At 51.2% G+C, this 60,948-nt stretch overlaps 1 long non-coding RNA gene across 1 annotated transcript; it reads left to right on the forward strand.

Annotated features, from left to right (window-relative positions):
• Positions 1–30,780: 30,780 nt before the first annotated feature.
• LOC140392369 (uncharacterized) lies at positions 30,781–57,935 on the forward strand. The gene is made up of 3 exons (XR_011935311.1): positions 30,781–30,960; positions 31,070–31,191; positions 57,559–57,935. It is a non-coding gene; the product is annotated as an uncharacterized lncRNA (long non-coding RNA).
• The last annotated feature ends 3,013 nt before the right edge of the window (positions 57,936–60,948 follow it).

A 60,948-nucleotide genomic window follows, 5' to 3' on the forward strand; every position in this document is an offset into this window, starting at 1 on the left:
CCGCGTGCGGCCTGCACCATGTTGCATGGCGCGGCCGCTACAGGTCGCCGCCGTGCGTATGCTCGGCCATGGACCCGGTAATTCTCCGGCTGTATCGGCAGCTAGAGCCGGGTGCTCTACACTGCCTGCCTTCAAGCCCCCCCCACCAGACGGGGGATCGGTGACCGTTTTGCGCCATTTCTTCAGTCGTAAAAAGCCACCGTTCCCACGCCGGCGTCAACACTTAGTCTCAGATTTGGAGACTCCAGCCCAAAGTGTCCTCGAATGAATTGTGGCTTCAGAGTAAATCAGGCAAAGGTACTGTCAACCTGGATAGTCAACAAATCAACTTCAATGGGAAATGAATAAAAGTGCAACAGTGGCTGCCTGGAGTCAGAGGGGAAAAGAGGGAGAAACATTGGGATTGATGTGCGCATGTAAAACTCTTAGACATCAGAAGGTGCTGAGCCCTAAAAGAATGAGTTGAGGTATATCCCTCTGAGACCCCAACCACACTGAATTTAACAAAACATCACAGACGGGATTCTCTGTTGCCCGATGCTGATATCGTAATCACTGATCAGTGGAGAATGGGCTCCAATGCTCAAATCGTGTCCGGTGCCGGTTTGACGTCGATCAGCCATGCTCTGCCACCTCTGAAATGGCGCCATTGTAACGGCGTTGGCATGTCACCTGAAGGCCCTCCCGCGATGGCCGAGTTCCTGACCATGCGGGACTCGTGTGGTCTCACCGGTCGGGTTCCCGGCGTGGCGCCTGCGGACTGTGTCCAGCGCCACCTCACTCGGCTGGGATCTGTGCCGCTGGCCGGGGGGGGCTTCCGCGAGGGCCGGGGGGGCTTCAGCGAGGGCTGGGGGGACTGGTGGGTGTGGCCAGGGGTGGCAAGCCGGGTCCACGCTCACCGGCGCCATGTTGTATGGCGCGGCAGCTGCAGATCGTCGCCGTGCGCATGCGCGGCCAGGAACCCGGCCATTCTCCAGCCATATTCCTCACAGGAACTGGGAGTTTCACCCAGCACCGCTGCTAGCCCCTCACCGGTCCCAGAATTGGTGAGGGTTCGGCGCCGATTTTGCCGTCTTGAAACGCCCGCAAATTCTCCGTTCGAACCAGCACTTAACGGAGTATCTGGTACAGGCTTTCAACAGAACAAATTAAAATGAAAATAATTAAATGTAGTTTTCGTTCTTCCCCCTCCCCCTCATCTTATCCCTTCAAATCTTTCCGCCCCTCACACTGACACTCTGCTCCTCAACAATCCTCCCTCCTTGTTGTGTCCCTTTGCTCACTGTGGCTGCGAATTTCTGACCTTGTAGGAATTTCCACCCAGAGAGCACAATGGCAATCCATCCTCTGCAACAACCTTGGGAGGTCAATCAGAGAGCGGGGCTGAGGAAGGGGGTATCATAATATACATCTATGTATATAATGGAATGCAGACAGGCAGTGACACACAGGATGACCAGTAAGCACACAGAACAGAGCAGCCAATCACCAGACAGGACATGACCACTATAAAGCCAGAGGGCACCAGTTTTCCCGCTCTCTTGGGACCCAGCCTCTGGGACAGTCAGAGTTAGTGAGCTGGCCAGTGCAAACACCATGTGGTAGCTAGTAAGTCTGGTTAGGCTAGTATCAGGTCTCCAGTCAAGTCAGCATAGTGTCAACCCACATTTGAACATGTATAATAGTTTAGATGTTAAATAAAATCGTGTTGCATCTTATCAAGTGTTGGAGGTCTGTCTCTCACTACACTGCATCAAGTGCAGTCCACATCGACCCAGCCTACCCAACACATCATGGTACCAGTGAGTGATGCTGATAATTGACTGACCTACCTTGAGTGAATCAGCGTTGACCAGCAAATAGCCATCCGGTGACACGTCTGCCCTTCTCCGCAGCTCCGCATCGCCGGCAACCTCGGTGCAAATTGGAAGATCTTCAAACAAAAGTTCCAACTCTATCTAGAAGCCACCGACCACGAGGCCACATTGGACACCAGGAAGATCGCACTATTCCTCTCCACAGCCGGGGACCACGCCATCCACATCTACAACTCCCTTACATTCGCTGAAGGCGAAGACAAGACAAAATTTTAAACAGTCCTACTGAAGTTCGACAGCCACTGCGACATTGAGGTGAATGAGAGCTTTGAATGGTACGTTTTCCAGCAGAGGTTTCAGGGTAAGGAAGAACCTTTTCAATCCTTTCCGGCCCATCTCCGCATCCTCGCGCAGCCATGTAACTATGACTCGACCACTGATTCTGTGATCCGGGATCAGATCGTTTTCGGGGTCCACTCCGATTCCCTTCGCCAGCAACTGCTGAAAGTCAAGCAGCTCACCCTCACCATCGCCATCGAAACATGCGTTCTCCACGAACATGCTAACAATCGGTACTCCCACATCAGGGCGGCAGAAACGGCAAAGCTAACCTCCCACGAGGTGGAACGGGTGCAGGCCATCGCACAAATGCAGGGCCTAAGTATTGACGAGAGTGGCCATTCCGCACGCTTTTCCCGGGGCCCTGCGCATGCGCGCCATGATCGAGGGGACGGCGAGACCGAGACCAGGCTGCGCAGGTGCGTACGTCGTTCGACCACACTGTGCATGTGCGATGGCGCACGGAACGCGCTGACGTTGGCGTCATGATGTGTCCGAATTGTGGCTCCGCCCATTTAAAGCGGCAATGTCCGGCAAAATCACGACGGTGTCTACAGTGTGGCAAGCTTGGCCACTACGCAGCCCTTTGCAGATCTGCTCCACTGCCCAGCATCCAGCGATCCCAGCTGCGGCGCAGAAGCGTCCGTTCAATACAGCAAGCCATGCCAGACTCCGACCCCGACAGCCCAACAGATCCTGATGCTGCGTGCCTCAAATCTCCATACCGGGTGGACATCATTACGAAACATGCGCTGCCAAGATAGCGACGCACCTCCCGATCCTCAGCGTGGATCCCAACGACGAGTGGTGTGCTGTCCTCATAGTCAACAAGGCTCGCATCCGGTTCAAACTGGACACCAGTCCATTGGCGAACCTCATCTCCAAATCCGATCTCGACACCATCTGCGTCAGACCAAGCAGACCGGCCTGCCAGCTCCTTGACTACAATGGCAATGCCATAGCTGCCAGTGGCTCATGCCAACTCGGAGTTTCCAATAAGTCATTTAAAGCGACACTGCGATTTGAGCTCGTGAGACCTGACAGAGCATCCCTGCTCGGTGCTTGGGCCTGCAAACTCCTGAACTTGGTTCAGCGAGTCCACACCATGTCATCCTCACAGGCAACGGCCTCGCCTGATGAGAACTTCCAGGCTGAAATTGATGACATCATCACGCAGTACCACAGCGTGTTCGACGGAATGGGCACACTCCCATGCCGATACAAAATCCTGCTCAAACCAAACGCCACCCCTGTGATCCACGCACCACGTCGGGTGCCGGCACCCGTCAAGGACCGCCTCAAGCAGCAGTACAGGACCTCCAGGACCAGGGCATCATATCGAAGGTCACAGAACCCACGGACTGGGTCAGCTCCATGGTCTGCCTCAAGAAGCCGTCAGGGGAGCTTTGAAACTGCATCGACCCCAAGGATTTAAACCACAACATCATGAGGGAACATTACCCGATACCAAAACAAGAGGAGTTGACCAGCGAGATGGCTCACGCCAAACTCTTTACGAAGCTGGACGCCTCCAAGGGGTTCTGGCAAATACAGCTGGATGCATCCAGTCGCAAGCTGTGCCCATTCAATACCCCGTTCGGTCACTACTGCTACAAGCGGATGCCTTTTGGCATCATCTCTGCCACAGAGGTATTTCACCGCATCATGGAACAGATGATGGAGGGTATCGAGGGGGTGCGCGTGTATGTTGACGATGTCATAATCTGGTCCACAACTCCTCAAGAACACATCGATCACCTCAAGCAGGCATTCCACAGAATCCATGAGCACGGCCTCCGACTCAACAGAGCCAAGTGCTCGATCGGTCAGTCAGAAATCAAATTCCTTGGTGACCACGGGCGAAATTCTCCCGAAACGGCGCGATGTCCGCCGACTGGCGCCCAAAACGGCACCAATCAGACGGGCATCGCGCCGCCCCAAAGGTGCGGAATGCTCCGCATCTTTGGGGGCCGAGCCCCAACATTGAGGGGCTAGGCCGACGGCGGAGGAATTTCCGTCCCGCCAGCTGGCGGAAACGGCCTTTGTTGCCCCGCCAGCTGGCGCGGAAATGACATCTCCGGGCGGCGCATGCGCGGGAGCGTTAGCGGCCGCTGACAGTTTCCCACGCATGCGCAGTGGAGGGGGTCTCTTCCGCCTCCGCCATGGTGGAGATCGTGGCGGAGGCGGAAGGGAAAGAGTGCCCCCACGGCACAGGCCCGCCCGCGGATCGGTGAGCCCCGATCGCGGGCCAGGCCACCGTGGGGGCAACCCCCGGGGCCAGATCGCCCCGCGCCCCCCCCCCCCCAGGACCCCGGAGCCCGCCCACGCCGCCTTGTCCCGCCGTTCAAAAGGTGCTTTAATCCACGCCGGCGGGACAGGCAATTTATCGGCGGGACTTCGGCCCATCCGGGCCGGAGAATCGAGCGGGGGGGCCCGCCAACCGGCGTGGCCCGATTCCCGCCCCCGCCGAATATCCGGTACCGGAGACTTCGGCAACCGGCGGGGACAGGATTCACGGCAGTCCCCGGCGATTCTCCAACCCGGTGGGGGGTCGGAGAATGACGCCCCACATCTCGCAGCAAGGCGCGCGGCCAGATGCTGAAAAGGTCTCGGCGATCAACGCCATGAAGACCCCAGAGGACAAGAAGGCAGTCCTCCGCTTTCTAGGGATGGTCAACGTCCTCGGGAAGTTCATTCCCAACATGGCGGCACACACCACAGCCCTCCGCCATCTCGTCAAAAAGTCGACGGAATTCCAGTGGCTGCCTGCTCATGAGAACTAATGGCATGAGCTCAGGGCAAAACTCACCACAACCCTGGTTCTGGCGTTCTTCGACCCTACCAAAGAGACCAAAATATCCACTGACGCGAGCCAGGATGGTATTGGGGCGGTGTTTCTCCAATGGGATGACTCCTCCTCATGGGCCCCAGTTGCGTATGCCTCCAGAGCCATGACGCCCACTGAGCAACGGTACGCTCAGATCGAGAAGGAATGCCTGGGCCTCCTAACGGCAATCGACAAATTTCACGACTATGTGTATGGCCTCTCAAAATTCACGGTTGAGACGGACCACAGGCCATTAGTCCACATAATCCAGAAAAGATTTGAATGACATGACGCCTTGGTTTACAACAAATCCTTCTCGAGCTACGTCGATATGACTTTGAACTTAATTACACGCCAGGCAAAGAACTCATTGTTGCAGATGCCCTTTCCAGGTCTATCACCACACCATGTGAACAAACTGCCAAATCGATGCGCAGGTGCAATTGTGTGCCTCCAACCTTCCGGCCACTGATGAGAGGGTCATCCAAATTTGTGATGAAATGGCCAAGGATCCTCTGCTGCAGCTTGTGATGCAGTACCTCACGAATGGCTGGCAGAAGGGACTGTGTCCCCAGTTTTACAACGTCAAGGACGACCTGACGGTGGTGGACGGCATCCTCATGAAGGTTGATAGGATTGTGATTCCGCAGAGCATGCGAGCTATTGTGCTCGGCTAACTCCATAAGGGTCACCTGGGGGTTGAGAAATGTCGACGCAGAGCTCGAGAGGCAGTCTATTGGCCGGGCATCAGCCAGGACGTTGCCAACACGGTCCTCAACTGCCCCACATGTCAGAAATTTCAGCCAGCTCAACCCAAAGAAACTCTGCAGCAACATGAGATAGTGACCTCCCCATGGTCCAAAGTCGGTGTCGACCTTTTCTACGCCAAGGGGCGTGACTATGTCCTCCTGGTCGACTACTTCTCCAATTACCCTGAAGTGGTGAAACTGTCCGACCTCACGTCGAAGGCGGCGATTAAAGCATGCAAAGAAACGTTTGCCAGGCATGGGATACCGCTCACGGTGATGAGTGACAATGGTCCCTGTTTTTACAGCCAGGAATGGTCTGATTTTGCCCGCCTATACAACTTTCGTCACGTAACCTCCAGCCCCCACTACCCGCAGTCAAACGGGAAGGCCGAAAAAGGGGTGTGGTGTTGGGTGTTCTGACACACAGATGAGCCAACACGGTTGTATATGGTACAACGCTATTTTATTTAAACTTACTATGTACAGTTTTGTCTTGACACTCTGCACGTGGGGATTCCCTGCTTGTGATTTTGTAACAGCTCTTCTCTGTGTCTTTGTCCCCAGACCTACTGACCACCAGGTGTCGTGCTCGTGCTTTTTATGTGGTTGGTGTTCTTGTGTGTGATTGGTTGTGGTGTTGTGTGCTCTGATTTGCCTGTTGGTGTGTCCATCATGATGTGTGTGTTTGAATATCATGACATCCCCCTTTTTACAAAGATATGTGCCTACGTGGTAATAAATATGATCGTGTCGTGAGTGCATCTAAGAGTGTGTGTGTGTCGTGTGCAGCATGTGCATATGATGGAACTATGTACATGGGGCGATGTCGGGTGCGTCACATGAACCAAGTTGTACCATAACATAACATGAATGCGAACGAGAGAAGAAAAAAAACTTGAACAGTTGTCCAGTCAGACGACATCTGGAACGATAAACAACAACAGGTTATCATGTAAAATTGTGCAACTTGTTAAACATATGAACTGTATTATAAGTCCAGTCTAATGGGCTTGTGACGAGTTCGGGTTGACCGCCTCAAGGGTGGATCAAGAACCACCGGCTGCTGTGCAGGCATGGCCATGGGTGGCGATGGAAAGGGCGTGATCTGTGGCAGCTCCACAAAGTCATCCTCGGAAGCCTGTTGAGGATCTGGCGTGTGCGTACTGTGTGGCTGTGAGCGTGGAAGTCGGCGAAGGGCGCGCCGATTGCGGCGACGCACTGAACCATCCGGCATGCGAACCAGGAACGAGCGGGGAGCCACTTGTCGGAGGACTTCGGCCGGTGCTGACCAGCCACCATACGGTTGATGGACGCGTACTTTGTCTCCGGAGGACAGGGGGGGCAGGTCCGTTGCTCGTGTGTCGTACCGACTTTTCTGGCGATCACGCTGCATTTGCATGTTCCGAAGAACCGTCTCATGGTCTGTTGTTGGTGCCAGGATGGAAGGTACCGTCGTCCTGAGGGAGCGACCCATCAGTAGCTGCGCTGGCGAGAGACCCGTGGATAGCGGGGCCGATCGATAGGCCAGCAAGGCGAGGTTAAAGTCCGATCCGGCAGCAGCCGCCTTGCACAGGAGCCGCTTGGCGATGTGGACACCCTTTTCAGCCTTCCCGTTCGATTGTGGATGTAGAGGGCTGGATGTCACATGAGTGAAACCATATGCTGCGGCAAAGGACGACCATTCACGGCTGGCGAAACAGGGTCCATTGTCTGACATGACAGTCCTTGGAATGCCATGGCGAACAAATGTTTCCTTGCAGGCCCCAATGACTGCGGACGACGTCAGATCATGGAGAGGCATGACTTCCGGGTAGTTTGAGAAGTAGTCTATAATAACAATGTAATCTCTGCCGAGCGCGTGAAATAGGTCAACACCCACCTTCGCCCAGGGGGACGTCACCATCTCGTGTGGTAGAAGTGTCTCCGGAGGATGCGCCGGCTGAAACCTCTGACAGGTTGTGCAGTTGAGCACCATGTTGGCTATGTCTTCATTAATACCCGGCCAATATACCGCCTCTCGGGCCCTTCGTCTGCATTTTTCGACGCCCAAGTGGCCTTCGTGTAGTTGATGAAGAATCATCTGGCGCACGCTGTGCGGAATAACGATCCTGTCTAATTTCATAAGGACCCCGTCTATGTTGGTAAGGTCATCTCGCACATTATAAAACTGGGGGCACTGCCCTTTGAGCCACCCTTCCGTCATGTGGCGCATCACTCGCTGCAGAAGGGGGTCAGTCGCCGTCTCTGCGCGTATGTGGACCAGACTAGGATCATCAGCTGGCAGATTTGCTGCTGTCAGAGTTACGTGTGCCTCAATTTGACGCACGAACCCCTCCGCATCTGGTGGTGTGCTCACTGCTCGGGAGAGAGTGTCCGCCACAATGAGATCCTTCCCCGGAGTGTAGATCAGTTCGAAATCATACCTCCTGAGTTTAAGTAAGATGCGCTGGAGGCGAGGGGTCATGTCGTTCAGGTCTTTGTTAATGATGTTGACCAGGGGGCGGTGGTCAGTTTCAACCGTAAATCGTGGCAGGCCATACACATAGTCGTGGAACTTGTCCAGTCCAGTTAACAAGCCCAGGCATTCTTTTTCTATTTGCGCGTAGCGCTGTTCGGTAGGGGTCATGGCTCGTGAAGCATATGCAACCGGGGCCCATGACGACGTGCTGTCTTTTTGCAGGAGTACCGCTCCAATACCAGATTGGCTGGCGTCTGTTGAGATCTTTGTAGGGCGAGTCGTGTCAAAGAACGCCAGCACTGGTGCCGTGACCAGTTTGTGCTTGAGCTCCTCCCATTCCCGCTGATGCGATTGGTGCCAGTTGAATTCTGTCGATTTTTTTACGAGATGGCGCATATTCGTTGTATGAGAAGCCAGGTTGGGAATGAACTTCCCAAGGAAGTTGACCATGCCCAGGAATCTTAGGACAGCCTTTTTGTCAGCCGGTCGTGGCATGGCTGTGATGGCGCTAACTTTGTCTGCATCGGGACGGACCCCTGACCGTGAGATGTGGTCCCCGAGGAATTTCAGCTCCGTCTGGCCGAAGGCACACTTCGCACGGTTGAGACGCAGGCCATTTTGTCGTATGCGGGTGAAGACACGTCGCAGACGATGCATGTGTTCCTGCGGAGTGGTGGACCAAATGATGATATCGTCCACATATACACGTACCCCTTCGATGCCTTCCATCATCTGCTCCATAATGCGGTGGAAAACTTCAGATGCTGAAATGATGCCGAATGGCATCCGGTTGTAGCAGAATCTGCCAAAAGGGGTGTTGAATGTGCATAGTCTTCGGCTGGCCGGGTCCAGTTGGATCTGCCAAAATCCTTTGGACGCATCCAATTTGGTGAATATTTTGGCTTGCGCCATCTCGCTGGTGAGGTCCTCTCGTTTCGGGATGGGATAGTGTTCCCGCATGATGTTGTTATTCAGATCTTTAGGATCTATACATATGCGGAGCTCGCCAGAGGGCTTCTTTACACAGACCATGGAGCTGACCCATGGCGTGGGCTCCGTGACCCTGGATAGGACCCCTTGGTCCTGAAGAACCTGCAGTTGTAACTTGAGGCGGTCTTTGAGTGGCGCAGGAACCCTGCGAGGTGCATGAACGACAGGGATGGCGTCCGGTTTGAGTCGAATCTTGTACGTGTATGGCAATGTCCCCATGCCTTCAAAAACCTCCTGGTTGTGAGCAAGGAGGGAATGGAGATTTGCGTGGAACTCAGCATCCGGGAAGTCGGATATCTCATCTGGAGAGAGAGACATAATGCGCTGTACCAGGTGAAGGACCTTACACGCCTGTGCGCCCAGTAACGAGACTTTTGATGAGCCGACAACTTCGAAGGGGAGTGTGGCCATGTGCATCTTGTGAGTTACCTGTAGCTGGCAAGATCCTATGGACGGGATGACGTTCCCGTTATAGTCAACCATCTTGAGCCGGGATGGCGTGATGGGTGGTTTGACCTTCATGGCCTGGACTGCAGAATATGCAATCAGGTTGGCGGATGCGCCGGTGTCCAGACGGAAGGTGACGCGCGATCGGTTGACCGTCAGGGTGGCACACCACTCATCGGCTGGATTGATGGCATTGACCTTGTTGACATCGATGACGGAAACGCGGAAGGCATCCTGGTCATCTGCATCACTTAACTGGAAGTCTTGATGCGTGGGCTGGACGGTCCTGACTTGTCTGCGAGATTGTAGGGGATGTGCCGGATGCATGGGTTGAGCCGAACGACAGTGGGCAGCGTAGTGGCCCATCTTGCCACATCTGAGGCACTGTCGGTTTTTTGCAGGACATTGCCCTTTTAAATGTAGAGCTCCACAATTGCCGCACGTCATGACGTCACGGCGTTCGTTGCGCCACTGCGCATGCGCAGTGCGATCTTGCGGTGGGCGCGCCTGCGCAGTGCGTCCCTCGATGTGGCCGTTATTTTTGGCACGCACCTGCGCGGGAGACCGCGAAAAGCGCGGGAAGCGGCCGCTGTCGTCTGGGCCGTGGGTCGGGAAGTAATCGACGGCCTGGATGCGTTCGACGTCGTGGGCGGCCTGGCTTGCCGATTCGACGGCTGGGGACCCCCTCCGTGCCAACTCGGACGCCTGAAATCGGGCAAAACGGCAGATAGCATTTTCGTGGAGGACACAGGCTTCCACAGCAGATGCTAAGGTGAGGCTTTTTATTTTAAGAAGCTGCTGGCGTAGGCCACTGGAGGCAACGCCAAAAACAATCTGGTCCCTGATCATGGACTCTGTGGTGGTGCCGTAACCGCAGGACTGCGCTAGAATCCGGAGGTGCGTCAAAAAGGGTTGAAAAAGCTCCTCCTTACCTTGCAGGCGTTGCTGAAAGAGGTATCTTTCAAAACTTTCATTTACTTCAACTTTAAAGTGCTGGTCCAGTTTGAGGATGACCGTGTCATATTTGGATTGGTTTTCGCCTTCTTCGAACACCAGTGAGTTGAAGACGTCGACGGCGTGCTGACCTGCGTAGAAGAGGAGCATTGCAATCTTCGTTTCATCCGAGGCACTCTGTTTTTCGGTGGCACGGATGTACAGGTCAAATCGCTGCCTGAAGAGCTTCCAATTGGTACCTAGGTTCCCCGTGACTTGCAACGGCTGCGGTTTGTCGGTGCGGTCCATGTCCAGAATGGCAGGTTAGTAGGCAGGTATCGATCCACTCCTGTACCATGTGGTGTTGGGTGTTCTGACACACAGATGAGCCAACACGGTTGTATATGGTACAACGCTATTTTATTTAAACTTACTATGTACAGTTTTGTCTTGACACTCTGCACGTGGGGATTCTCTGCTTGTGATTTTGTAACAGCTCTTCTCTGTGTCTTTGTCCCCAGACCTACTGACCACCAGGTGTCGTGCTCGTGCTTTTTATGTGGTTGGTGTTCTTGTGTGTGATTGGTTGTGGTGTTGTGTGCTCTGATTTGCCTGTTGGTGTGTCCATCATGATGTGTGTGTTTGAATATCATGACAAGGGGTCCATATCGTCAAGCGATTACTATGCAAGGCTGCAGACTCAGGCTCCGACTTCAACTTGGTGCTGCTGGCATACAGAGCATCCCCGCTGTCCACTGGGTTGTCTCCCACGCAGATGCTCATGAATCGCACTCTGCGAACCACGGTTCCAGCCATCCATGTTCCAGACCTTGACCACCTCACGGTCATACAAAAGATGCAGCAGCCTCGGGCCCAACAGAAATCAACATACGACGCTCATGCCACGGATCTCCCTGAGCTGGTCCCAACTGTTCGTGTTTGTGTGCAGTTGCCTGACAGCGGCTGGTCCGCCACAGCTGTGGTGGTCAAGCAAGTGGCCCCGAGATCGTTCCTCGTCCGCATGGTTGATAGCTCCTTCCTACGGTGCAACAGACGGGCGCTGCGCCAAGTTCCACGCCCACCACCCAACCATGATGTCCCGCCTCACACAATGCTTCCTCCAGACGTGCCTTACCACGAGGCCACCGATCTACCAGCAATCCTGCCGACCTCTGCGACCACCACATTGGCGGCGGTCCCGCCTATCCAAGTGCAGGCGGCCCCTGATCCACCCTTGAGGCGGTCAACCAGAATTTGTCGCCCGCCGCAGAGACTAAACTTATGGACTGAACCTTTGCACAACTGTGTTACCTTATCGTTTTTTCCTCTGTAAATATCGTTGTTACCGTTTCACCTGCCCTATATCTGCACGAGCGACACCTTCCTGTGTACATAAGGTAATTTTAGCACATTCTGTATATAGTCACGCACATATACACATCCACACGCACATGCACCTTAATATTTATTATCTCAACACACACAATACAAAACAAAAACAAAAAAGGGGCGGGAGATGTCATAATATACATCTATGTATATAACGGAGTGCTGACAGGCAGTGATTGACACACAGGATGACCAGTAAGCACACAGAACAGAGCAGCTAATCACCAGACAGGACACGACCACTATAAAGCCAGAGGGCACCAGTTTTCCCACTCTCTCGGGACCCAGCTTCTGGGACAGTCAGAGTTCGTGAGCTGGCCAGTGCAAACACCATGTGGTAGCTAGTAAGTCTGGTTAGGCTAATATCAGGTCTCCAGTCAAGTCAGCATAGTGTCAACCCACAATTGAACATGTATAATAGTTTAGATGTTAAATAAAATCGTGTTGCATCTTATCAAGTGTTGGAGGTCTGTCTCTCGCTACACTGCATCAAGTGCAGTCCACATTGACCCAGCCTACCCAACACATCAAGGGGCAGGAGCGAGAGTGTTTGCAAAGGCACACGCATGGCATTCAGATGGAGCGAGACATTCTGACTGTGTGCTAACATGGTTGCTGCAGAGTTCTTGTCATATGAGTTCTGATTCACCATGAACCTGCAAAGGAGAGCTAAATCAGTTGTTAGTTGGGTCTCACAAGGTAAAAGGTAAATCACCATCATCCCAGATGACCATAGGCTGTTTTCCCCTTTGAGGGGGAGAGCTGACTGGTGGTGATTTAACCTGAGGATCACCACACGTCAGGCGAGGGGCAAGATTGATAAAGCGGGGCCTTCATAAGTGATTTGGGATAAAGTGTAAGGCACTTTATAAACATAGATATTCATATTTATTTCATTCCACTTCAAGGCCACTTTAGAAATGTTAGAAAATATTGTGCAATGCTCATGGGAACAAGTGCCATTCTTTTTAGCTCAAAGCGGATTTTAATTTCACACTCAACTCTTTTTAAGGCTGCCATTATATCACCTAATCCATAGTTCTAGTTCATAGAATCCCCTACATTGCATAAGGAGGCCATTCGGTACATTGAGTCTTCACTGACCCTCTGAAAGATCACCCTACCCCTCCCTCGCTGCATCCCCGTAACCCCACTTAACCTTTAGACACTAAGGGGCAATTTATCACGGCCAATCCATCTAGCCTGCACATCTTTGGACTGTGGGAGAAACCGGAGCACCCGTAGGAAACCCACGCAGACACGGGGAGGAGGTTCAAACTCCACACAGTCACCCAAGGCCGGAATTGAACCTGGGTCCCTGGCGCTGTGAGGCAGCAGTGCTAACCACTGTGCCTACCTCCCGCTCATAGTCCATTTAATGTCAGAATATTTTAAAATCAATTACATATGATAATAAACTTAATCGACTGCATGTGACTGGTTGTAGTTGTAGGATTTATTGCATTTTAATGGCAATATTTATGGGGAATGAAATGTACTTATGCAACTACTGCTGTAGTATAATCTTTAATAGAATTGTTAAATGCATAAGTACAGTACTTGCAGGAGTGTTAATTCCGTGCTGGAGAAGTCTGACATGGTGTCAGTAAAAAGTCTCCTTCACTTGAGCATGCACAGGCTGGAAACACCAGAGGGAACCATCACTTTATAAGGGTAGGAAGATCTGAAAAGGAAGTTGAACATTGACAGTGTGCACTGGATGAAAACTGACAATTAATTTTTGTCTGGCAGCGTGCATATATATCACTTATGAGCTCGGTGGATGTCTGCTGCACACAATCCTCACACTGTAGCACAGAAAGAGGCGTTCGAGAGTAGGGAACATTAGACGAGGGTGGAAGTGGTGGCGTTTGTCCATAATATCAAGCTAACTTTGTTCCTTTTTTCAGCAGTTGCATCTTCTATGTTGCATGGACCTGTGCACAATGCCCAACAGTGTCAGCTTCTCCACGGTGAGCGCAGTGTTTGCCAATACATAGATCAATCTTCAAAAAGGACGGTTTTGTATTATAGTCTGTCTTAGAAAGACATTCCATCACTGCCCTGCAAAAACTCTCAGTCTCTGCCACAATCAATTCTCAAAATAATTCCTTCAGCACTGTACTATTTGTCGACTCACCCAGAATGTTGTTAAACTACTGTGCCGTGGTTTGACGGAGAAAAGACAGGGTCCCTTTTTGGGCGTGTCTAGTAGGGTGTTTCTCGGTGCCTGCAAAGCGAGAATGACCCCACTATCGAACGGGAATCTGCTTTTTTTCTGGCTGCAGCAGGGAATGCCCAGTCAAGGCCACACTGACCTTCATTTCCTGCGCTGACGAGCTCTGCTCATCAGTATAGGGCGAGATCGGGACGCAATTTTAAAACCACAGTCTCCAAGCGTCCCAACTTACTTGTTAGGGGGTCTTTGAGCTCTCCTCGCCCCACCTCATAAGGGCCAGCATCCCCTGGGCCCAATCCCCAGCATGGGCACCCTGCCACCCGGGCTCCTTGGCATTGCCACCCTGGCAGTTCCCCTGCCAGCCTGGCAGTTCCTCTGCCAGGCTGGCAGTGCCACCTGGGCACCCTGTTGTAGTGATCTCTGAATATGTTTTTTTTTAAATTTTAGAGTACCCAATTCATTTTTTCCAGTTAAGGGGCAATTTAGCGTGTCCAATCCACCAACCCTGCACATCTTTGGGCTGTGGGGGTGAAACCCACGCAAACACGGGGAGAATGTGCAAACTCCACACGGACAGTGACTCAGAGCTGGGATCGAACATGGGACCTCGGCGCCGTGAGACCGCAGTGCTACCACTGCGCCACTGTGCTGCCCTATCTCTGTATATGTTAATACATGATTAGTTAATGTGCAGTCAGTACAGACAGATGATTACTAGGTGGCAACACCAACAGGACCAATATAAGGGGTTTCCCGCTCTTTCTGTAGGTTAGTGTGTGTGTAGTGCAGCTAGAGTATAGACGTGACCAGCTCAGAGTATAGTGTATTATCATAATTGTTAGTTTCATCTAATCTTAGTTAATTCTATTTCTAGTCAAAGTATTAAAGTGAAGGAACTCACAAATATATTATTTTGTTACTCAATAAATAATTTGTCATCAACTGGAAGACTTCGACTGTTTATCATCAAGTTAAATACAACTCGGTGGAGCTGGAGTTGGGGGAGGAGAGGGACCAGCGCCCATTGTGGCGCCTCGATGTGGGACTGTTGGCAGATGAGGAGGTGTGCGGGCGGATCCAGGGCTGTATTCAAAGATACATGGAGGCCAACGACAATGGGGAGGTGCAGGTGGGGGTAGTCTGGGAGGCTCCGAAGGCGGTGGTTAGGGGAGAGCTAATTTCCATTAGGGCCCATAGGGAGAAGAGAGAGAGGAGGGAGAGGGAGAGATTGGTGGAGGAGATATTAAGGGTGGACAGGAGCTATGCAGAGGCCTCCGAGGAGGGGCTGCTTAGGGAGCGACGAAACCTCCAAATGGAATTTGATCTATTGACCACGGGAAAAGCAGAGGCGCAGTGGAGGGGGCGATATATGAGTATGGGGAGATAGCGAGCCGGATGCTGCCACATCAGCTTCGTAAGAGGGAGGCAGCGAGGGAGATTGGTGGAATTAGAGATAGAGGGAGAATACGGTGAGAATAAATGACGTATTTAGGGACTTCTATGGGGAGGGGATGTGGCGATTCTTGGACTAACTGAGGTTCCCGAGGGTGGAGGAGGAGCAGGTGGCTGGTTTGGGGCGCCAATTGGGCTGGAGGAGCTGGTTAAAGGATTGGGGAGCATGCAGGCGGGGAAGGCCCCGGGACCGGACGGGTTCCCGGTTGAATTTTACAGAAAGTATGTGGACATGCTGGACCCGCTGCTGGTGAGAACTTTCAATGAGGCGAGGGAGGGGGGGACCCTGCCCCCGACAATGTCCTGGGCGCTGATTTCATTGATTTTGAAGTTTGATAAGGATCCATTGCAATGTGGATCGTATAAGCCGATTTTACTCCTCAATGTAGACGCTAAGTTGTTGGCTACGAGGATTGAGGACTGTGACCCGGGGGTGATCCATGAGGACCAGACGGGGTTTCTGAAGAGCAGGCAGTTAAACACGAATGTGCGGAAGCTCTTAAATGTGATCATGATGCCCTCGGTGGAGGAGGAAGTGGAGGTAGTGGCGGCTATGGACGCGGAGAAGGCCTTTGATCGGGTGGAGTGGGAGTATTATTGGGAGGTTTGGGTTCGGGGAAGGGTTCATAAGATGGGTCAGGCTGTTATATAGGGCCCCAGTGGCGAGTGTGGCTACGAACCGGCAGAGGTCGGAGTACTTTAGGTTGTATCGCGGGACGAGGCAGGGGTGTCCCTTATCTCCCTTGTTGTTTGCACTGGCAATTGAGCCGCTGGCCATGGCTCTGAGGGAGTCTAGGAACTGGAGAGGATTAGTCCGGGGGGGAGGAACACCGGGTGTCGTTATATGCTGATGACCTGTTGTTATATGTTGCAGACCCAGCGGAGGGGATGGCGGAGGTTATGCGGTTCCTTAGGGAGTTTGGGGACTTCTCAGGCTATAAGCTCAATGTGGGGAAGAGTGAGATCTTTGTGGTGCATGCGGGGGACTAGGGAAGGGGGATAGACGAGCTACCGCTGAGGAGGGCAGAGAGGAGCTTCCGATACTTGGGGATGCAGGTAGCTAGGAGCTGGGGGGCCCTGCACAAGCTCAATTTGACATGGTTGGTGGAGCAGATGGAGGAGGACTTCAAGAGATGGGATATGCTGCCACTCTCCCTGGCGGATAGGGTGCAGGCGGTCAAGATGACGGTCCTCCTGAGGTTTCTGTTTGTGTTCCAGTGCCTGCCCATCCTAATCCCCAAGGCATATTTTAATCAGTTAAGCAGGAGTATTATGGGGTTCGTATGGGCAAATAAGACCCCGAGGGTGAAGAGGGTGTTTTTGGAGCGTAGCAGGGGGCATGGGGGGGGGGGGGGGGTGCTGGCGCTGCCGAATCTATGTGGCTATTATTGGGCAGCTAATGTGGCGATGATCCATAAGTGGGTAATGGAGGGAGAGGGAGCGGAGTGGTAGAGACCAGAGGTGGCGTCTTGTGTGGGTATGAGACTGGGGGCATTGGTGACGGCACCGTTGTCGCTTCCGCCAACAAGGTACGCCACGAGTCTGGTGGTGGCGGCGACTCTGAAGGTCTGGGGGCAGTGGAGGCGACATAGAGGCAAGGTGGGGGCCTTGGTCTGGTCCTCAATATGAGAGAACCACAGGTTTGTTCCGGGTAGGATGGATGGGGGGGTTTCTGATCTGGCAACAGGCTGGGATTAAAAGAATGGGGTACCTATTCATCGATGGGACTCTAGGGGCGCTAGAGGAGAAATTTGGGTTACCTCCTGGGAATGCTTTTAGGTACATGCAAGTAAGGGCATTTGTGAGACGGCATGTGAGGGAATTTCCGCTGCTCCCAGCACGAAGGATTCAGGACAGGGTGATTTCGGATGTATGGGTTGGAGAAGGCAAGGTCTCGGCGATCTATCAGGAGCTGCAGGAGGCGGAGGAGGCCTCGGTGGAGGAGTTAAAGGGTAAGTGGGAGGAGGAGCTGGGGAAGGAGTGGATGAAGATCTGTGGGCTGATGCCCTGAGTAGGGTTAATTCTTCCTCCTCTTGCGCCAGGCTCAGCCTAATACAGTTCAAAGTTGTCCATAAGACGCATATGACAGGGGCGAGGATGAGTAGGTTTTTTGGGGTGGAGGACAGGTGTGTGAGGTGCTCAGGGAGCCCGGCAAATCACGCCCACATGTTCTGGACATGCCCGGCGCTGGAGGGGTTCTGGATGGGTTTTGCGAGGACTATGTCCAAAGTGGTGAGCACCCGGGTCAAGCCGAGCTGGGGATTAGCATTATTTGGGATATCGGAAGAACCGGGAGTGCAGGAGCTGGAAGAGGCCGGTGTTCTGGCCTTTGCGTCCCTGGTAGCCCGGCGAAGGATCCGACTAATGTGGAGGGATGCGAAGCCCCCAAGCATGGAAGCTTGGATTAACCGATATGGCAGGGTTCATCAAGCTGGAAAGGATAAAGTTTGTCTTGCGAGGGTCTGTGCAGGGGTTCTCCAGGCGGTGGCAACCGTTCCTAGACTTTCTCGCGGAACGTTAGGTGGAGGTCAACAGCAGCAGCAACCCAGGGAGGGGGGAGCGTTTGGTTTTTCTGTTTTGTTTAGGTTAGAGTGGGGCGTTTTTCCTCACTGGCGTGTTTATTTGTTAAATGGGGGTTATTGTATTTTGTTGGAAATCTCATGTATCATTTTTGTTTGTTTTGTGCTTTATTCTTTTTTTTCTGGTTGGAGTGTTTTGTTGAAAATCGTTGAAAATTTGAATAAATACATTTTAAAAGTTAAATACAACTCGGCAAGACAAATGAGTAATATATATATTTCATTTCTATAATATAACACCTGTCAGCGCCAGGGTGGCACTGCCAGGCTGGCAGTACCAAGGTGTCCAGGTGGTAGTTGGAGTGTCAGGGTTCCACCCTGCCCAGAACCCAACTACCCGGGGACCTCCGAAGGCTAGGGAGACCCCCCATTTGTCATTACGCCACGTTTGTGTGGGCCAATGCTAAACACAGCAGAGTCTCTCAAGCACGGTTGTTCGATCCCGGGCCTTCGGAAACTCCGGCACAGACATATTTAAGTGAGGCTAACTCACTTAAATATGCATATCTGGATCCTGCCCAGGGAGGGTGGAATCCAGATTGCGGAGCTTCGTGAGATATCGTTAGATCTCGCGAGGTGTTCCGAGTGTCGTAAATCCCGCGAGAGGCCTCTTGCACGACGGCCTCGTTGCATCCCAAGTCAGGCATGACGAGGGCGGTCGATCAGGCCCTGCATGTTTTGCCACTGATCCCTGCAATATAACTGTTAGAATTGTTTGCTTGCTGGGATCTATATTGTATACAACGTGTCCTGTTAATGAATACAAAAGCTTTTAAATTGAAATGGTTTCTTTGAGCCATAAATGTCAGCAGTAAAATAATTTGGAGTGAACTTTAAAGAAAAGCAGTCACTGTTCCATTTTTAACAGAGGACAAATTTCACACATCGGTATTTTTTTCGTCAAAAGATAGGTGGCAGTGCGTTACCTGAGGTTGTTTCTGAGCTGTTTGTGTTTGGCTTCAGTCCAGTTTTCAAATGAACCCTTGTGCGTAGTGAACATTTTTTATTCTTTTGTTAAGCATACCCCGTGTGCACATCTGACCCTTTCCACTGACAGGAGGTACATTGAAAGGTTGGTTCGTAGGGGTGACAATAGTCTCTTGCAGCTTTTGTATTCAGCTTGTTCTGGAGAATGTATTTACTTCCCGTGTGACTTAACCCATTCCCAATCGTCACTGTTTGTGCCCATTTTAAGTTGCAACCCGTAGATCAATTAAGTAATTCGTCCTGCAGCTATCGCTATCACTGCCTGGGTAAAGTGGGACTGGTGAGAAAATGTGCCAAAGCTTTGGCCTTGATCACGCCCCATTTCATTCCCTTTGTCTTTCTGTCCACGACATCGTTGTCAATCTAAACCTATCGCTGGCCCTTTATCCCCACCGCTCCGCACCCCCCCTCTCCCATCGTGGGCGGCACGGTAGCACAGCGGTTAGCACTGTTGCTTCACAGCGCCAGGGTCCCAGGTTCGATTCCCGGCTTGGGTCACTGTCTGTGCGGAGTCTGCACGTTTTCCCTCCGTGTATCCGAACAGGTGCCGGGGTGTGGCGACTCGGGGATTTTCACAGTAACTTCATTGCAGTGTTAATGGAAGCCTACTTGTGACAATAAAGATTATTATGATTTGTATAAATCTGACCCTATTTTCCAATTCCCTCCAGCTTCAACAAAAAGTCATCCGGACTCAAAACGTTATCTCCCTTCTCACTCCACAGATGCTGTCAGGCCTGCTGAGATTGTCCACTGTTTTCTGTTTTTGTTTCAGGTTCACAGTAATTTGCTTTTATCTCTAGGTTCCTAGTCCAGTAACAATAACAATATGCTACCGCCTCCACGATCATGTAACAAATCTTCCAGGAATACTTTTTGTCATAGTTGACAACCGTGCTCTACCGCACAATACTGCACATAATTTGCTCTCTGCCACAGAAAGGAACACATCTCCACAGGTAGTGAAGTGCAAGGAACAAAATGGAATATATTGTTTGTAGGATTAACTTCTGAGAATGATTTGATGGGCTGGGGAACTTCAGATCTGATAAGGGTCACTGTGTTGTGGCCATAGGGGATCTCAGAGTGATATTAAATCTACTTAACGGTGATTGGAATAGCACCAGTTGACAGAGTGAGAAAGCAAGAGAAGATGGACTGGAAACAAAATGCAATCAAGGCCCTAATATGGGAGCAAGAATCGCAATGCACGATTAACCTGCACCTGTCACTTCTAATGCAGGCACAGCACAAATTTTGAGTTGCTGTCTCATTTAAATAATGGCTGCATGCAGTCAGAGCTCCAGACGCCATCAGGAGGCCGCACACCTCAGCAGGGCGACCCAGGTCCGTGCAAGGTAAGCCCATCCAAAACTAGCCTGCACTACTTAACCTGGCTGCTGCAGGTCCCTCACTGACCGCCAGAGTGTGTGCGAGCAAGAGGATGACAGCAGAGCAGAGGACAGCCTCCGTGAATTCCCAACACTGCACTAGAGGCCTGGTGCAGGAGGTGGAGAGTTGGAGAGATGTCGTCGGCCGCATCAATAAAGAGGCCTTTCAGACAGATTCGACGAAGGTGTTGCGGCAGGAAGGTACATAGGAATTAGAAGCAGAAGTAGGCAATTCAGCCCTTCATGTCTGCTCCGCCGTTCAATCAGATCATGGCTGATCTCTGCCTGATCTCAAATCCTCCTCCCTATCTGTTCCCCATATCCCTGTAACCCTATATTTTATCAGAAATATATCTATCTCCTTCTTGAAATCATTTAATGACTCAGACTCCACTGCACTATGGGGCAGCGAGTTCCACAAACTCACCACCCTCTGCGAGAAGTAGTTCCTCCTCATCTCAGTTTTAAATCCACCGCCTCTCAATCTATATACGTGGGGCGGGATTCTCCGACCCTCCGCCGGGTCGGGGAATCGCCGGGGGGGGCGACGTGAATCCCGCCCCGCCAGCTGCCAAATTCTCCGGCACCGAAAATTTGGCGGGGGCGGGAATCGCGCCGGTCGGGGGGCCCGCCCACCGGCGATTCTCCGGCCGGCGATGGACCGAAGTCCCGCTGTTGTCATGCCAGTCCCACCAGCATGAATCAAACCACCTATCTTACTGGCGGGAATGGCGGCGCGGGTGGGCTCCGGGGTCCTGGGGGGAGAGCGGGGCGATCTGGCCCCGGGGGCTGCCCCCACGCTGCCTGGCCCGCGATCGGGGCCCACCGATCCGCGGGCGGGCCTGTACCATGGGGGCACTCTTTTCCTTCCGCCTCGGCCATAGCCTCTGCGATGGCCGACGCGGAAGTGACACCCCCCCCTGCGCATGCGCGGGGATGACGTCAGCAGCAGCTAACGCTCCTGCGCATGCGCGGACTTCCGCCGACCAGCAAAGTCCTTTTGGCCCCGGCTGACGTGGCGCCAAATGCCTTTCTCGCCGGCTGGCAGCGCGCCAACCACTCCGGCGCAGGGCTTGCACCTCAAGGTGAGGGCTTGGCCCCTAAATGTGCGGAGAAAGGTTCCCGCCACTCCATCCCGCCGGGACCCCCCCCCACCCCGCCGGTATGGGAGAATTCCGGCCGTGACCTCTTGTTCTAGATTGTCCCACAAGGGGGAACATTTTGTCTATGTTTACCTTATCAATCCCTCTGAGTATTTTACATACCTCGATCAGATCCCCTCTCATCCTTCTAAACTCCAGCGAGAATAAGCCCAGTTGTTCAATCTCTCCTCATACGTCAACCCTTTCATCCGCGGAATCAATCTGGTGAACCTCCTCTGAGCTTCTTCCAATGCCCCCACATCCTTCCTCAAATAAGGAGGCCAAAACTGGACACAATGTTCCGGGTGGGGTCTCACCAATACCCTATACAATTGCAACATTTTGCTACTTTTATACTCCAGTAGCTGTCGAGGTTATCGTTAGGATGTAGCCCGAACAACCTCGATGCAGATTTGCAACAAACTCAGTGCCATATAAGTAGTCAATGTCAGCAAACACATGCCATTTCCTCCTAAGTGCTCGATGCACCACAGTCAACTACTGACAATTTCATTCACTGAGGATCCAATTTAACGTTCGTGGCTTCACCTCAGGCTCACACGCTGCAGGTTTCACACTCACATCGGACAGCTTGCACATAGAACATAGAACATAGAACAATACAGCGCAGTACAGGCCCTTCGTCCCTCGATGTTGCACCGAAACAAAAGCCATCTAACCTACACTATACCATTATCATCCATATGTTTATCGAATAAACTTTTAAATGCCCTCAATGTTGGCGAGTTCACTACTGTAGCAGGTAGGGCATTCCACGGCCTCACTACTCTTTGCATAAAGAACCTACCTCTGACCTCTGTCCTATATCTATTACCCCTCAGTTTAAAGTTATGTCCCCTCGTGCCAGCCATTTCCATCCGCGGGAGAAGGCTCTCACTGTCCACCCTATCCAACCCCCTGATCATTTTGTATGCCTCTATTAAGTCTCCTCTTAACCTTCTTCTCTCCAACGAAAACAACCTCAAGTCCATCAGCCTTTCCTCATAAGATTTTCCCTCCATACCAGGCAACATCCTGGTAAATCTCCTCTGCACCCGCTCCAAAGCCTCCACGTCCTTCCTATAATGCGGTGACCAGAACTGTACGCAATACTCCAAATGCGGCCGTACCAGAGTTCTGTACAGCTGCAACATGACCTCCCGACTCCGGAACTCAATCCCTCTACCAATAAAGGCCAACACTCCATAGGCCTTCTTCACAACCCTATCAATCTGGGTGGCAACTTTCAGGGATCTATGTACATGGACACCTAAATCCCTCTGCTCATCCACACTTCCAAGAACTTTACCATTCGCCAAATATTCCGCATTCCTGTTATTCCTTCCAAAGTGAATCACCTCACACTTCTCTACATTAAACTCCATTTGCCACCTCTCAGCCCAGCTCTGCAGCTTATCTATATCCCTCTGTAACCTGCTACTTCCTTCCACACTATCGACAACACCACCGACTTTAGTATCGTCTGCAAATTTACTCACCGACCCTTCTGCGCCTTCCTCTAGGTCATTGATAAAAATGACAAACAGCAACGGCCCCAGAACAGATCCTTGTGGTACTCCACTTGTGACTGAACTCCATTCTGAACATTTCCCATCAACCACCACTCTCTGTCTTCTTTCAGCTAGCCAATTTCTGATCCACATCTCTAAATCACCCTGAATCCCCAGCCTCCGTATTTTCTGCAATAGCCTACCGTGGGGAACCTTATCAAACGCTTTGATGAAATCCATATACACCACATCAACTGCTCTACCCTCGTCTACCTGTTCAGTCACCTTCTCAAAGAACTCGATAAGGTTTGTGAGGCATGACCTACCCTTCACAAAGCCATGCTGACTATCCCTGATCATATTATTCCTATCTAGATGATTTTAAATCTTGTCTCTTATAATCCCCTCCAAGACTTTACCCACTACAGACGTGAGGCTCACCAGTCTATAGTTGCCGGGGTTGTCTCTGCTCCCCTTTTTGAACAAAGGGACCACATTTGCTATCCTCCAGTCCTCTGGCACTATTCCTGTAGCCAATGATGACATAAAAATCAAAGCCAATGGTCCAGCAATCTCTTCCCTGGCCTCCCAGAGAATCCTAGGATAAATCCGATCAGGTCCCGGGGACTTATCTATTTTCAGCCTGTCCAGAATTGCCAACACCTCTTCCCTACGTACCTCAATGCCATGTAATCTATTTACCTGGAGCTCAGCATTCTCCTCCACAACATTATCTTTTTCCTGAGTGAATACTGACGAAAAATATTCATTTAGTATCTCGCCTATCTCTTCAGACTCTACACACAACTTCCCATCCCTGTCCTTGACTGGTCCTACTCTTTCCCTAGTCTTTCGCTTATTCCTGACATACCTATAGAAAGCTTTTGGGTTTTCCTTGATCCTTCCTGCCAAATACTTCTCATGTCCCCTCCTTGCTCGTCTTAGCTCTCTCTTTAGATCCTTCCTCGCTACCTTGTAACTATCCATCGCCCCAACTGAAACTTCACACCTCATCTTCACATAGGCCTCCTTCTTCCTCTTAACAAGAGATTCCACTTCTTTGGTAAACCACGGTTCCCTCGCTCGCCACCTTCCTCCCTGCCTGACCGGTACATACTTATCAAGAACACGCAGTAGCTGATCCTTGAACAAGCTCCACTTATCCAGTGTGTCCAACACTTGCAGCCTACTTCTCCACCTTATCCCCCCCAAGTCACGTCTAATGGCATCATAATTTCCCGTCCCCCAGCTATAACTCTTGCCCTGCGGTGTATACTTATCCCTTTCCATCCTTAACGTAAACGTCACCGAATTGTGGTCACTGTCCCCAAAGTGCTCTCCTACCTCCAAATCCAACACCTGGCCTGGTTCATTACCCAAAACCAAATCCAATGTGGCCTCGCCTCTTGTTGGCCTGTCAACAAACTGTGTCAGGAAACCCTCCTGCATACACTGTACAAAAAACGACCCATCTAATGTACTCGAACTATATCTTTTCCAGTCAATATTTGGAAAGTTAAAGTCTCCCATAATAACTACCCTGTTACTTTCGCTCTTATCCAGGATCATCCTCGCCATCCTTTCCTCTACATCCCTAGAACTATTTGGAGGCCTATAGAAAACTCCCAACAGGGTGACCTCTCCTTTCCTGTTTCTAACCTCAGCCCATACTACCTCGGAAGATGAGTCCCCATCTAGCATCCTCTCCGCCACCGTAATACTGCTCTTGACTAGCAGTGCCACACCTCCCCGTCTTTTGCCTCCTTCTCTGAGCTTACTAAAACACCTAAACCCCGGAACCTGCAACATCCATTCCTGTCCCTGCTCTATCCATGTCTCCGAAATGGCCACAACATCGAAGTCCCAGGTACCAACCCATGCTGCCAGTTCCCCGACCTTATTTTGTATACTCCTGGCATTGAAGTAGACACACTTCAAACCACCTACCTGAACACTGGCCCCCTCCTGCGACGTCAAATCTGAGCTCCTGACCTCTATACTCTCATTCTCCCTTACCCTAAAACTATAATCCAGGTTCCCATGCCCTTGCTGCATTAGTTTAAACCCCCCCAAAGAGCACTAACAAATCTCCCCCCCCAGGATATTTGTGCCCCTCAGGTTCAGATGTAGACCATCCTGTCTGTAGAGGTCCCACCTTCCCCAGAAGGAGCCCCAGTTATCCAGAAATCTGAATCCCTCCTGCCTGCACCATCCCTGTAGCCACGTGTTTAATTGCTCTCTCTCCCTATTCCTCATCTCACTATCACGTGGCACGGGCAACAACCCAGAGATAACAACTCTGTTTGTTCTAGTTCTGAGCTTCCATCCTAGCTCCCTGAAAGCCTGCCTGACATCCTTGTCCCCTTTCCTACCTATGTCGTTAGTGCCAATGTGGACCACGACTTGGGGCTGCTCCCCCTCCCCCTTAAGGACCCGGAAAACACGATCTGAGACATCACGTACCCTTGCACCTGGGAGGCAACATACCAAACGTGAGTCTCTCACGCTCCCACAAAATTTCCTATCTGTGCCCCTGAATATCGAGTCCCCAATTACTAATGCTCTGCTCCTCTCCCCACTTCCCTTCTGAGCAACAGGGACAGACTCCGTGCCAGAGACCCGTACCCCATGGCTTACCCCTGGTAAGTCCCCCCCCCCACAAGTATCCAAAGCGGTATACATGTTTCTCAGGGGAACGACCGCAGGGGATCCCTGCACTGACTGCTTTTTCCCAGTCCCTCTTACAGTTACCCATCTATCTCCAATCTTTGGTGTAACTAATTCCCTGCAGCTGCTATCTATGACCCCCTCTGCCTCCCGAATGATCCGAAGTTCTTCCAACTCCAGCTCCAGTTCCCTAACTCGGTCTTGGAGGAGCTGGAGATGGCAGCACTTCCTGCAGGTAAAATCAGCAGGGACACTAACGGCATCCCTCACCTCAAACATCCTGCAGGAGGAACATTGCACTCCCTTCCCTGCCATCCCTCTAACTTTCTACCAAGATCTGGCTAACAACTAAATTAAATTTTTTATATAAAAAAAATATTAATAACAATAATAAAATATGGTACTTACCTCACACCAAAGGGTTTTATTATTAGGTTAGAGGAGGAGGGCGGGTGGGAGACACTACACGTGTAGTGTCTTGGGTTTCCTCTCCACCAGAATTTATTGGTGAGGGTCTTCCCAGAAGTCCGCGGGTCGACTTCCTGTTCCCACCTTAAACACTAAAATTTAAAAAAAAAAAATTTAAAGGAGAGACTTACCTCCCAGAAATCACTTCCGCACTGCCCTCGCTGAAATGGACTAGCCTGCTCCGCTCCTGCTGAAATCGACTTGGTCTGCAAGGTAAGTAAGTTGTTAATCAGTACTTACCTCACCCAGGCAGCGACCTTTTAAATGGTCCCCTCTGCCTCGCAGCTCCCGCGCTTTTTCAAATTCCTGCGCTGTTTCTAAGGTCCCGGCTCTCACTCCCGAACTCAACAGCTGACCTGCAAGGTAAGTAAGTTAATCAATTGCCAGCGATTCAACCATGGTACCTACACCATGCTAAACATTACACCCCAGGCGGGATTCTCTGGCTACGTCCGCCCGGTGACCGGAGAATCCCGCCCGAGGTCAATGGACTCCTCCATTGTCCACGGCTCGCCCATGGGGTTCTTGCGGTGGGCGGGGCAGAAGAATCCAGTTCAACATTCATGATGCTGTGCCCTATCTCTGATAGGAGGAGGTAGCACACATCCAGAGACAACAGTAGATAAATAGAAGGGACAGATACAGCCGCAAAGTCTTGCACTCGCAAAGGAGATGGTGCTCAGCTTCACAAGTGTGGCCAGCGAGCGTGACTGAAGCTGTGGCTAGTGGTGGGGCTGAAACCATTGGTAATGTATCTACATACCTGCCGGACCGAGAGGCCTGCTTCATTGCTTGGTATTGTAACAGATGCTAATAATTAGGCACGGTGCTCGGGAGTGGCACAATCCTCTTGTCATCCACACATTGGTCTTTGTTGAATTCCTGTGCACCAGGCTGTCCACATCGCTGTGCATCTTATAGCTGTCAAATTATATGTCCAGGCCTGCAACCTTGTCAACATGCATGCTTGCCAACCCTCACCAGGCCATTGAAGTGCTTCTGACACTGCACCCATGTTTGTCCTGCAACCCTGCAGATGCTCACTTCTACTGCTACCTCCAGACAGCTGTTCTCCCTGAGGTTTGTTGGCCTTCTCTCATCCTTTGGTAACAATGTCCTTCTTCATCCCAACACTGCCTGGACAGGAGCATCTTCAGAGAGGCGTTATTAAACTGTGGAGTGATGCTTCCTTCACACCAGCCACTCACTGTCCTCTACTCAACCCCTTAGAATTATAAAATTCTTACAGTGCAGAAGGAGGCCATTTGTTCCATCGAGTCTGCAGCGACCCTCTGAAAGTGCACCCCACCTCGTCCCACGCCCTGTTCTATCCCAGTAATCCCATAACCCCATCTATCCTCCACATTTTTGGACACTAAGGGGCAATTTAGCATGGCCAATCCACCTAATCTGCGTATCGTTGGACTGTGGGAGGAAACTGGGGCACCCGGAGGAAACCCACACAGACACGGGGAGAACGTGCAAACTCCACACCGTCACGCAAGACCGAAAGTGAACCTGAGTCTGGCGCTGTGAGGCAGCAGCGCTAACCATTGTGCCACCGTGTCACCCCCTTCGCCAGTTTTCTCTCTGTGTGCAGCCAGTACAAAGGTTGCGCCAGACATTTAAAGATGGTGCCCTCAAGCTTGCTGCTTATCGGTCCAGCTCTCTCGCTGACCTGTCGTTATTTGTCTCATCGCTCGTCACTCTGCCTCACCCTCTCAGGCACCAGCTCAGATACTGACGCCGTATATACAAGAGAAGATAACAGAGTGGCAGGGTCTGCATGTGGTGAGACACCGGGCACAAGGGCCCACAGCCAGGACAACGGATATAGACAGCGCTGGAGCCAACTGAGTGGAGGGTGAGGCTGGGAAAGACTCATTGGAGCAATCCAGTGCAGTGATCTACTGAGAAAAGTTGATGGGCAAGCACACTGAAATTCTTGAAAAGGTTGTCAAGGAACGAGGAGGAATCAAAATTAATCTGGCGCGCAGCTGTGCGCTCAACCAGAGGCCCGTCCATTCCAGCAACTCCATTTGCACACCAGCACACCTGCCAACGATGCAATCACTGTCTACCACGTTTCAGCTTCCGTTGGACCACAAACTATCAAAAGTCTGGTCACTGCAGTGGAGGTTCACCTTGATGCCATGCAGTCTTAGGCTACTGCCATTATAGCTGTAGGCGCCAGTGTGTAAAGCAGTTGGTGTTATATTAACCTCGGTGGTAATATGTTGTTTCCTTGTCTTTTGTTCCAGAATGGTCCGTTGAGTTGATGATAAAGAATCCACCAAATATTAGATTGAAATAAAATTAATTTATTGTATAACGATTAATTAAATGAAGTTTGCACATGCTACTGAGCTATAGTTAATAATAAAGTAAAACTGAATCTGTCTAGCAGTAATCAATAATCTAGATAGTCACAAATAATATCCTCGTGTTAACTCTCTCTAATCTAATCTACTCCTAGTGCTGTTCTCTTCCTTTCTCCTTCACTAACTACCCAGCATTCCCTGAGGTCTGATTTATATACAGAGATCTGGTGGTGCCCTCTAGTGTTTGAATTACACAGAGATGTAATAATTAACCCATCTCTACCTTGCCTATATACATATTATCATAGTTGGCATGGTGTCACAGTGGTCGAGTAATTTTCCCCCCAACACACTGGCAGGATTGTTGGGATACCACCCCCTGGGAGTGGTTCTATCCAGCACAAACCTGCTGGCCCTACTCAGGAACGTTCCTCCTCCACTGCTGCATCGCCAGTGCCCAAGTTGTCGCCTCCGTCAGCCAGTGGGTGAAAACTGCTGCTGCCGTTGTCTGAATCTAGATCTCCTAGGACCAGGACTGCTTGAGGTTGGCCTGCAAGGCCATGGGCAATCTCCCCCTGTTAAAGTTAGCTGCCTTCTTCCAGCTACTCTGCAGCCATTGGGGTAGCACCATGTAGACACATGGGGGCAAGCAGATGGAAGGCAAGGAATGTACAAGGATGATCAGTTGAATTTTGTATGGAATGTTGGTTGGTTTGATTTACAAATTTGGCTTGGAACATGGTAATACGTGTTTCTGGAGGGTTTTATTTCAGCCTCGTTGTCAAGAGGACACCATGTTGGTCAAAACCAGATTAAAGGCAGGGCATGGGACTGTTCTTGAATGGGGAATGGCGTTGTGTTTAATGAATTCGAATGAGTCAGTCACGGACAGCTGGGCCAGAAATGGGATCTTCCACCTTCTGTTCCTCTTCCCTGCACATTGGCACACTGGTTAGCACTGCTGTCCAGGTTCAATTCTGGCCTCGGTTGACTGTGTGGAGTTCGCACGTTCTCCCCCTGGGTTTCCTCTGTGCTCCGGTTTCCTCCCACAGTCCAAAGATGTACAGGTTAGGTGGATTAGCCATGCTAAATTGCCCCTTAGTGTTCAAACGTTAGGTGGGGTTAGTAGGTTACTGGGATAGGGCAAGACCATGGGCCTAGGTAGGGTGCTTTTTCAGAGGGTTGGTGCAGACTCGAGGGGCCAAATGGCCTCCTTCTGCACTATAGCAAATCTATGATTCTATGATTCCCCTGGAGTTATGGGTTTGCAGGAGGTATGGGAGGGGGGATGTGGGGGTGAGGGTACAATCATGGGAAAAATGTGCCAGGCCATCTCCCAAAAGCATTCCCACCTCCAGCCGATTTTTCCAAGTGGGACCAATACTTGCAACCTACTTCTCCATGGTAGGAACACAATTAAGGTTGTTAAAATCTCAATTCCTGGTGATTTTCTGACAGGAAGGAATATTTCCAGTAGCACAGCTGGCGCCAATGTAGAGGGAGCCCATCAACACATCAGAGATGGCAGGAAGATAGATTGTCACTATTTGATCACTATTCGACCTTGCAGTGTCAAGTATAAAAAAGGTTGTAATGAGCAAATCTGTGGACACTTGAAGCCATTGATCATTCAGATGCTCCTGATCACTATGTGGAGGACAGGCAGGGGCCGCCATCTTGTGGTCCCCTTCTACTCTCCGTATGTCTCCGCAGTACTCACCCTTTCTCAATGGGGTTGACAGCCCACCCTCCCTCTGGCCTTTCCAGTGGGCCGTCGGCTTTCCCCATTTGGACTAATTGTCTGTGGAATGGAGACAGCGGGCACTATCTGGCAGGCGTGCAGCATGGCGCCGGCCGCCCCGCAGGCCACCGTGCGCATGTGCAGCCACAGACCTGGCTATTCTGCAGCCGCTCTTGGCACGGCATCCCGGAGTTTTACCCGGCTGTGGCTGCTAGCCCCTCACCGGTCCTGGAATCGGTGACGGTTTGGCGCCGATTTTGGTGTCGTGAAAGGCCACAGTTCCCATGTTGGCGTCTGCACTTAGCCGCAAAATTGGCGAATCCAGCCCTTGATGTCCCCTGGAAAATTCAGCCTAATTGGAGCCAAATTCTTGTCGGAGGACTGCGAATGAAAGAATCTTCAACCTTGTAATTGTGTTATGATAGGGAACGAATGCGTTCCCAGCAGAATTACATTTTGCTACTGCATGTTCTTCACTCACTGCTTGAGGTCAAAAGCTCCTTAAAATCACTGTATTCTGGAGTAATTTATTTCAGTACCAGACACAGATCGGGGCCAAGCCTCGAGAGTCGGGTAAGTCACATCTGTGGATAAGTCATTCCCTTGTATACATTTTTTTTGAAATGCCCATGCACAGTAATGTTCACAACACTTATATCCATTTATCTCTTTAATCTTCCAGGTTCCCATAGAAACGAATAAGAGCAAACCCTCATGAAGTGGAAAAGGTTATGAATAAATAAAAAAAACCTGTAAATTCTGGGATCAACCCGCAGGTTTCTCAGCATTCATAAAGGGGAAAAGGTAGGAAAATAACTCAAGAAATTAAACCCGCTCTGGTATTCTAACTTGCTACAAAGGAGCAAGAGGTGGCGGTTACTGGCAGCCAAGCATGTGCGGGTCCCACACCGAGAACCATCAGCAAGTGAACATTATTCTGACTATTGTGAGGCATTTCAGAATTGTTTTGTGCTGAGGATTCATGGCTGATTTACAAGGACGATTCGAAAACGGCTCCTTACTCACGAAGATTGAAGGCCGGTTTCATACCGGGCAGCATGGTAACACAAGTGGATAGCACTGTGGGTCCCCGCTGGGTCACTGTCTGTGTGGAGTCTGCACGTTCTCCCCGTGTCTGTGTGGGTTTCCTCCGGGTGCTCTGGTTTCCTCCCACAGTCCAAAGACATGCAGGTTAGGTGGATTGGCCAGGATAAATTGCCCTTGGTGTCCAAAACGGTTAGGAAGGGTTGTTGGGTTACGGGGATAGGGTGGAAGTGAGGGCTTAAGTGGGTCGGTGCAGACTCGCTGGGCCAAATGGCCTTCTGCACTGTATGTTCTATCGATACCGATCTTTAAAACCTGCGATGACTTTTGCCTCGGAAGCAGTACTGAAAGAAAACAAGTGTAATTTCTTTAAAATGCCTGTGGAATCTGTAATTGTTCTTAAGAATGTTTGTAAAGGATTTCTGAGCGTTTGCATGAGTTGTAAAGGAATCAGTTGTCATTTATTTTTGAATAATTCATTTTATTTTATTTTTTATAAACTTAAGTGTACCCAATTCTTTTTTTCCAATTTAGAGTGGCCAATTCACCTACGCTGCACATCTTTTTGGGTTGTGGGGGTGAGGCCCACGCAGACATGGGGAGAATGGGCAAACTCCACATGGGCGTTGATCCAGGGCCAGGATTGAACCCGGGCCCTCGGCGCCTGAGTCAGCAGTGCCGCCATTATTTTTGTATCGTAAGAAATAGTAGTCCCTGTGATCTGGCAGCCTTTGACCTGGAAACACTAATGACAGAAAGGAAGTTCAGGTACAGGGTCATGATGGTGGAGGCAAAAAGGGTCTGCGGCAGGAGACGCATAGAAGATAGACAAAGAAGTTACTGCTGTGAAGACTCAGAGGTTCTATAATGGGGGGGGGGGGGCACAGGAGACAAACAGAGAAAAACTGCAGAGCTTCAGACACAAAGGAGAGCTGGAGCCAGAAGATGATCAGCACAAGACAAACACATAGAGAAATCGGACAGAGATATTGGAACATGGAATTCATTTGAGGAATTGCCAGCAAAATTCTCCACGACAAAGCAAGTTTTCTGTCTGGCAATAAGGAGAAAAATAGTATTTGGGGAAATGATGTGCAAACAAAGGAAAAGAGAATGAACCCTGAAACCAATCTGAACAACTCAGGCCTATGAACGAGTGTGGAGCCTGTCTCAGGAAACCAAATCGTGAACCGGGTGTTGTTGGTTTGGTTGTGTGAGAAGGAACTGTGGAAAACTGCACCATCAGGACTGATGTGAGCCAAGTGAGAGAGGGCTCATAGATATGCAACTCGTGGTGTTAACCATAACCGGGGACATCAGATGGAATACAGCTGCTGTTGAACTCAACCTGAGCCAAAGTGATTGAGTGGTGAAATAAGTGACTCTACCTGCTGGAGGCTGGGTGAGAGAACGTGGGAACTGCACGTGGTGTCACATATGTGCGGTGAGTAGAGTGTGTGCTTGTGAGGAAAATGTATCTTTTATCTTATTGATTATTTGACTTTCAATTCACATTTTTATCTGAATTACCATTTGCCTGTTTAAGTTAAATTGGTTCAGGCTAGTCTTAAAAGAAATAATTGCAAAGGGCAGGTTTCCGCCTAGGTGGAGGCGAGGCCATTGGCCGGCGGGAGGGTCTTCTGCTCCTGCCATTGTCTACGGGCAGCCCCTCTGCCAGGAAACCCACCACAGGGTTTTGCCGTTGCCAGAACCAAAATATCCCGCCGCTGGGAACGGCCTGTAAATTCCAGCCAACAAGCCGAATCATCCCAAGAGGGTTGGGGGCAGTTTTGTGGGGGGGGGGATACACTCATTGAATCTGGTTATTTTGGATTATATTTCCCCCACAAGGATTATACCAAATTATAAAAGACTACATATTGCAAATATGAAGTTTACAACATTGTTATGTTTGGGGATTGTCTAAGTTTAGGTATATTGGGGAAATGAAGGTGGCCATGTGACTTTTTACTGGGGGAAAGAGTGCAATGTGTTCACAGTTGTAGACAATAGCAAGGGTAATTATACTGACTGGGTAAACTTTGTCTCCAAGTTTCACAAGGAGCTGTTAGGAATTCAGGTTTTATAAATGGTTATACTTTGACCTGTCTGTGTAACTCCAAGATAGTTGAGGTATAGATGATAGCTAATCGGCATTTCTTAATACATGACTCATGTGATTCATGTTGCCATGGAGATGGGCTTTAGGGTGGGAAGAGTCCATAGCAATGTCATAGTCCCAGATGACCGTAGGCTGCTTCCCCCTTGAGGGGAAAAGCTGACTGGTGCTGATTTAACCTGAGGATCACCACACCTCAAGCAAGGGGCAAAGTTGAGAAGGTGGCCTTAATGAATAACCTCAGCCGTACGGAAATTGAACCCATGCTTTGGCCTAGATGTGCATCACAAACTAGCTGTCCAGCTAACTGGGCTAAACTGGCTGCCTCATAGCAATGTATTGTGTTGTTGGTTACAGGGACTCAAGATATCCCTGAAACTCACAGACATAAGTCAATCTGCAGCTACCTAAGAGGCAGAGCAAAGGAGATAAAAGTGGCTAGTCCTGCATCTGAAGCAGAGAAAATTCTGACCCTAATTAAAATAAAAGTAAAGATGTCACAGTCCCAGATGATCATGGCTGCTTTCCCCCTGGAGGGGGAGAGCTGGCTAGCGGTGATTTAACCTGAGGATCACCACACCTCAGGGGAGGGATAAGGTTGAGAAGGTGGATTATCATGAATAACCTCAGGTGACACAGGAAAGTATGAGACCCTATCATTTACCATGCAGAACACAAGTGGGAGCTGCCTTCATTTTGAAATGACCAAGTTCATAATGGTTTAAAGGAGGTTGGAACATTTGCCTAACTTGAGTTAGAGCGAATGAATCTCTCATGTAACCTGCACAATAATTGTCAATTCTGGAATTAAAAGTTACCCAGCTGGGAACGGAAAACGGAAGTGAGCCCCAAAGAGCTGAGATTGGTCCCTGTAGAAATAAATGTCTACTTAAGGGACAGTGTAAATTAAAACCATAGTAGGAGATTTTTAATTGTCAAAAAGTTAAATAGGGAGTTTCCTTTCTGTAGTTTTGAGTATAAACTCCAAAAATAGTGTTCAGTCAATGTTTCTTTTAGCTTGTTGTTACAGTAAAGTCTGAAAACTTGAAATCTTGTCAGGTGATCCGTTTAGTTGGTCGCTGGAAATTCAAATCTATTTTTTAAAGGTGGCGGTCTCAGTGAGGATTGTAACAATAGACACTCCAGACGGTGATTTTTCATCCATTAAAATAAAAGGTCAGGAAATTATGTGTTAGGGCTGACACAATTTCTAGATAAGTGCACAGGCATTTGTCAGTTCAGTTCCCATTCATGCACATCTTAAAATTGTGTTTTACTTGGCTGACATTTCTAAGTTAACCCAAGATGCAAAACGATAAGCAGAAATTAGAACCTCCTTATGTTAAATATCATCAGTGCCCTGTTCAGCTTTATTTATTCATTTCTCACCTGAATTTTCAATCATTTTTTTATCATTCTGCCTTTTTACCTTTGCGAGGAATGTCCTCACACTGTTCAGAGTCTGTAACCAAGCCGTAGGGAGTCACACAGGCAACGACGTGACTCATTTTCTAAATTACACTCCTTCCTCGCAAGGAAGAACTTGGCCAGACGGTCCAATCTGCAGGTGGGGATTCTGTACATGAAACAGTTCCAGTGGCTCAATGGGGAGGTTACATTGCATTGCCAAAGCATTCATCTTCAAAATGATGCAAACATATATACATTCTTCACGGTACTGGGTTAAAATAAAGATCCAATCTCTGTGCACCTATCAAGCTACAAGTGCAACTGGGCATTTCTCATTGCATTTTATGTAACAATTTCTTGTTGTAGATAGAGGCATTTAATGGAAGTCATAATGCAATTGGATTATTAAAACAATATTGCTACAGTTACAATGCAGGGGACCTGTAACTTGACACAAGAATAGTCAGAAACTGACTCATACCCTGCTGTGACAGACAACAAACTGTGACTTAAGGCAATTTAAAAAGAGTGATTATTTAATGCTGAAAATAATTCCAGGTAATTTGGTAATTTTCAGAACAGCTTTTCTGATTCGCAATAATGTCAGGAAATGAGCTTTGTCTTATGGAGTTTCTCAGCCAGGGAAGGTGACCATTGTGACATCACTCTGCCCCTCTTCCTGCCACGCACATTGGATTGTGCAGTCGTACAGACAGAGAGCTTGATTTCCCTCTGGAGTACAGGTCTGAGTGGTGCCACCCTGACTGATGGCATCGCCAAGATACTTTCTTACTGTCAGACATTACTTGTAGTTTCCGGTCCCCACTGTGTCCCAGAGCTCTTGAACCATCAGATAATGGGACAATAAATTGTTTGAAACCACACAGGAGTCAACACACAACAGCATTTCCAAAGTGGGGGGGTTTAGGAGAACTATTTTACAGAAGCAGGTGAAGCAGAATCTCCAGGAACTTTTAAAGATGGATAAGTATTTTAAAATAAAAATCTGGACATGTAATAGGGGAGGGAATGGTGCTGGTGGGAGAGGGCAGAGGGTAATGGGCCGGAGGAGCAGAGAAAGGATATTTGAAAGTAAGTTGTTTGTGTATGAACAAATTAGATGAGGTATTTACAGTAATCTATCTCAGGAGCTCCCACGCCTGCAGTTTATGTTGAGCTGGAAATTTGCCCTGGTGATGTATGAGATTACAGGAGGTTGTGAGTAACGAGCAGCTAAGATACTTTTAATAGCAAAGGATCATATGGAGAAAACGAGTTCCCTGCAATTTCAGACAATTATTCCCTGTCGCTTCTAAATTAATCGCATTATACATTATATTAAAACTGTGTGGCATGCCTGTCTAGAACCAGTTTGGAGGGGGTTGTATGCATTCCGTGTCAGAGGTCACCAATTCAAGGACTCCTCAGTCAAACTGAGAGATATGCAAGAGGTCAAGGAGAGTGGAGTTAAATCGTGTCTAACCCAGTAACTCAAAAGCAGTCTGGTGAGAGGTGTGTGTGTCTGTGTGCGCACGTGTTGTTAAGTAATGGGTTAAGAGACATTCCAATTAGTTGTCTCATTTATGTTAAGTATCCAATAATTGACACTGATATGTAAAGGGGCTTCAGGTGGCCTTTGTGTCAGGTGATGTGATATTAGAGTTTTGTACAGAGTCTGGTGAAGTAAATTAAAGGTGTTTGTGGAAAAGGAGCAGAACCATTGACTCTTTATACAACAACAGCTAAACATATACCACATGGGTAATGTCACTACTCCTGGCCATAGGTCACATCTGTATGAACAGACCATTGCTAATGTCTCTCAACACAGCCCGGCTTCCAACCATCTCGGAACCTCTTTGCCATTGGACCAAAGTCCCTCTTTTCCAAGACCATGTGGTATTCCGGGTGCAACAGCCACATCTTGGTAAACAAAACAATCATGCACAGGCACCGTTAGCTCATCAAAATGAATTTTCAGACCTGGAATGTCAGGTTCCTCAAGGAGAGGACTGGTTTAGCACACTGGGCTAAATCGCTGGCTTTTAAAGCAGACCAAGGCAGGCCAGCAGCACGGTTCAATTCCCGTACCAGCCTCCCCAAACAGGCGCCGGAATGTGGCGACTAGGGGCTTTTCAGAGTAACTTCACTTGAAGCCTACTTGTGACAATAGGCGATTTTCATTTCATTTTTCATTTCATTTCGAGAGGGGAACCGGGAGATAAAAAGAGCGTGAGGAAGAGGGAGACTGAGAATGGAGCCGGGAAGATAAAAGAGTGTGAGAACGAATGAGACTGAGAGTGCAGCCGGGAGATGGAAGAGTGAGACGCAGAGCAGAGCTGGGAGATAAAAGAATGCGAGGAAGAGCGAGACCGAGAGTGAAGGGAAATCGGGTAGTGGACAGTCAGTTACATTTTATGTCTGTTTAATTATAATACTGTTATGACACCCTGGGCTAGTGCACGGTCAATTCCAGCACCAGAGTCACAACACAAGTGAATTAACCAATAATTCTTATAAAAATAGCCAAAGTCTTTAGCCTTTGGCTGTCCATAATTACAGACACCAGGGGCGTCATTCTCCGACCCCCCGCCGGGTCGGAGAATGGCCGTTGGCCGCTGTGAATCCCGCCCCCGCCGAAGTCTCCGGTACCGGAGATTGGGCGGGGGCGGGAATCGGGCCGCGCCGGTTGGCGGGACCCCCCGCTCAATTCTCCGGCCCAGATGGGCCGACGTCCCGCCCAGAAATTGCCTGTCCCGCCGGCGTAAATCAAAGCTGGTATTTACCGGCGAGACCAGGTGGCGTGGGCGGGCTCCAGGGTCCTGGGGGGGGCGCGGGGCAATCTGACCCCGGGGGGTGCCCCCACGGTGGCCTGGCCCGCGATCGGGGCCCCGATCCGTGGGCGGGCCTGTGCCGTGGGTCACTCTTTCCCTTCCGCCTCCGCCACGGCCTCCACCATGGCGGAGGCGGAAGAGACTCTCCCCACTGCACATGCGCGGGAAACTGTCGGCGGCTGCTGCCGCTCCCGCGCATGCGCCGCATTTCTGCGCCAGCTGGCGGGGCACCAAACGCCATTTCTGCCAGCTGGCGGGGCAACAGATGCCATTTCCGCCAGCTGGCGGGGCGGAAATCCCTCCGGCGCCGGCCTAGCCCCTCAATGTTGGGGCTCGGCCCCCAAAGATGCGGAGCATTCCGCACCTTTGGGCCGGCGCAATGCCCGTCTGATTGGCGCCGTTTTGGGCGCCAGTCGGCGGACATCGCGCCGTTGGGGGAGAATTTCGCCCCAGGTTTGTAAATGTAAACATGATTCCTGTTTATTAATCACAAAAAAGCTGTAATGAAATAGGCAGCCAAAACAACTGGTGAACTATTGAATGATACCTAATTCCCACTTCAACTTGCCCCCCACCCTGTACGCACACAAACAATACAGAAAAACACAGAGGGGTGGAAAGGGGTAAAAATCATAAATGAAAGGAAGAGACAGTCTTTGCCTCAGTTGATGGTTTTGGCACACTTTTCTTCACAGCAAGCTTGCATATTCAAGTCCTTAGTTTACAGCCTACAGATTTTCTCTGTAGATTCACTCATTCATTCAGGTTTAGAAAATACATTACTCACAAGCCTTCTGGAGAAGCATCTTATTTCTGTTCAAACTTTGCTTTCAGTTCGAGGTTAGCATTCCGGCTTCTGTAGTTTCAGGGAAAGAGCACTCTCAGTCTTTCTAGAGAGATATAGCAAGTTCAGGACTTTTCCTTGTAATGGTTCTCCTGTAAATAGATTCATCCATGCTCTCTGCCAGTTCAAAAACACAGCCTTTATGGAGATAAAATGGAGAGTTTATTCTCTTCCTGCTGCCAGGAGTCAAACTGAAAACTTGAAAGTCTGAAAAGCATACCGGTGGGATGAGATCCAATCACCACCTGTTACCGGGCAGAGCACAACCTTTTGGGTGAATTCATTTGGGTCAATTCAAACTGAGTCCCAACCCATCTCTCTCACTGGTGCCGACCAGTCTCCAGCTGTTTAAACCAGCACAGCCTTCTAGATTCTTCTGCTTGAATTAAAGATAGAGGCTGCCTTAAAAGACATGTGTCCATTAATCATCCATGGATCAAAAATGTAATGGCAAAAATAAAAGAAAGGGGAAATATGGAAATAAATAGGGAATAAACAGGAAGGACCCTTACAATACTGTACATAATAAAAGGTTATGTCACTTCCGGTGGCGGCAATGAGTGAGTGAGCCGCACATTCGGGGGCTCTCACTCCGGCGGGATTTGAGAACCTGGTTCCTCGGTTTGCGGGACTGCGGAGCACTGGAAAGACGGCCACGGAGGTGCTGAGGAATGGGCAGAGCTGTATGAAACTGCGGAAGAGCAGAAAGCAGCGCAAACGGGAGAGGAAGGGGCAAAGGCGAGGTGCAGGGGAAGCTGACCTGGGAGCAAAGATGGCGGACCTGTGGACCTCGGACCCGGCGATCCAGCAGGCGCTGGAAAACATGCCGCAGGTGATAAAGAGCAGTTTTGAATCGTTGAAGCGGGATAACTTGGACCCACTTCAGAAGGTAGTGGATCAGCTGAACCAGAGACTGGATGCCCAGGACGAAAAAGTTAAGGAGCTGGGAGAGGCGATGGAGGAGCAGGCGGACGGCAGACGATTGCTGCGCTAGAAGTCGACGGATTGAAGGAGAGACAGAGAAGACTGCTGGAGAGAGTAGAGGAGCTGGAAAATAGAGCCCGTAGACAAAATCTGAGGATCATCGGCCTCCCGGAGGGGGCGGAGGGAGCTGATGCCACAGCATTCGTGGCGGACCTGTTGATTCAGCTGATGGAGGCTGACGCCTGTCCACGACCACCGGAGCTGGAGGGGGCACACAGAGTACAGGCGAGACAGGTGCGTCCAGGGGGCCCCCCGTCCGATGGTGATTAGGTTCCACAGGTTTGTGGAGAAGGAGCGGGTACTGCAGTGGGCAAAGAGCGCTAAGAGCAGCACGTGGAATAACAGTGTCCTTCGCATTTACCAGGCCCCAAGCCAGGAGGTGGCCAGGCGGCGAGCAGCCTTTAAACAAGTTAAGGAGGTGTTGTTCAAAAAGCACGTGAAGTTTGGTCCGCTCTTCCCGGCCTGTCTTTGGGTTACGCATCAGGGCCAACACCACTACTTCTCCGAGCCCGAAGAAGCGATGGACTTTTGTGAGGGATCAGGGGCTGGTCTCGAAAAAAGGTCCCACGGACGCAAGCTAGGGTCCGAGAGTTACTGGTTGAAGGGACGCTTACTGTGCCTGGACTGCATTACTGCTTTAAAGGTGCCTTGTGTATTTCTTGTGTGGGCAGTTTTTGCCTGTGGGGGACCTGTATCGTTCACCTGCAAGTAATTTTGCACCCCCCCCCCGCCCCCGAATGTTTTTCCTTGTATTGCGGTGTTATATATTTCTTTTTTCTCTTTTTGGTGCTCAGAAAGGGACGTGGGTTAACACTTTTCTGTGTACACAGCTGGAACTGTACTGTACCTGGAGCAGCCTCGCGTTGCTGTTTGATGTTTACATCTTGTTTGATCTTTCCCATCTTAATGAGACTGCTCCAGTGGGTCGGAGTGGGGGATGGTGTGCTGGGGAGTGGGGAGATGAGGTCGGGGAAACAATGGGAGTGAGACAAGGGGGCGCCGGAGCGATGAGTCACCGGGCTAGCAGATTGGCTAGTCAAGGGAGTCAGGTGGGGGGGGGGGAAGAATACAGCCAGTGAATGGCAGGGGTGGGGTTATCGGGGGATGTTGCTAGTGGGGCGGGGGGGGGGGAGTTATTTTGCTGACGTGGGGGGGGGATCTGAAGTAGATAATGGAAAGGAGGTCGGGGTGGAGGTAGCCAAGAGGCGAGCCAGGAATGGCACGGCGCATGGGCCGGGGGCGGGCCCAAGAAAGGTTATGGCTGACTGGCGGGGTGGGGGGTTGTGCCCCCCAACCAGGCTGATCACCTGGAATGTCAGGAGACTAAATGGGCCAGTTAAAAGGGCACGTGTGTTCGCGCATTTGCGGGCTCTAAAGGTGGACATAATTATGTTGCAGGAGACATATCTGAAAGTGTCTGACCAGACTAGGCTAAGGAGGGGCAGGATCAGCCAGGTCTTCCACTCGGACTTGGATTCTAAGTCCAGAGGGGTAGCAATTATGATCAATAAGCGGGTTCAATTTGAGGTGGAGGGCGTAGTCGCAGACAGCGGGGGCAGATTCCTTCTGGTAAGGGGCAAGCTGGAGGGGAGAAGAGTGGTGCTGATGAACATATATGCGCCGAACTGGGACGACGTTGACTTTGTAAAAGAGTGCGGGAAGATCCCGGACCTAGACTCACGTAAGTTGATAATGGGGGGGGGACTTTAATACGGCCCTTGACCCGGGGCTGGACCGGTCATGCCCCAAACGGGCAGACTCCCAGCAATGGCAAGGGAGCTGAAAGGGTTCATGGAGCAAATGGGGGCTGTGGACCCATGGAGAGCCAGACAGCCGACAGGAAGGGGCTACTCGTTTTATTCGCATGTTCATAAAGTATGTTCTAGGATTGATTTTTTTATCGTGAGCAGGGACTGTGTAGGGGAGGTAAAGAATATGGAATACTCGGCAATCACTATCTCGGACCATGCCCAGCACTGGGTGGACCTGCAGGTCGGGGGGGGGAGAATTACCATCGCCCGCAATTGAGGTTAGACGTAGGACTGTTGTCGGAGGAGGGTATGTGAGAGACTTCGGAAGTGTGTGCAAAATTACTTGCAGGTGAACGATACGGGGGAGGTTTCAGCAGCAACCCTGTGGGAGGCGCTGAAGGCAGTAGTGAGGGAGGAGCTGATCTCAATTCGGGCTCACAGGGTCAGGGCGGACAGAGCAGAAATGGACAGATTGGTTAGGGAAATTCACCGGATAGACGAGGAGCATGTGGGGTCCCCGGGGAAGGACCTACTCAGGGAGAGACGGAGATTGCAGGCGGAACTGGGGGTGCTGTCCACGAGTATGTCATGATATCCACATCAGCATATCATGGTGCAATCACACACACACTGATGGACAGGCAGTTGGACCAACCAGCACACACATAACATCACAGCCAATTACCAGTGAGAGCACACGCACTATAAAACAGGGAACACCACAGTTCCCGCTCATTCTACCAGGAGATAGCTCAGAGCACAGAGCTCACAGCTCGCCACTCAGACATAGACCATGTGCTCAGTGCCTCATGAAGATAGTGATAGGGCTGGGTCCACAGGTTAGCTGGTGAAGCACGTACCCAAGCCAGTAGTTAAATGTTACAGTTGTTCAGACAATAAAACTGAGTTGTACCATCTACAGCCGTGTTGGATCATTTGTGCATCAGAACACCCAACATGACATGATACCAGTAGTGGAAGCTAACCAGCGACTGTGAGACCTACCTGCACCCTTTCAGAAATCCGCCATCCTGCTCCATGGAAAACATCAGCCCGCCGCAGCCGCTCCGAATCGCTGGTAATCCCGGCGTAAACTGGAAGCTGTTTAAACAGCGCTCCAGCTCTTCCTAGAAGCCACAGAAAGGGAGAATGCTTCAGACACCAGGAAGATCACCCTCCTCCTCTCCACGGCGGGGCAACAGGCCATCCACATCTATAACTCCCTGGCATTCACGGATGGCGAGGACAAAACAAAATATAAGACGGTGCTTCTGAAGTTCGAGGAACACTTCAGCGTGGAAGTCAATGAGAGCTTCGAGAGGTACCTATTCCAGCAGCGCCTGCAGGGTAAGGATGAGCCTTTCCAATCTTACTTGACACACCTCCGTATCATCGCGCAGTCCTGCGGCTATGAGGCCACCTCCGACTCCATGATACGGGATTAGATAGTTTTTGGGGTCATCTCGGACACCCTACGCCAGCAGCTCATTAAAATAAAGCGCCTCACCCTAGCGACTGCCATCGAGACCTGCGTCCTCCATGAGAACACGACAAGCCGGTACTCCCAAATCCAGGCAGCCGAAACGGCACGGCTCGGGTCTGACGAGGCGGAGGGGGTCCAGTCGATCGAGTTCCTCCTGGCCCGCGGCCCGGACAAGGGCGGTCATTTTGCGCACTTTCTGAGGCCTCCCGCGCTTGTACACGCCAAAAGTGGGGACGTTGATGCAGAGGGACGTGATGCGCAGGCGCGCTCTACGCAGGACCGGGCAGCGCATGCACAATGGCGCAACGAACGCAATGAACGCCATGACGTCACGACGTGTGGCAACTGTGGCTCCGCCCACTTAAAGCGGCAATGTCCGGCCAAAGCGCGACGATGCCTCCGCTGTGGCAGGATGGGCCACTATGCTGCCTGCTGTCGAGCAGCTCAACCTGCCAACTCCCAACAATTCCGCCAGCCTCGCAGGGACTTGCGGGCGATTCAGCCCCCCTACACTGAGTCATATCCAGATAGTATGCAGACCAGCAATACCGCAGACAGGGAGCCCTTCCGCGTTGCGGTAATCCACAAGAACCGGATGTCCCCAAGTCGGAACCACCAGCCGCTGCCAGTGCACAGCATTGATCCGGGCGATGAGTGGCGTGCCACCCTAACGGTCAACCGATACCAAATCACATTTCGCCTGGACACTGCTGCCTTCGCCAATCTCCTTGCATGGTCAGCCTTCCAGACCCTGAAGGTTAAACGACCGATTCTGCCATCCCACTGTCAGCTGGTTGACTACAATGGCGACGTCATCCCAGCCACGGGGTCCTGCCAGCTCGAAGTTACACACAACTCACACAAAGCCACATTATCATTTGAAATCGTAGGATCCTCGAAGGACTCTCTGTTAGGCACACAGGCATGCAAGATCCTCCACCTCGTTCAGCGGGTACACACTCTGTCTCCAGAAGGCACGTCCGATTTCCCGGATGCAGACTTTAGGGCGCAGCTCCACTCACTCCTCGCGCACAACCAGGAGGTTTGTGAGGGCATGGGCACACTGCCCTACACGTACAAAATATGGCTCAAACCGGACACCACCCCGGTCATTCACGCACCTCGTAGGGTCCCACTCAAGGACCGCCTCAAGCAGCAGCTGCAGGACCTGCAGGACCAAGGAGTGCTTTCCCGGGTCACGGAGCCAACGCCATGGGTCAGCTCCATGGTGTGCATCAAGAAGCCCTCCGGCGAGCTCCGGATCTGGATCAACCCAAAAGAATTGAATCACAACATTATGAGGGAACACTACCCCATACCCAAATGAGAAGAAATCACGAGCGAAATGGCTCGGGCAAAAATATTCACCAAGCTTGATGTCTCAAAGGGCTTTTGGCAGATTCAATTGGATCAGTCCAGCAGGAAGCTGTGCACTTTCAACACTCCATTTGGCAGATACTGCTACAATAGGATGCCATTCGGCATCATCTCGGCCTCCGAGATGTTCCATCGCATCATGGAACAGATGATGGAGGGCATCGAAGGGGTACGCGTCTACATAGACGACGTTATCATTTGGTCCACCACACCACAGGAGCACATCAGTCGACTCCAGCATGTCTTTGCACGGATACGGGATCAGGGCCTGCGCCTTAACTGAGCCAAGTGCTCTTTTGACCAGACTGAGCTAAAGTTTTGGGGGGACCACATCTCCCGGTCGGGTGTGCGGCCGAATGCCGACAAAGTGGCATCCATCGCAGCCATGCAGCTGCCGTCAGATAAGAAGGCAGTGCTGCGCTTTCTCAGGATAGCCAACTTCCTGGGGAAGTTCATTCCTAACCTTGCTTCGCACATGACTGCTCTTCGCCACCTGGTCAAAAAGACAACGGAGTTCCAATGGCTGCCCGCACACCAGAGTGAATGGGAGGAACTCAAGGTCAAGCTCACCACCGCCCCGGTTCTGGCGTTTTTCGATACCACACTGGAAACAAAGATCTCAACTGACGCCAGCCAGTCTGGCATTGGGGCGGTACTCCTGCAACGGGACGACACCGCATCATGGGCTCCGGTTGCATATGCGTCGCGGGCCATGACCCCCACAGAACAGCGCAATGCGCAGATTGAGAAGGAGTGCCTAGGCCTGTTGACTGGCATCGACAAGTTTCACGGCTATGTATATGGTCTTCCGCAGTTCACTGTGGAGACCGACCATCGCCCCCTGGTCGGCATCATTCAGAAGGACCTCAACGACATGACCCCTCGCCTCCAGCGCATTCTGCTCAAGCTCCGGAGGTACGACTTCCAACTTGTCTACACACCGGGGAAGGATCTCATCATCGCACATGCTCTGTCCAGAGCGGTCAACACACCGCCCGACTCAGAGGGGTTCGTTTGTCAGGTCGACGCACAAGTAGCCTTCACATCGGCCAATCTGCCGGCCACTGATGTACGTCTGGCCCACATTCGCCGTGAGACTGCGGCTGACCCCCTTCTACAACGTGTGATGCGCCACATGACAGAAGGGTGGCTCAAGGGGCAGTGCCCACAATTTTACAACGTCCGGGACGACTTGGCCGTCATTGATGGTGTCCTCTTGAAGTTGGACCAGATCGTGATCCCACACAGCATGCACCGGCTTGTCCTCGAACAACTGCACAAAGGCCATCTCGGAGTTGAAAAGTGCAGGCGGTGGGCCCGAGAAGCTGTGTACTGGCCGGGCATCAGCGACGACATCGCCAACATGGTGCTCAATTGCCCCACCTGCCAAAGGTTTCAGCCGGCGCAACCCCCTGAGACCCTTCAGCCTCATGAGTTGGTCACGTCCCCCTGGGCGAAGGTGAGCGTGGACCTCTTTCATGCACTCGGCAGGGACTACATTATTTTTATTGACTACTTCTCAAGTTATCTGGAGGTCATACACCTGCACGACACGACGTCATCAGCTGTCATCCAGGCATGCAAAGAAACCTTTGCTCGCCATGGAATTCCGCTCACCGTCATATCTGACAACGGGCCTTGCTTTGCGAGCCAAGAATGGTCTTCCTTTGCCACTTCATACAACTTCACACATGTGACGTCCTGTCCCTTGCATCCTCAGTCGAATGGCAAGGCGGAAAAGGGCGTCCACATTGTGAAGCGGCTCCTCTGCAAGGCTGCTGATGCCGGATCTGACTTCTATTTAGCCCGGCTGGCCTATCGCTCAGCCACACTGTCCATGGGCCTCTCGCCAGCCCAGCTGTTAATGGGTCGCACCCTCAGGACCACTGTGCCGTCCATTCATGTTCCTGACCTCGACCATGCTCCAGTACTGCAAAGGATGCAACAACAGCGTGCTCAGCAGAAGGTGGCAAATGACGCTCGGGCGACAGATCTTCCTGCCCTGGCGCCTGGAGACAACGTCCGCATACACCTACCGGCAGGTGGCTGGTCGGCAACCACCGAGGTTCTCCGCCACGTGGCTGCCCACTCATTCCTGGTTCGTATGCTCGATGGCTCCATTCGCCGCCGTAATCGGCGGGCCCTTCGTCTGCTTCCGCGCTCGCTACAAGATCATGCACCGGTGCCACGCCCTCCTGTTGTCCCTGATGTCGACTTTGTTGAGCTTCCTGACACTCTGCCTCTTCCTCTATCGCCCGTGGCCAGGCCCATTCCTCAGCCGGTGGATCCTGACCCACCCTTGAGGCGGTCAACCCGAATCCGTCGCACACCTGAGAGACTTGATTTATGAGCCTGTTAGCACATTGGACTCACTGAATTGTTTTACAGTACTGTTAACGTGTTTCTTTTCTTGTCGTTCATTGTTCCAGAAGTTTTCCCTCGTCGTTTGTTGATTGCATTTGTTCTGTTATTGGTACAACCTCGTTGTTCTGTTGCACCTGACACCTTCCTATGTATATAGTTTAGCCTCATGTACATGTTGTAAATATTGCACACACATACTCAGATACACTCAGTACACATTTCTATTTATTAGCATGTAGACACATATCCTTCGTGAAAGGGGGGGGGGATGTCATGATATCCACATCAGCATATCATGGTGCAATCACACACACACTGATGGACAGGGAGTTGGACCAACCAGCACACACATAACATCGCAGCCAATCACCAGTGAGAGCACACGCACTATAAAACAGGGAACACCACAGTTCCCGCTTATTCTACCAGGAGATAGCTCAGAGCACAGAGCTCACAGCCTGCCTCTCAGACATAGTCCATGTGCTGAATGCCTCACTAAGATAGTGATAGGGCTGGGTCCACAGGTTAGCTGGTGAAGCACGTACCCAAGCCAGGAGTTAAATGTTACAGTTGTTTAGCCAATAAAACTGAGTTGTACCATCTACAGCCGTGTTGGATCATTTGTGCATCAGAACACCCAACACAACAGAGTAGGGCCGTGGAACAACTTAGGAAGGCGAGGGGAGTGGTGTATGAGCATGGGGAGAAGGCCAGCAGATTGCTAGCGCAGCAACCCAGGAAGAGGGAGGCGGCCAGGGAAATAAGTAGAGTGGTTGATGGGGAGGGGAGCAGAGTGGAGGACCCGGCAGGACTGAATAAGGTATTTCGGGCCTTCTATAGTAAGCTGTACACTTCAGAACCCCCGGAAGAGCCGGAGGAGATGAAAAGGTTCCTGGATGGACTAACCTTCCCAAAAGTAGGCAGGGGACTAGTGGACAGGCTGGGGGCCCCGATTAGAGTGGAGGAGGTATTGGGGGGCCTAAGGGCCATGCAGTCGGGGAAAGCCCCGGGACCGGATGGATACCCAGTAGAGTTTTACAAAAAGTTCTCGGAGATAGTGGGGCCGGTCCTGACAAGGGTTTTTAATTAGGCAAGGGACAGAGGGACCCTGCCACTGACGATGTCGCAAGCCATCATCTCGCTGATACTAAAGCGGGACAAGGACCCGGAATCCTGCGGGTCATACAGGCCAATCTCCCTGATCAATGTGGATGCCAAGCTCCTGCCCAAGGTCCTGGCGATTAGAATTGAGGACTGCGTACCAGAGGTGATTGGGGACGATCAGACAGGGTTTGTGAAAGGCAGGCAGCTGACAGCTAACTTGAGAAGATTGCTTAATGTGATCATGATGCCCCCGACGGGCAAGGAGGTGGAGGTAGTGGTGGCAATGGACGCTGAGAAGGCCTTCGGCTGGGTGTAGTGGGGCTATTTGTCTGAGGTGCTTGGACGGTTTGGGTTCGGGGAGGGACTGGTTAATTGGGTCAGACTATTGTACCAGGCCCCAAAAGCTAGCGTTAGGACGAACAGGATAATATCAGATTATTTCAGACTACACCGCGGGACCAGACACAGACAGGGGTGCCCACTCTAAACGTTGCTGTTCGTGCTGGCCATAGAGCCGTTTGACGATGGCGTTGAGAGCTGCGAAGGGGTGGAAGGGAATGACTAGGGGGGGGGGGGGGGGGGGGGGGTGGAACATTGGGTCTCTCTCTATGCGGACAACCTGCTCCTGTACATGTCGGACCCACTGGCCGGGATGGAAAATATACTGGAAACATTGAGGAAGTTCGGCCGGTTTTCAGGGTACAAATTAAATATGGCCAAGAGTGAGATGTTTGTGGTGCAGGCCAGGGGGCCAGGAGAATAGACTAAAGGAGCTGCCATTTAGGCTGGTGCAGGAAAGTTTCCGGTACTTGGGATACAGGTGGCACGAGACTAGGGCAGGTTACATAAGTTAAATTTGACTAGGGTGGGGGAACAAATGAAGAGGGAGTTTCGGAGATGGGATGCACTCCCGCTGTCACTGGCGGGGAGGGTGCAGACTGTAAAGATGACAATCCTCCCTAGATTTCTGTTCATCTTTAAGTGCCTCCCGATCTTTATCCCACGGTCCTTCTTCAAAAGGACTGGCAAAACCATCATGAGCTTTGTCTGGGCGGGATAATCCCCGCGGGTGAAAAAGGTGATGCTTAAAAGGAGCCGCAGCGAGGGGGACTGGCATTGCCGAGTCTGATCAACTACTACTGGGCGGCTAACATAGCCATGATAAGGAAGTGGATGGTGGGTACGGGGTCTATCTGGGAGCGAGTGGAGGTGGATTTGTGCAGGGGCACCAGTTTGGCAGCCCTGACCACGGCTTCCCTACCGCTGTCGCCGGCCAGGTACTCCACCAGCCCGGTATTGGGGGCGGCCCTGCGGGTATGGGGACAGTGGAGGAGGCATGTGGGGGGGGGGGGGGGGGGGGTGGGGGGGGGGGTGCGTTTGTTTGGGCTCCAATATGTGATAACCATCAATTCGCCCCCGGGAACATGGATGGAGGGTTTCGAACATGGCGGTGGGAGGGGGTGGGGAGGGTGGGTGATATGTTCCTGGAGGGGAGCTTTGTGAGTTTGAGGGGCTTGGAGAAGAAAGCGGGGCTGGAAAGGGGAATTGACTTTAGGTACTTACAGATGCGGAACTTTGTACGCAGACAGGTCCCATCCTTCCCACGCCTCCTGTCAATAAGAATCCAGGACAGAATAGTCTCTAGAGGAGAAGGAGGAGAGGGTAGAGTCTCGGATATCTCCAAGGTGCTCATGAAGGGGGAAGAGTCCCAGACGGAGGAACTGAAACTCAAATGGGAGGAGGAGCTCGGCGGGGAGATGGAGGATGGGCTGTGGCGGAAGCTCTGAGTAGGGTAAATTCAACCGCAATATGTGCCAGGCTCGGCCTGATTCAATTTAAGGTTGTTCACCAGGCCCACATAACGGTAGCTCGGATGAGCAAATTCTTTGGGGTAGAGGACAAGTGCGCTACATGCGCGGGAGGGCCAGCGAACCATGTTCACATGTTTTGTGCATGTCCTTAGCTTAGGGGGTACTGGGAGGGATTTGTGGGGGTCATGTCCCGGGTGCTGAAAACAAGGTTGGTGATGAGTCCAGGGGTGGCAATTTTCAGGGTTTCGGAAGACCCGGGAGTCCAGGGGGAGAAAGAGGCAGATGTTCTGGCCTTTGCTTCCCTAATAGCCGGCGGCGGATACCGCTGGCATGGAGGGACTCAAAACCCCCGAAGACCGAACTAGGGCTTTCGGACATGTCAATTTTTCTGGGTATGGAAAAAATTAAGTTTAAGTTCGCCTTGAGGGGATCTGTACTGGGGTTCGCCCGAAGGTGGCAACCATTCATCGACTTCTTCGCGGGAGAGTGAACGTAAGCAGGGGGGGCGGAGTTTAGGGTAGAGTAGGAGGGATAAATAGGCGGGTAGTGTCTAGGGAAGTGGAGCGGGCATGTGCAGTATGGTTTGATTGAAGTAGTGGTTTTATAGTGATGGTTTGATGTTGATGTTTGCACATTTCTGTCAGCTGTAACTGTTTACAATGCCAAAAAAAACCTCAATAAAATTGTTTGTTAAAAAAAAGGTTTCATGTGTTAAAGTTACATACCTGGGGCGCGATTCTCCGACCCCCCGCCGGGTCGGAGAATCGCCGGGTGTGGCGTGAATCCCGCCCCCGCCGTGTCCTGAATTCTCCGCCACCAGAGAATTGGCGGGGGCGGGAATCGCGCCGCGCCGGTCGACGGGCTCCCCCCGGCGATTGTCCGGCCCGCGATGGGCCGAAGTCCCGCCGCTGCCAACCCTCGCCAGCCGGTGTGGATTGAACCACCTACCTTACTGGCGGGAGCAGATGGTGCTGGCGGGCTCCGGGGTCCTGGGGGTGGCGCGGGGCGATCTGGCCCCGGGGGGTGCCCCCACGGTGGCCTGGCCCGCGATCGGGGCCCACTGATCGGCGGGCGGGCCTCTGCCGTGGGGGCACTCTTTTTCTTCCGCCTTCGCCATGGTCTCCACTATGGCGGAGGCGGAAGAGACCCCCTCCACTGCGCATGCGCAGGGATGCCGTGAGCGGCCGCTGATGCTCCCGCGCATGCGTCGCCCGGCGAAGTCCTTTCGGTGCCAGCTGGCGTGACGCCAAAGGCCTTTCCCGCCAGCCGGCGGGGCAGACATCACTCCGCCACGGGCCTAGCCCCTCAAGGTGAGGGCTTGGCCCCTAAAGGTGCGGAGAATTCCGCACCTTTGGGGCGGCCCAACGCCGGAGTGGTTCCCACCACTCCATTACGCCGGAACCCCCCCCTCGCCCCGCCGGGTAGGGGAGAATCCCAGCCCATGTGACTATTGTTTATTTGGCTGAACCAAGCGCATCGGGTATTTTAAATCTGATTTCACCTATATTACGCCTCCGAGTCCATTGGACCTGAAATTGACCACATACTAGCCTTGGGCATTGTGACAGTTGGGGAACACAATGTTTCCTGAGAGGGAGGAACTCAAGGAAATCAGCATTAGTAGGGAAATAGTGTTGGTAAAATTGATGGAATTGAAGGCCAATAAATCCGAAGGAGGTGGATTGTCTGGGAGGTTATAATTCATGTCTGGGAGGGCAGGGTCAGTCCAGGAGAGGGGTGGGTTTCAGTCAAGGAGAGGAGCGAGTGGGGTCAGACAGCGCTACACCAGGAGTGGGGGGTCGGATCAGGCGGGAGTTGTCGGTTGGGTCGGGTGGAGGGTGGCGGTGGTGTGGTGGCTCCCCAGGGCGCTCATGCGTATGGGGGGGTGTCCTGTACAAGGCGTTTAAATAGTTACCCTGCAGTTAGTGATTTTTTTTCTCTAACTCTTTCAGAGTAAAGATCAGGCAGAACTGGCAGAACCATCGATTTAAATCGCTCTGCTGTCTGGATCCCGGTCCAGTGCAATTGTCCAGAGGAAGTTAGCACTTCTGGACAATTGCCGGATAAATCCTTGTGTGTGAACTTCCTACAGGGATTCCCTAGCACATCATTGGGGTACTTCCTAAATGCAACAGTGGGGAACTAGGATGTATGGGTCAATGTTTGATGTTCTGGTACAAAAGGTGAAGTCACACGGAATCAGGAGTGAGCTGGCAAGGTGGATACAGAACTGGCTAGGTCATAGAAGGCAGAGAGTAGCAATGGAAGGGTGCTTTTCTGATTGGAGGGCTGTGACTAGTGGTGTTCCACAGGGATCAGTGCTGGGACCTTTGCTGTTCGTAGTATATATAAATGTAACTGGTCTGGTTAGTAAGTTTACAGACGACACAAAGGTTGGTGGAGTTGCGGATAGCGATGAGGACTGTCTGAGGATACAGCAGGATTTAGATTGTCTGGAGACTTGGGCGGAGAGATGGCAGATGGAGTTTAATCCGGACAAATGTGAGGTAATGCATTTTGGAAGGTCTAATGCAGGTAGGGAAGATACAGTGAATGGTAGAACCCCCAAGAGTATTGACAGTCAGAGAGATCTAGGTGTACAGGTCCACAGGTCACTGAAAGGGGCAACACAGGGGAGAAGGTAGTCAAGAAGGCATATGGCATGCTTGCCTTCATTGGCCGGGGCATTGAGTATAAGAATTGGCAAGTCATGTTGCAGCTGTATAGAACCTTAGTTAGGCCACACTTGGAGTATAGTGTTCAATTCTGGTCGCCACACTACCAGAGGCTTTAGAGAGGGTGCAGAAGAGATTTACTAGGATGTTGCCTGGTATGGAGGGCATTATCTACGAGGAGAGGTTGAGTAAAGTCGGTTTGTTCTCACTGGAACTCACTGGAGGTTGAGGGGCGACCTGACAGAGGTCTACAAAATTATGAGGGGCATTGACAGAGTGGCTAGTCAGAGGCTTTTTCCCAGGGTAGAGGTCAATTACTAGGGGGCAGAAGTTTAAGGTGCGAGGGGCAAGGTTTAGAGGAGATGTACGAGGTACATTTTTTACACAGAGGGTAGTGGGTGCCTGGAACTCGCTGCCGGAGTAGGTGGTGGAAGCAGGGACAATAGTGACATTTAAGGGGCATCTTGACAAATACATGAATAGGATGGGAATAGAGGGATACGGACCCAGGAAGTGTAGAAGATTGTAGTTTAGTCGGGCAGCATGGCCGGCACAGGTTTGGAGGGCCGAAGGGCCTGTTCCTGTGCTGTACATTTCTTTGCTCTTTGGTCTAATGTAATCAATGAACTGCCAGAGTTAACAACATTCAGGAGAGTCAGGGGTAATGTCAACAATGATGAAAAATCCAGACTTTCAGAAGGTGTTTGACAAGCTGCTGTATAAAAGATTGATCCAGAAGGTGAGATTGCAAGGGATTGGGGTTGAATACTAGTTTGGATTGAGGATTGGCTGACTGACAGAAAGCAGAAGGTCGGGATAAATGGGTCCTTCTCTGGCTGACGAACTGCGACTAGCGGGGTGCCGCAGGGGTCAACTCTCGGACCTCAACTGTTTACAATCTATATAAATGATCTGCAAACAGGGTCAGAGTGTAACATAGCAAAATCTGCGGATGATACTAAACTAGGTGAGAAAGCAGGCAGTGAAGAGGAAATACAGATTTTGTCGACCGATACAGATCGGCTGGGAGACGGAGTTTAATGTGGATAAATGTGAGGTTATCCATAGTCAGGCAAATTATTACCTAAATGGAAAACGGATTCAAAATCCATCTGGGCAGAGGGATCTGGTGGCTTTGTTCATGAATCGCAGAAATTCGGTATGCAGGTACAGCATGTAATTAAAAAGGCAAATGGAATGTTAGCGTTTATTGCAAAAGGACTGGAGTATAAAAGTAGAGAAGTATTGTTGCAATTGTATCGGGTGTTGGTGAGACCACATCTGGAGTATTGTGTCCAGTTTTCGTCTCCTTATTTGAGGAAGGATTTTTTTAAATTTGGTTTGATTTGATTTATTGTCACATGTACTGAAGTACAGTGAAAAGTATTTTTCTGCGGTCGAGGGAATGTAGCTGTGGGGAAGAAGCTGTTCCTATGTCTGGATGTGCGAGTAGTCAGACTTCTGTACCGTCTGGAAGGGTCTGGAAGAAGGCAATGCCTGGGTGGGAAGGGTCTCTGATAATGCTGTCTGCCTTCCTGAGGCAACAGATGTGGTGGTATTGGAGGCAGTTTAGAGGAGGTTCACCAGATTGATTCCGGGGATGAAAGGGTTGACGTATGAGGAGAGTATGGTAGCATAGTGGTTAGCACTGTTGCTTCACAGCTCCAGGGTCCCAGGTTCGATTCCCAGCTTGGGTCACTGTGTGGAGTCTGCACGTTCTCCCCGTGTCTGCATGGATTTCCTCCGGGTGCTCCGGTTTCCTCCCACAGTCCAAAGATGTGCGGGTTAGGTGGATTGGCCATGCTAAATTGCCCTTAGTGTCCAAAAAGGTTAAGTGGGGGCTACTGGGTTACGGGGATAGGGTAGAGACATGGGCTTGAGTAGGGTGCTCTTTGTAAGGGCCGATGCAGACTCGCTAGACCGAATAGCCTCCTTCTGCCCTGTAGATTCTATGAAGATTAAACAGTTTGGGCTTATACTCGCTGGAGTTCAGAAGAATGAGATGGGCAATGATTGAGGTATATAAAATACTAAAAGGTAGATACAGTAAATGTGGAGCAAATGTTCCCTCTTGTGGGGCAATCTAGAATGAGAGGGCACAGATATAGTTTGTGAGGTGGCAGATTTAGAACTGAGATGAGGAGAAACTACTTCTCGCAGAGGGTGGTGAATTTGTGGAATTCGCTGCCCCACAGTACGGTGGAGCCTGAGACATTGAATGGTTTCAAGAAGGAGACAGATATATTTCTTATAAAAATATGGGTTAAAGAGATATGGGGAAAAGATAGGGAGGTGGATTTCAGACCAGGAAGAGATCAGCCTTGGTCTGATTGAATGGCGCAGCAGGCTCGAGGCGCTGAATTGCCTATGCCTGCTCTTAATTCCTATGTTCCTATTTCACTGGACTATTAACCCAGAGGCCCAGGCTAATGCTCTGGGGACACAAGTTCAAGTCCCACCATGGCAGCTGGTGGAATATAATTTCAATTAATAAACCTGTTATATAGATGATGACAAAACTACTGTCCATTGTCATAAAAACCCATTTGGTTCACTCACGTCGTTTAGGGAAGGAAACCTGCCATCTTTATCTGGCCTGGCCTACATGTGAGTCTGAATCCTCAGCAATGTGGTTGTCTCTTATATGCCCACTGAAATGGCCTCGCGAGGCACTCAGTTCAAATACTGGCCCAGCCAGAGACACCCAGATCTCATGAAAGAATAAAGGGACAAAAAGCTTGCCGATTGGGAGGTTAAGAGACCTGGCAGCTGGACACGAATGATCACTAAAAGGGGAAGACCATATTTCAATGCTGGTTAGCAGTAGCCAGTTGTCTGAATCCACTGTTAAAATGACTGTGACCAGGGCCTTGAGTTTTCTTATGGTGTTATGGGCAGAAAGGCAATCTTTTCCTCACTAATGAACATCAGGTGTACAGGCAAATGTTTCAACAATGCTCGGGAGAAGTGGCAGAGCACGTTATTGTCAGTTATAATGTTTTCAGGTCCTGGATATGGTCCAAAAAGGAATTTACTTATTTCACCAGGACTCACAAGACAAGGCTCACTTACATATCTCTCCTACTCTCCCGCACTATGCCGCCATACTTACACCAGCGCTTATGGGGTGAGATTCTCCACTCCCGCGCCGGTTGGGAGAATCGCCTGGGCCACCAAAATTTCCCGCGATGCCGGTCCGACGCCCTCCCGCGATTCTCCCAAGCGGCGGGAATGGCCCCGTCGAGTTCTGCGGGCCGCAGGCCGGAGAATCGCCCGAGACACCCAAAATGGCGATTCTCCGGCACCCCTGCTATTCTCAGGCCCGGATGGGCCTAGTGACCAGCCCAAAACGGCGGGTTCCCCCCGGCGCCGTCCACACCTGGTCGCTGCCGTCGGGAACAGCGCGGGAACGCTGGGGGGCGGTCTGCGGGGGGGGGAGGGGGGATCCTGCACCGGGGGGTACTTCAAATGTGGGGTGGCCCGCGATCGGTGCCCACCGATCATCGGGCCGTCCTCTCTGAAGGAGGACCTCCTTCCTTCCGCAGCCCCGCAAGATCCGTCCGCCATCTTGCGGGGCAGACTCGGAGAGGACGGCAACCACGCATGCGCGGGTTGGCGCCGACCAATCCGCGCACGGGCAGTTGACGCCAGTTATGCGGTGCCGGCCGCATCATGTATGCGGCGCCGCCTGTCCTGTACGCGGCGACAAGGCCTGGCGCGTGTAGGTGACGCGGCCCCGCTCCTAGCCCATTATCGGGCCTTGAATCGGTCGGGATAGGGGCCGTTTCGCGCCGTTGTGAACCTCGACGGCGTTCACGACGACGTGGGCACTTCGGCGCGGGAGTGGAGAATCCCGCCCCTTGTGTTCCACTTTTCATTGCCTGTCCTCTAATTACAATGGGGCATTTCCAGAAATCTCTTCATAGAACCATAGAATTCATACAGTGCAGAAGGAGGCCATTCGGTCCATCGGGTTTGCACCAACCCTCTGAAAGAGCACCCCACCCAGGCCCACTCCCCCGTCCTATTCCCATAACCCCACCTAACCTACACACCTTTGGACACAAAGGGGCAATTTAGCCTGGCCAATCTACCTAACCCGCACATCTTTGGACTATGGGAGGAAACCGGAACACCCGGACGAAACCTATGGGGGAGCGTGCAAACTCCACACAGCCAATTCCCGAAGGTCGGAATTGAATCCGGGTTCCTGGCACTGTGAGGAGCCGTGCTAACCACTGGGCCACCAACCGCCCATGTTTGGACTTGACACCAAGGGAATTCTGTGGGACCGTGCAGCTGCTTCCGCCCTTGGTCAGGGATGCAGCCTCTCCCTGTCAACATACAAAATGGCTGATCGGCCTTCCACATCTTCAGAGCCCTTCAGCTGGGTGCAAACTGACCTCCATTGCCTCTCCTCCCGCTGGAAAAACTTACACTGAATAGAATGGAAAGTTCAAGAAAAGGATTTCAGTGTTTCCAACTTTGATTAATTGTGTTCTACAATTTCAGCCCCTGCAGCTTCTGAAACTGTCTGAATAAAGTCTCCCTCATTCTGACTTATTCTAGTGTCTTTGTTCTTGTATTGCAATATACAGATAATTATGTGTGTCCTCTGTAGGCCAGAGACAGCTGCTCATGTCCATTGGTTGTTGCACATATCATGGAAGACATGAAGGAATAGAAAGCAACCAGCAATGGACATGGATTGAGCTATTGGGACTCCTTATTCCACAGAATCCCTACAGTGCAGAAGGCGGCAATTTGGCCCATCAAATCTGCACCGACCCTCTGAAAGAGCACCCCACCTAGGCTCACTTTCCCACATTATCCCCGTAACCCATATAACTTGCACATCTTTAGACACTAACGGGTTATTTAGTATGGCCAATCCACCTAACCTACACATCTTTGGACTCTAAGCAGCAATTTAGCGTAGGAAATCCACCTAACCTGTGCATCTTTGGAGACTAAGGGGCAATTTTAGCATGGCCGATCCACCTAACCTGTGCATCTTTAGAGACTAAGTCGCAATTTTAATATGGCCAATCTACCTAACATGCTCATTTTTGGACAGTGGGAGGAAACCGGAGTTCCTGGAGGAAACCCATGGAGACATGGGGAGAACGTGCAAACTCCAAGCAGACAGTCACTAAAGCCAGGAATGAACCTGGGTTCCTGGCGCTGTGAGGCAGAAGTGCTAATCACTGAGCCGCACTAATGGTTTCACAGGTACCTTCTCAAAACACAATGGGCTTTAATAAGGGACTTTGTTAGCTGAAAAGTTCGGCTTGAAACCTCCCTGTCACATGACCGAAACTTGAGTTATTTTAATTGCTTTACCTGTACATCTTTTGTTTTCTATCTTCAGTTGCTGTTTAACCTCAGAAGAGAAACAGGATACTGGGCTCTGTGTGCCATCTTCGATCTAGAGCAACAGGCGAAAAAGAGCGCTCTCCAAGTTGAACAGCCTGACCCTCATCTACACTTTTTTCTATTAAAACATCTGTGCTTCATTGTCTATAACAAGACTAATTCATCTCGACACGCCTCTCCCATTTTGGAAGTCAGTTGGACTGGAGATGTGGATTACCCCACATCAGTTTCAGCTGATTAACCTCTCTGAAGGAATACACTATTTAACTTTAGATTCTGGACAAGCGAAGCAGTAATTCTTATTTTTGTCTGTGTTCTTCACCCTGTGTCTATCTCTTTCCCTTATACCACTTTTATTGTGTGAATGCAAAAACAGCGGTGGGTGGGTGGGGACGGGGGGGGGGGGGAAGGAGGGAATGATATGAACCCCTTTTGCATGCTTTCTGTGTGGGCAAAATAAACTAACCCTCTGAGTTTATCCTATCTCGAGTTTGCCGTGGGGTCATTGATAGAGGATTGTTTCACTCCAAAACTGAGTTGAGTAATCTACATCACCAATGCTAAAGGGCAAAGTCACAAATCTTCAAAAAAGCACTTTTGACTATATACAGGTGGTGGCATGAGAAAGCAAGCTGGTTTAAATTAGTCCCCTCCACCCATCCGCCCCCACACCCATCCTCCCAACAAACAACAGGGCCAGACAAACAGCTTGGATCAGAATTCTTATTTCCAGTGGTCACTGTTTTTCTCTCTCTCAGGCTGGGGCGTCACTCATCTTCACTCTGTCAAGGAGGGGTCAGCAATCCACTTAGGAGAGGAAGAACAAAGTTAATTCCGAACAAAAAGTGGGACACGAGAGAGTAGGGGAGAGGCAGACTCTGCAGCTTGGCAAATCACCCCTGGCTGAATTACTGTCCCAATATTATGCACATGGCATGTCCTTTGTACAGGAAAATTATGTCCTTTACCTATCCAAATCAACAGCCCTGACGTATTAGTTACTCTGATGACAACAGCTCACTTTGCTCTCAAATGTCAGTTCCTGAGCCACAGCACAGAGGTGCAGGAGGGAGACATGAGATATAGCAGACCAGATGTGGACAAACACTTCTCAGTTTACATGGTGCTTGTAACTCTGGTTTGGAACATGAAAAGGCCCGTAAAGAATGAGTTAATAAAATCCATCAAAGGCAGGGCCTCAACGATCGGGGCTTGGGTGTCTATTTCCTGCCTGTTATGAAGTTCCAAATGTAATAATTTTCATCAATTAGATCTGTGACAGCCTTAAGATGTCCCCTAAACATTGATTATAATTGAGGTTTTCTTCCTTTAAATTTGATGGATGTAGCTTGTGCATCGATGAGAGGATTGTCTTTTTCAGGATGGTAATGAACAAAACAGGTAATAAATTTATAAACAGGCAGAGCGGGAACATAAACACACCTGTGGATAGATTGCTGTGTCCCAAAGGCAGATTGTTCTTTGATGCTTTACTACTGAGGAAAATATCCATTCAGATCCTCAAGTCTTTGATGTGGTCAAATTCACAGACCTCTCACTGCATGGCTAGCACTCTCACCACTCCCACATCAAACCTGTCACTAATAACCACACTTGCTGCGGGAGCTCTTGAAATATAATCTGACCCATTATTTACTGATCTGAAATTTTTTTTAAAACCTTTGCTGTAGGCTGGAAATTGATAATAAAAAATGCTGCATTCCTCTGGAAACCGAGAGGCAGCCTGTCCCGTACCAAGGTTCTGGTATCAACCACAACAAGTCCAGTGCCAAAATACGTCTATTATAGTGTAGGGAATGTCATTGTTTGGCACAGTCCCAAACACTGGTTAAGTGCGTTTTGCAAGCCAAATAGGTTTCGGGTGAGATTTTCCGACCGTTCCTGGTCCCGCCGAAGGTGACCCCCCTCCCCATCTCGTGGCAAGTCCCCAGTGGCGGGTCGGATGAGCCATGTGAAATGCGGTAGATATCGGCAGGACTGGAAGATCCCGGGCGGGATTCTCCGCGAACCGACGGGGCGGGCAACTCCGGCACGAAGGAGTGGCGTGAACCACTCCGGCGTCCTCCGCACCTTCAGGGGCTAGGCCGGCGCCGGAGTGGTTTGCACCCTGCCGGCTGGTGTGGAAGGGGCTTGGCGCCACGCCAACCGGTGCCGAAGGGCCTCCGCCAGCTGGCACGAGTTGGCGCAGAGGAATAGAGTGCCCCCACGGCACAGGCCTGCCCGCGGATTGGTGGGCCCCGCCAGACCACCGTGGGGGCACATCCCGGGGCCAGATCCCCCCGCGCCCCCCCGGAGGACCCCAGAGGCCGCCCGCGCTGCCAGGTCCCGCCGGTAAGTACCTACTCTAATTTACGCCGGTGGGACCGGCCGAAAAACGGGCATCCACTCGGCCCATCGCGGGCCGGAGAATCGCCGGGGGGGGCCGCTGCCAGCGGCCGCCGAACGGCGCGGCGTGATTCCCGCCCCCGCCAAATCCCCGGCACTGGAGAATTCGGCAGCCGGCGGGGACGGGATTCACGCCGCCCCCCCCCCCCCCCCCCCCCCCCCCCGGCGATTCTCCGACCCGGCGGGGGATCGGAGAATTCTGCCCCCCGGGTGAATTCTTTGCTGGTTGGGGGGGGGGATTCTCCTTTCCCCCAGCAGCACACCCCTTCCTGCGGGTTCCCGGCAACGTGGGGAAATCCCATTGGCCAGTGGCGGGAATGGAGAATCCCGCTGTCGGCGGCGCTGCGACGCTGAGGAACGTGCGGCTGGAAGGCGGCGAATTCACCCCCCCCCCCCTCAGTTAGTGGCCAATGCCAAGTTGCCTCCACCCCCAGGAAACGCCCGGTGGGGGTGGGGCGTGGAGGGGGGTTAATCATCCGCACTTTCTTTTTGATCCATTTAGGAGAAATCAAGATGTTGTATCTTTGTTTCAGAAAGGGAAAGTTCCAAATGTCAGCTTCCCGGGATGAATTTGTTTTCATCGTCGATAAGTGGAAGGCCAGGGATACTCAACAGCATTCGACTGGCACCAGCCTGTTCTCAAATTCAAACCTTTTCGATTCATCTTCATGGATGGATGTGAGCCTGTTGAGTTTTTTTAAAATGAATGCGAAAATGCTGGAAATACTGAGGCAGCCGGGCAACATCTGTGGGCAGATGTGGGCAGAGTTCAGAGGTGAAATCTTACCAGACGTGTCGGCGATCTGACATCAAGTCATGCAGTCAGTTCTGAGCCCTCACTTGCCAGCAAGCAGCACCTGCTCAGCAATTTTACCCCAAGCGGTGTCCTAATTGGCCGCCTGCGGGTCTGCTGTGGAATAAAGGACATTCGGTGGGCTCTCCATGCTGCAGATCCAGTCAGAGACCAGCAGCTCTGAAG

The sequence above is a fragment of the Scyliorhinus torazame genome, chromosome 16 (assembly GCF_047496885.1).
Source record: "Scyliorhinus torazame isolate Kashiwa2021f chromosome 16, sScyTor2.1, whole genome shotgun sequence".
Classification (NCBI taxonomy): domain Eukaryota; kingdom Metazoa; phylum Chordata; class Chondrichthyes; order Carcharhiniformes; family Scyliorhinidae; genus Scyliorhinus; species Scyliorhinus torazame.